General features: G+C 36.3%; 3 protein-coding genes and 2 long non-coding RNA genes across 21 annotated transcripts; 1 reads left to right on the top strand and 4 right to left on the bottom strand.

Moving 5' to 3' along the window:
• Positions 1-8,218: 8,218 nt before the first annotated feature.
• On the bottom strand, positions 8,219-11,262 carry LOC18421988 (cationic peroxidase 2). The gene is made up of 3 exons (XM_006826911.4): positions 10,845-11,262; positions 10,543-10,705; positions 8,219-8,946 (listed from the first exon to the last, which is right to left on the bottom strand). Exons 1-3 carry the CDS (start codon positions 11,247-11,249, stop codon positions 8,522-8,524), a joined length of 993 nt encoding a protein of 330 aa, XP_006826974.1. The 5' UTR covers positions 11,250-11,262; the 3' UTR covers positions 8,219-8,521.
• An 11,286-nt stretch (positions 11,263-22,548) lies between these two features.
• Positions 22,549-26,493, top strand: LOC18421987 (peroxidase N1). Its single transcript, XM_006826909.4, has 3 exons — positions 22,549-23,762; positions 23,896-24,058; positions 25,759-26,493. Exons 1-3 carry the CDS (start codon positions 23,358-23,360, stop codon positions 26,181-26,183), a joined length of 993 nt encoding a protein of 330 aa, XP_006826972.2. The 5' UTR covers positions 22,549-23,357; the 3' UTR covers positions 26,184-26,493.
• Positions 26,494-27,535: 1,042 nt separating this feature from the next.
• LOC18421986 (uncharacterized) lies at positions 27,536-46,294 on the bottom strand. Of its 12 annotated transcripts, none has more exons than XM_020664921.2 (7): positions 46,197-46,294; positions 45,888-46,088; positions 40,739-40,958; positions 40,138-40,314; positions 29,319-29,417; positions 28,941-29,183; positions 27,536-28,230 (listed from the first exon to the last, which is right to left on the bottom strand). In XM_020664921.2, exons 4-7 carry the CDS (start codon positions 40,192-40,194, stop codon positions 27,709-27,711), a joined length of 921 nt encoding a protein of 306 aa, XP_020520580.1. In that variant the 5' UTR covers positions 40,195-40,314; positions 40,739-40,958; positions 45,888-46,088; positions 46,197-46,294; the 3' UTR covers positions 27,536-27,708. The 12 variants fall into 12 exon arrangements, with proteins under 12 accessions (XP_020520580.1, XP_088721843.1, XP_006826971.1 ...); XM_088865717.1 differs by having other exon boundaries at positions 29,359-29,417; XM_006826908.4 differs by having other exon boundaries at positions 40,870-40,958.
• A 3,103-nt stretch (positions 46,295-49,397) lies between these two features.
• Positions 49,398-51,260, bottom strand: LOC148782594 (uncharacterized). The gene is made up of 2 exons (XR_016054858.1): positions 50,556-51,260; positions 49,398-49,876 (listed from the first exon to the last, which is right to left on the bottom strand). It is a non-coding gene; the product is annotated as an uncharacterized LOC148782594 (long non-coding RNA).
• A 3,377-nt stretch (positions 51,261-54,637) lies between these two features.
• Positions 54,638-68,388, bottom strand: LOC110006997 (uncharacterized). Of its 6 annotated transcripts, none has more exons than XR_016054856.1 (4): positions 66,936-68,388; positions 59,918-60,007; positions 57,207-57,262; positions 54,638-56,360 (listed from the first exon to the last, which is right to left on the bottom strand). It is a non-coding gene; the product is annotated as an uncharacterized LOC110006997 (long non-coding RNA). The 6 variants fall into 6 exon arrangements; XR_016054855.1 differs by having other exon boundaries at positions 54,638-56,357; XR_016054854.1 differs by lacking the exon at positions 59,918-60,007 and having other exon boundaries at positions 54,638-54,899; positions 54,998-56,357.
• Between the last annotated feature and the right edge of the window lie 3,701 nt (positions 68,389-72,089).

The raw sequence follows: 72,089 nt of genomic DNA, 5'->3' as shown, positions 1-72,089 counted from the left end.
TGCAACTCGGATTCAGTTGTGGATACAAGAGCATCAAAGTCGTTTGGTGGCGCATCATACTTCGTCACCTTCAATGGTGATGCTTCATGACAGGTATGGGTGAAATTGAAAAAATAAGTGTTTGAGATCTTTCAGGATTTCCACATAAGGTGAAAAGCGAGACACTCCAGCTGCTAAAGTGTCTCAGAGTTAAGAGCATGTTATCCACCACTAAGCCGTATTAGGGTGAAGTAGTCCTCATAACATGCTACTTAATATCGATCCCATTGTTTTCTTTGGATGGTCAGATCCTAGAGAGAAGTTGGACCGGAAACGATATCACTTATTCACACTTGATGGTGTTCGAGGCATTGATGCATGTGCCAAGAAACAAAGATCCAAGTTGAATGAGAAAGCACTCCTATACGTCTTCTAAGGGTACTCAAATGAAGAAGTTCAGATGTAGGATGTGGAGATGTGATGAAGTCAGCAAAGCGACGAATATTCAATGGTTCGGAACCGGTTATAGTTCTTCTACCGTAGTAAATGAAGACGGTAGAGAAGTGAAATAAGAGGATGTGTCCAAAGAGTTGACATGACACTTCAGGGTGATGAGGAATAGGGGGAGCGGCCTGTTCAATAAGTGTCACCTACAATTTAACTGATAAGGTACTCTAGGGGACAAAAACCCTATACTAGCTACCTTGCAAGGGCTGGACCAAAAATCTACCATGTAATTAGGTTGACAAATACAAAGAGGTGTGGGTTAAAGCTATGAAAGATGAGATGTATCCTTGCGTCAGAGTCACACTTATGACTTGGTAAAGTTGTCAAAAGGTAAGAAGGCACAGGAATTAAGTGCCAGAATATCCCTTCAACCAAGAGGAAGAATGAAGAAACACAGAAAGTTCCCTATGGGTCGGCAGTAGGAAGCACACACAATAGAAGCGTGGTGAGCTCAAGATTGTCGGTGAGTGCACACTGTGCAAAGAAAGTCTTGACCTACAAACAATTAGTCATCATCTTGATCAACAATGAATCGCCACTGTGCAAAGAAGGTATTGACCAATGGACCATTAGTCATCATCTTGACCAACAGTGAATCGCCATTATACAAAGAAGGTATTGATTAATTGATCGTTAGTCACTACTTTGACCAACAATGAATCACTTTAATCGTTGGTGACTCTATGGACTGACAATAATACCATGAGCAGATTCAGGTATCGCTAATCTTGACACGGACTACTAGACAACAATTAATTTGATATTTAAGTATCTCAGAGGATCATCCAAAATGTGTTTGTACTTTGGGGGAAGAAAACCTGTGTTACATTAATACACAGATGAAGACATCGCTGGACACCTAGACTAAAAGAAGTCAATCTCGTAATACTTGATTACTTTTGCAGAGAGAGTTGTTGTATGGCAATCCAAGTTGCAGAAGGGTGAAGAAACTGTTGCAACTAGGTCAAATCCATATCAACAGGAGTGTGTCAGATATGATGACGAATACCTTGGTCAAAGATAAAACAAGAGTCATGAAGAAGCATGGCTAGCACGAGTGTCATTTGAGCACCTGGTTGATCTGCGAAGGGAGACTCCCTCTTGGGATTAGAGCGAGAGATTATTGGGGTCCCATCCCATGAAGGAGGGACACCAATGGAATTTTTCTTTTGATAGAGGGTAGTTTGAGAAAGTGGAAGACGATGACTTGTTGACCAAGTCACCATCCCACACAAAAATAAGATCTCACGGTTTGATAAGGGGGAGATATTCCTCTTAACTCTTCTTAAAAATGGGAGATAGAGATGGACTTCCATTTTAGAAGGTTATGGGATACTTCTATATATAGTTGTTATTCCTTAGCCCATACATAAAAGGGAATACATGAGAGGTTTTTTTATGCTCTTGGTTGGTTAAACTAAAACCACATCATCGGGTCATTTTTGGGTGTGAACCTCTCCGCGCCAGTTTTGGGAGTGCATTTCTCTAGGTCATTTCTTTGGGTGGACTCTTCTTGATGTATTGAAAAATACAAGAAGCCTCATTCTGTAGAGATAAGAAGATAGAGATCCATCGTTCTCTGTGAGAGGAGAAAAAAGAGATAGATTAATCCTTCTTTGTGCGAGAAGAAGAGAGAAAGATACTTATCCTTCTCTGAGAGAGAAGAAAAGAAAGAGAGAGTTGTCTTTCTTCTTAGAGAGAAGTATCGTTAAGTTTTTTTTTTTTTTTGAGAGAGAGAAGAAGGAGAAGGGAAGAAAATGAGAGAAAGAGAGAACTTTTTCTTTTAAAAAGAAAAGAAGTCTCTGAGATCAAAGAAGGAAATCATAAAGAGAGAAATCTCTAGATGAAATCGGTGATCCTAAGAAAAGTTGTTTCTTATAAGAGTATTGTAACCTTTGTGTTAATAGTAGATTCGTTTATTTTCCTATTGGCGTAGCTTGAAAAGGTGAACCACGTAAATCCAGTGCCAGTAAGATTTATTTTTTATTTGTTTTATTGAATGGTTTCCCCATTCATACACATACACATCAACTTTGGCATATATTTGTATCCCATATTTCCTGGTTCCGCTACATGCATCCACATTCGTACAAAGGGCTCTAACTAGGTGAGCCCAACATGTTGCATACGTTGACCTAAATAGGTTACACCAATATTTTAAAACTCGGACAAGCGGGATGGATAGTTCATCCATAGATCTATGTCAGATCTAGATCAACAACCTAGATTGTCTGGATCATTCTGAATCGGTGATCCAAAAAATATTAAAAAAAAAGAATTAAAGTGGGTTTTATTGGGCGGAGATTTAGAGAGGACCTGAGAAAATATTACATAATCTTGAAAGAAATTGTTTAAAAAAAATATATAAATGGGGTATTTGGGGGAACCAGGCCAAGATCGTCCTATCCGAGAACTAACTCAGTTCCAACCAATTCCCATCCAAATCGGCCATCTAGATCCAAAAACGCTAGGTTTTAAAGCATTGGCTGCACAAAAGTTACATTCATAAAGACTGTATATTAACTCACCATTAAAAAGGGGTACACTAAAACCCAGAGTGTCTGAACTTTAGTGAGTTTGAATATAGGAAAATATTTGTTCCCCCAAATTAATGATACATAAATATTAATCATGATTTTCCGTGGGATTCAAGACATATTTAAGTTCGTTTTTTCGCATGCAGGGAAATCAAAACCAAATTGGATTTCACTCGCTTTTCTTTTGAGAAGTCAGGGATAGAGTCTAGTGTAATGTTACTTAAGACTTACTCGTCCCTTGGAAAATAAGGAAACAAAAACAGGCCTCGTCCATTGAGAACCAAGGAAAAAATAGGCTGTAAATTCGTCACAGTCAGGTACGTTTAGGGCAGTAAATGGGCCGGGATGGGCCCAAGTCGATCCGGATCCGTCTAGGTCTAAGTTAGACCCAGGCTTGAGCCAAACCTTGGTCAGATGCAAGTCAATTATACCCGGGCCCGTCTTACCAAGTCAGGTTGGGTGCAGGTTCAGAAAAAAAATATAAATAAGGATCCGGTTTCTATGCGGCCAAGCATATGTAGAAATGCGGGCCTCTTGATAAATCTATTTTTTAAATGAATTTTAAGACTTAATTTTTAAGAACATGTAATCTCTAACATGGAGATCATTAATATGAAAAAATAAATAAATTTGAAAATCTAAAAATAATAATTCTAACAAGAAAACATTTAGACTGTTAGTTTCCATTATTTTTAGATGGAACACCTACTTGCATCCATCATTAAGATGGATGCTTTATATTTTTTGATGCGGTCTAGCCCGTATGAAACAATTTTTTTATAAATAATATTTTTTACATTATAAAGGTAATATAGATGTACATGTGTCTTATATCTACCGGGTCAAGTTGGGTTGTCGTTGGACTAGACTTGACTGCACCTGACCTGACACGGTCCATCCTGAAGCCATCCCGGGTCAAGGTCAACAAAACCAGAAATTCTGTCTGGACTTTAGTGAAATAATAAATAGCGCATGAATATTTAGCATCATTGAAAATTTGCAACCATGCATTGCCAAGCCCTCGAGAAAGATGCTTCTCTTTTGATCTATAAAAAGGAAGAAAGAAAGAAGCGATTGTACTGCATATTGCTTTGCAAGAAGCAGCCATTATGTTGTTTACTGTACCCAGACTTGGCCGAGTTACTCGGACTCGCCCTGGGTAAGGCAAATTTCACCCGAGTGTATTGCATAAGCTATATATATATGAGTAATTATCCTATAAGACTCTCTCTCACTCATGTGTGTAGGACTTCAAAAGATCACCATTAAAGTTAGCACATGGATATCTAGAAATAATATATATATATATATATATATATATATATATATATATATATATATATATATATATATCATTTTTTTTTTTTTTTTCAAATTAAAAACATGGGAGACGTGACCAACATGCCGGGTGCAGTTTGTCTAAGGCTAAGGTTCTAAACAATCAAAGTAAAACGCACCTTCAAATAGGGTCGAAAAATGTGGTTTCAATACTGGAAATATTTGTGATAACCTTTAAATATATTTTCATATCTAATTATAAAATTTAAAGCTTAAAAAATAGTGTACATCGAGCATATCTATAAAAACTTAAAAATCTTGAAAATTGACGGTCTAAAAATGAATTACAAGATGCACTATTTCAAAAACTAGAAATCCAATTTTTGTCGTATCCATACATCTTGAGGTCAAGATGATCAATTTCAGGATTTTAAGGCATCAAAACAATCTCTTCTAGTGAAATTTTTGATGTACGCCCCTAATTTGATCGTTTAGTGCGTCACACTTATATAAATTTTTTCCTCTTATATAAGAAATGGGAACGTTATATAATACACATTACTCGTTTTTGTTTCCAATTTTATTTGATGTAAGAACATTTGTCTATCTTATTAGACGATCAGATTTCAGTGCTTAGAAACTCAAAAATTACACTGAATGGCTTAATCATATAGTGATATTATGATTATTTGAAGTTATTCATGTGGTAATTGTGATTTTAAGGTGCTCCGAAAATTTCTTACGAAATAATCCCCAAGGAGCAAGTATCCAACTTGTTCCCACTGGACTATACTACAAGCGATGGGGTTTAAACCTTGAACGAATTCACCAATGGTACCTTTGACCTTTCGTTTTACAACACTTGCAATAGAAAAATCAACATTTAACATAAAAAGAAATAGGAAAAAAGGAGCGTAGAAAAAATGTCGAAGTAAATTTTTTTTTTTTTTGGGTTCAATAATGTCAAACCTCACATTGATCACCTCCAAATATTTAAAGAGTTTTGCTAGGTTACTTGCTTAACATACTCATCATTCATTGGACACCCTCACCTTTACTTTATACTATAAAAACTTTTTGGAGCTGAGACATTTTTTTATCATTGTGATAAGAGCAGTATTTTATAGTTGTTACAAAACAATTAATTCTGTATATCTGATTTATCACACTTTATGGTGCTAATGTCATTCCCACTGTAGTTAATAAGTATTTTTTTTATGAAATTTTTTATTTTTATTTTAATTAATTACTTAAAATAGTATTAGGTAAAAAATTTATTATATTGTGGAATAATGGTATAAGCGTACAAACTTGAGTAGATTAAGGAAATATTCTATGAGAGAAAATAGCCTAACAAAAACCCTATGCAGCACCGTATTGTCACGTAGTCCTACCACTGGCAATTCACCGAGTGAAGGATTTGGTTTGACATCCCAACTTTCAAATCATGTTTATCTTTTTGATTTTTTCTTTTTTCTGATAATGAAACTCATAAAATAGAGTAAATAGTGATTGGGAGGAATCTCATGAAGTGCTTCAAATCAAACAGCAGACCTCTGTTTAAGGGTTTTAAGGCCTCAAATTTTTTTTCTTTTGAAATTTGACTACAATACGATTATAAGACGAGATGAAAGATATCGAGTCATAAAAACCCAAGGAGCTTCCCCTGCAGGCTAAGTTTACAACATGGCCCAGCTAAACCACCACAAACCACCAAGTTCAATTTCTATGTTTTTGAAGGAATTTTATCGCAACACTAGCTATTGTTTCTATTATTAGAAAATAGTGGCATTTAATTTACAATTTCTAACATTATTTAAAGGGTGAGGTTTGTATATGGTCCACTTGTTATACTATAGGGGCGTGTTTGATAACAGTAAGTGTCTTTTTGGAAGTTTAGAACGTCTTAATACTGTTCAAGTTTCTTGTTTGATAAAAAAATTGAACTTCAAATAAAACTTCAAGGAACTGTTCAAGTTCCAATCTTGCTTTAAAAAAAATGTTCCAAGGCAAAGGTTGGAACTTAAACTTGGAACCTTTTTTTTATGAAACCCCCCCTATATATAAAATTTATATATTTTATTGTAAAATATAATATACAATATAATTTATTGTATAATATATAATATAATTATATATATATATATATATATATATATAATTTTATGTATATTATATAATAAAAATAAAGATTAATAAAATAATTCACTATATAATATATCTTATATGATACAAATATAGATCAATAAAATAAATATAAAATACACTATATTATATTTTATATTACGTTATATATGATATCTGTATACATTTTATTGGGAACCTTAAGTTTGCTGAAAATCTATTTTCATCTCTATTTATGAAATTTAAAATTTCAAAAATAAGACATATGGAGTATATCATAAACACTTAATAATATTAGAAATAAACAGTTTGGATAACTTGGTATAAGATGCAACATTTTTAGGACTTAAAATTTTTTTTTCTTTCATATTCACGCATCTCTTAAGGTCGAGATGCTTCTTTGGAGGGTTTTCCAATGTTTGATCACTCTCTTCTAGAGAACTTTTTAAGTGCACCTTACTTCAATAGTTTAATGTTGCAACCTAATAAAAACGTTGTCCTTATTTAAATCGAAAATCATATGACGCCCCTACCACAACCGCCAAAAAACTTGGGGGGCCGCCATTACAGACATATTTGCCATACTTTTCCCATATTGGCAAGGGCATAGCAAAAAGGGCGAAGTTAGGGTGCACAGATGGACTAAGGCCACATGTAACAACCAAAAATAATTTTATTTTTGTGTAATTTTTATCTTAATTTTGGGACATAGATTCATTTTTATGAAGTGCACCAAATAAAGATAATAAAATTATTTATATAATAATAATTATTGAATGTGTTTAGGGTATTTTGTTTAATTTTTTTGTTCAAAATATTATTTTATCATTGCCCTATAAAAATGAATACTTGTCCCAAATTTTAGGTAAAGAAAAATAAAATTGTTTTTTGACGGTTAGATGCGGCTTGGATTAATCTGAGTTGTTAAAGGGTGAATCTATACCATCCTTTTGAATTATTTATTTAATTTCAAATGGCCCAGAATTCTTCAGATGAAATTTCAAATAACCCATCAAATAACGCATCAAATGCACTTTGGAATATTTTTCACATTTTGGCCTATATTATGAACCTTGGTTGCTTCTTTATAGGCTAGCTCTGTGGAGGGCATAGAATACCGAGCTACATTCGGGTGCACAAATTGAATAAGGCTACATCTAACAGCCGAAAATAATTTTATTTTATTTTATTTTTTTATATTTTTGAGCATAGATTCATTTTTATGAAGTCCACCAAATAAAGATAATAAAAATTATTTTATATAAGAATAATTAACTATAATCGCCTTGAATGTGTCTAGGGTAATTTGTTTAATTTTTTATGTTCAAAATATTATTTTATCATTACCCTATAAAAATGAAAAACTGCCCCAAATTACCCACAGGTGAGGGTAATTTCAAATGTGAGGGAAGGTATCATAGGATCATTTCTCAATATTAAATACTGCAACTATTAGGTATAATTTTACAAACTTCCAATGATCGATTGTTTAAGGAAACTTTATCATGTTACCCATGAGAGATTAACTAACATTTATCCATATCTTTTGATTTAATTTCAAAATATCCATAAAATAAAGATGGGAAACAAGTTAAATTGATAAATAAAATAAAGATGGAAAACAAGTTAAATTGATTTAATTTCAAAATACCCATGAGTTGGAATAGTTCCAAATTGATAAATAGTTAAATAAGTAATCTCTAATGAGTATTTTGACAAATTTCCCTTGATCTTGTTGTATACATTTCATCATCAAGCAAATAAAGATGGGAAACAAGTTAGGGGACAACATCGAACTCGAAAGTTTGCATTTTACTAATTGAAGGCAATCAATTGTAGATTTACCATACAATCTTCTTAGCTAATAAGGACACAACATTATCTATTCATGGAAGAGACCACAAATCATACGACACCCTCTGGCTGGCCGCCCCCTTTTTGTTTGCAAGGGAAGTAGCAAAACCCGCCAATAATTCTTCACATAGGACACACCAACCTTATCCTATGATATTAAATAATACAATCTTACTAGCCACCACTCGAGGCATAATCGCCACCCTCCAAACCCTTATCCAACGGCCCTAATTCACCCCTCCCTAATTGAACGAAGAGCACACCTTGCGTATGTCCCCCTCTGTTCCAGTTAGGACACCAATGTTGCTCATCTTAACCATGGAGTGCCCAAACTCTACGCCAAACCGCAGTCCGAGCACTCCTCTCAGTATTCCGGCATAATTATTTACGAAAGTACGAGTGGAATCGTCTGTGAACAATCTTTGATCGGATTCCAATATTCCCCGACCGTTCCTTAGGTTAGTGAAGTACGACACATCGAATGTGTTTTGACTCCCAGTGTCTAGAGCCACTCTTCGGGTACCGTCTCCGTCGGATGGACACAGGGTTTGCAGTTGAGAGAGGAAGGAAGAGCTTATGGTTGGGTCGGCTCCATTGCCGGTGTTTGTGAAGTTGTAGAGGCGGTATCGGAAAAATTGACACTCTGCCGTGCCGATTGTGTGACCCCCTGAAACATCATAGATAAGGTTAGGTATGAATTTTGTGATTTATGATTTTAAAGGATTGAATGTAAAGAATTTCGAGGTCGAAAGCTCAAATTTCATCAAGGTCGTGGAATGGAAGTGTTTGAACTTTGAAGCATTTATAGTCACATGGCTCCCATTGGATTGGTAAGCATGATGATCTCCATCGTCCAATATGTTGAGCCTATGAATGGATCATCACATTGGACGGTGAAGATCACATATCTATTGATTGAAGGGTTTTACTCTACCTTAACGTGGTGGGATACCACTCTACCATACGATGCTTTTTATGAAGGCAAGATGTGTCCCTTCGAGATGACAAGTGAACATAGATTATCAACTTTACTATACGGCATCCTTTTCTTTATATCTCTATTATGAGTTAACGCGTTATAGATAGTGGGTACCAAATGAAGAAAAATAAATTTCCATTCACACCTCCCCCTACTCTCTCTCTCTCTCTCTCAATTGCACTGACACCTCTCTCTCTCTCTCTCTCAAAATTCCATTCACACCTCGTTATAACCTTTTAGAATTCCATTTCACTCTCTCTCTCTCTCAAAATTCCATTCACACCTCCTTATTACCTTTTAGAATTCCATTCCCACCTCCTTACCCCTACTCACTCTCTCTCTCTCTCATACACACATATGGTCCCTGTTTTTTGCTCCCTCAACCTTTCACCGCCCTCATTTCATAGTCCTATTATATATATTGAGCATCCTACGCACCTTTTACGTGGGCCTAACAACATGGCCCCAAATAAACACACACTAACGAAAGCATATACTCATTAGGAATGGGTTGAGGTCGTAGTGGTAGCACTACTTGAACTTCAAATATCGATCTAGATTTCCATTCCCACTTACATATTTAAAAACTATTGATTATTTCTAAGTTCAAAAGATATTAATGAAATTGTAAAATATGTCATAATATTTAAAAAGATCATTTTCTTTTCATATCTAAATTTGTAGAGTAGGGTCCATGGAAGTAATATTGGTTTTGGGTAACAGAAGAGAAAGGGAAAGGAGTTGTCTGCTGGATGGGTTTTATATTTTGTAAAACAAAAAAATCAAATTTATAAAAAACAAAAGAAAACATAATTGGGGGGCTAATAGTTTCAACGTTTTAAACTTGAGGGGCACAAAGATTTTGGTGAACCCAAAGAGTTAACGGGGATGAAAATTCATAGTGGGGGGTAGAGGTTATTTTTACTTATTAACAATATATTAAGGGCTTTAGAAAATCATTATCATCGTCATGGCTTTTTTTCAACTAATTAGAGTCGGCTACACGAATTCTAGTGTGTTATTGTCTATTAAAGACCATACTTTAGTATGGTCATAACTCCCTCTATCTTTTCTCACTACTTCCAACGATATCTTTTTGGGCCTATTCCTTGTTCTTCTTAAACTTTCACCGGAGCTAACTAACACTTTCCAATAGATACCATACTTCGGAGGTGTTATATTGGGTTCGCACCACACCCATATGGCTGGCTCTCTTTCATGGTTGCGAAAAAAGAATTTATATAAGCAAATAATTTGAGTGAAAATTTGAAAAGGGTCACTTACCAACGAGAGTGACTAAGTCTTGTGTGCTTAGGCCTTTTTCGGCGAATTTTTGTTTCTGCACATCCACTGAGTCTGTGAATCCTGGCAAATTTGATGCGTCGGAAGCCGCGGATACCAACCCATCTCTCCTTCCCAGGGGCACCGACCAGCTCAAACCCTTCGTCTGCACACATCACGCAAACACAACATCATCAACTAGAGAGAGAGAGAGAGAGAGAGAGTGAGTTACATATGTAAAGAAAGATACATGAAAATGAGAGAGCGAGAATTTCGAAACATAACAAGTCTGGAAAACACAATACCAAAACAACGGAATCACGAGCGGCAAGAGCTAGAATGTCTGCGCAAGAAACAACACCAGGACATGCAGCCTCAAGCTGAGCCTTGGCGTCATCAATCACTTCGAATCCTCTTAGAGAGAGATTCGGCAGTGCGTTTCTCTCAGCTGAAGGACCATTGATGAGAACAGAGGCATCGCAGCCCTGAACAAAGCAGTCATGGAAGTGCATTCTCAGCAAAGCAGGAGCCACTGATGGGTCTGATTTGAAGTGAGACTCGACAGCGGATCGAACAATCGACTCGACACGAGAGCACGATGATGAGTAGAAATCCACTTTCGTGCCCTGGCCATGTGTTGGTCTGGCATAAGCAAATACCAGAAGTAACGCTAAGAGGAGCTTATAGGTTGAATCCCCATGATAGGCCATGATGAGAGGGAGAGAGTAATGGGATGATTGTTTGTGTAAGAGATCCAGGGGGTATTTGTAATGGTAAGAGAGATGGAAATGGGATGATTGTTTGTGTAAGAGATCCAGGGGGTATTTATAGTGAAAATAAATGTGGAGAGAGAGAGAGAGAGGGTGATTGTTAGTGAGAGAAACGTGGTGTCCTTTGGAGCGATATGAAAGAGCCGCCCCCGCCCTATAACAAGTGGGGTATGGGAGAAAAGTCATTGGAGATAGGAAGGGTGGTGTACAAGAGAAAAATCATGACAGAGAGAGAGAGAGAGAGAGATAAGGAGGGGTGTGTAGCGGTAAGTAAGATTTGTGTAGTTTTCGAGTTTCTCTCTCTAGGCCCAGCTGACGCTTAGATCAACTCTGAATACAGAGAGAGAGAGATGCTGGTTTGGAGTAAGGAGGGTTGTCATTATTTCAAGGGTGCCGTTTGTAACGGGCTTAGGCTTCAAACGATCAAATTATAACCTACATTCAAATAGTATCGAGAAATGTCTTTTCAATATTGAAAGTTTTTGGGATAGCTTTAAAATATATTTTTATTTTTATTTATAAACTTTAAAGTTTTATAAATATCGTAGATCGATAAATCTATAAAAACTTAAAAATCTTGAAAATTGATGGTCCAAAAATGCGTTACAAAATATACAACCTTTAGACTTGAAATCCATGTTTTTTCTCGTGTCTATACATCTTGATGTCGAAATGATCAATTTGAGGATATTTGAATATCAAAACAACCTCTTCTCGTAAAATTTTTGAGATAGGCTCTAATTTGATTGTTTAAAGCCGCAGCTCTATATTAACTTTTGCCTTAGTTTAAGTCAAAGATGTACAACTGTGGGTACAATCGCGTGCGGGATTGGTGGGCTCTGAGTATAATCCCACTCTCGTATTTGCTTGCTCGCCTCCTCTGAGTCAAAATGTAAAATGCAAAGTCAATAAATCTCGGTCTTATATTGTATCGTCATTTCATTTGTGGGTTTGGGCCACTATATCGCCTCTTTGAGTGATTTTTTTAATCGAGGAGTACAATTCTTTGAGTGAAGTTGGTCTACTCGAATTTGTGCAATTTTTGTATGATAGCCCGTGATTCCCATTTTTGGCTCTACAAATCCAAAACCAAGTCAACTTTTGAACCCACTTCTGGCTTTTTGTGGCAACTTTTGATACTAGACCATGCATATTGCGGAAAAAGTTTACATATGGTTGCAAATCTAGAATTAAAGATGCACCTAAAAAATCTATCATAAAATGTTGTTTGGATGGTATGAATATGAAAAGAAAAAAAGATTTCAAGTCTACGAAATAGTGTATCTTGCACCACATTATTTGGACCGTTTATTTTCAAGATTTTTTCATGTTTATTGATCTACTTAATTTGAATCATTTTAGAGTTTAAAATTTTATAATTAGAGATGAAAATAGATTCTCAAGCCATCCTAAGAATATTTTATATGAAAATTATATTTATGAAAAAATTTAGAGGTACACATTAATTGGATTGTTTAAGGTTGCAACCTTACGCAAACCGCACCCTTTGATACTAAGCTATGCTTTTTCGATTATTTTTCATTACTAAAAGAACCACGTGTTTGTTTGTCCCAAGCTATACTAAGTTTGTTTGTCCCAAGAACCACGTGTTTCTTTTATTACTAAAAGAAAAATAATATATATATATATATATATAATGATCCTACAAGATTCTCTCCCACTCATGTGTGTAGGACCCCAAAGGATGTGATTATCATTAAAGTAGACACAAATATCTAGAAAAGTTATCATATGGGTGTAGAAATCCGTATCAACTTTAATGATGATTCTTTGAGGGTCCTATACACATGGGTGAGAGAGGGTCCTATAGGATCATTTCTTATATATATATATATATATATATATATGAAATATGCTATAAAACGTCTATAGGCGAAAAATGAATAATGATTTCGCCTACCCTCATCAGCATCCAAACTTTATCGCACCGTCACCGTTGTCCGGTAGTGTTTCATTTTTCATTTTTCATTTTTTTTTTTACTAATAAGAATGATCTGAAATTTGCAACTTGTGCACATCTTAGTAAGGCACACCTAATAAAAATATAGAAACAATAATTCGTAAAATATAAATTGATCAAAATACTCCTGTAAATTTTCGGAGGTATTTTTGTCAATTTTTTATTTTTCGAATTTTTTTTTTATATTTTTATTAGGTGTATCTCACAAATATGTACACACTCTAAATTTCAAGTAATTTGGATTTATAGAAAAAAAAAAAATTGAAAATCTACTGGACAGCTGTGACCGTGCGATGAAGTATGGATGGTGATGAGGGTAGGCGAATCACTGTTCATTTTCACCTATAGAAGTTTGGAAGAGTTTTCCTATAGGGTGCAGTTGGCATACGAAAGCATCTGTAGTAATAAATGTAAGGTGCACCTTCAAATTTTATCATGGTATATAATTTTGATATAAAATTTTCTTAGGATTATCTCAAATCTATTTTTATATCTAATTATAAAATTTAAAATTTAAAAAATAGTTAAAATCAAATAGATCTATAAACATGTGAAAATCTTGAAAATGGATGGTGTAGATAATGTGTTGTAAAATGTACTATTTCTGATACTTAAAATCTTTTTAATTTTCATGGTCATACATCTCGATGTCGAGATGATCAATCAAAGGGGTTTTTTAACATTAAAACTACCTTTTGTGATGGATTTTTGAGGTTCATATGTAGTTCTACAATATAAGGTTGCATCCTCATATAAACTTTTTCCTTTCATATATATATATATAAAAATAAGGAAACGATGGGATTAGCCCACTAGCTCATATGAACATATAAGCCCAACGGCTCAGATTGAATCTGGAACGATATAACGATCACGGATGTCCGGTAGTGTTTGAATTTTAGTTTTTTTTTTCTATAAATCTGAATCACTTGAAATTTTAGGTTTGTGTTCATAAAAAATAGGTAAATCTTCAAAAAATATCAAAAAAATATTTTACATGAAGTAAATTTACCAAAATACCCACAAAAAGATTAGGGGGGTATTTTGGTAGTTTTTGTAAATAACTTTTTTTATATTTTTATTAGGTGCGCCTTAATGAAAAGAATACACACTTAAAATTTCAGGTGATTTGGATCTGTAGAAAAAAAAAAAAAAATATTCAAACACTATTCGACATCCGTGATTGTCAAATCGGTTCACATTCAATATGGGCCGTTGGGCTCATATGTTCATATGAGCTAGTGGGCTAATCCCTTCTTTTTTATATATATATATATATATATATATATATATATATATATATATATATATATATATATATATATATATATATATATATATATATATAATATATATATATGGCAAACTCTTCCCAACGCCTATAGGTGAAAAATAAACAATGATTTCGCCTAACCTCATCACCGTTCAAAGATCATCGCACGGTCACGATTGTTAGATAGTATTTTATTTTTTATTTTTTTTCTTCTATAAATCAGAATGATATGAAATTTGGAGTGCATATACATCTTAGTGAGACACACTTAATAAAAATGTAAAACAAATAATTCGTGAAAATAAAATTGAGTAAAATACCCCTGAAATATTTTTGGCGTATTTTGGTCAATTTATTTCATGTAAAATATTTTTTTGATATTTTTTGTAGATTTTCCTATTTTTGATGTATACATGCTCCAAATTTTAGTTTATTTCGATTTGTAGAAAAATAATGAAAAATAAAATACTATCTGACAATCATGACCCTACGATGACATTTGGACGGTGATGAGAGTAGGCGGAATCACTGTTCATTTTCGCCTATAGGTGTTTTGTAATATCTTCCTCTCTCTCTCTCTCTCTCTATATATATATATATATATATATATATATATATATATATATATATATATATATATATATATATATATATATATATATATATATATATATATATATATATATATATATATATATATATATGGGTTATGTTTGGGTTAGGAACGGATTGGGTTAGGTACAAGGCGACCCCAATCAGGACTCAACCCTACTAAGTCATAATTTATACCGGGACCCAACCAAGGTCCTGACTGAGACCGTGATCCGGTCCAAGTCAATTGAACCTGAATCGATCTACACGCCGGGTCAATAAATAAACAAATCAAATTATATATATATATATATATATATAGTTAATATTATTTTATGCTAATACATACTAGGTTTGGATCTAAGATGGACCCAAACCCAACTTGGGCAGGATCAAGATGAAGTGGACGGAGACCGGACGTATCGAGTCCATTTTCTGCATCCAAACCCATCGACCAGAGCCATTTCACACCCCTAATTAACCTACACTCAACTTAGCCCCATAAGGTCAAGGATGAACCCAAACCTTTCTTCAGATCCAACCGAAGTTAGGTCCAATATTTAGGTCCGGAACCAACCCCGTGTTGTATCCTCTATATTTAGCGAAAGACATCCATTTAAAAGGAGTGTGATTTGTAAAGAGCCTAGACTCTAAACAATCAAATTAGAGCCTACCTTCAAATAGGGTCGAGAAATGTGGTTTCAATATTGGAAATCTTTGAGATAGCCTTAAAAGTATATTTTCATATTTATTTATAAAGTTTAAAGTTTCAAAAATAATGTAGATAGACATTTCTATAAAAGCTTGAAAATATTGAAAATTGACGATCCAAAAATGCATTACAAAATACACTGTTTCCAAAACTTGCAATCCATTTTTTTCTCATGTCCATGTATCCTGATGTCAAGATGATTAATTTGAAGATATTTGGGCATCCAAACAACATCTTTTAGAAAACATTTTGAAATAGGATCAAATTTGATTGTTTAGAGCCTCAGCTCTAGATAAACTTTTCCCATTTAAAAATGCTTATACTGTTTGAAAAGTTTATATAAAGCTGCAACCTTTTATTTATATATATATATATATATATATGCAGACGATCAAATGGTTTCTTTAGATAAAGGACCTCAACCTCAAAGCAGGTTATAGAGTCGGAGCTATTGCCATGTTCCAGTCTTGTCTCACATCAATCTGTAGCAGGTGCCTTCTGACGCACCTAGGTTCAGAAGGAACCCCTATAATAACCGCGTTTCATTCTCTTCTATTGAATTGTTCCATGCATCTCATTGGAAATGTTTGACGCTTCTTACGGCTTCTTTGGCGACCTTTCAGTGACCAGATGATTTGACAATTCCATAGAGGTTTTGGGAGCTATCTCCTTTTAGTGTGAGACTCTTGGTTGCTTGCTCTTCTGGAGTAGCTGTTTAACGTTGGGAAAGCCGGTGATATGATGCTTTTGTAAATCCAGGAGAGCTTGTTTAAAAAGAAGGGTCGATGGGATAGTATCAAAAGTTAAAGAAAGCTGTCCCACAATCTATTATGTAATTTTTATCAATATAATGGATTTCTATTTGTCATATTCCTTAAAAAAAAATAATCCATATACAAGTAGCATATATATTGTGTGCTTGTAATTTTAAACATTTTTCCATTATTTTCCCACACTCGTAATTTAATTATATTCATTCATTTTATTTATAGCTTGTTAAATACACAATCCTAGTATGACACCAAACTTTATAATCCCTAATCCCAACAAAAGGGTTCAATAAATTGCACTTACGCTTGAAACTCAGGAAGAACACAAAGAACACTTGTATTCTATTTTGAGGACAAGAGTTTTAGTGCTCAGTTCCCTTTGAAGATAAAAATTGCTCTTAGGCTTGAAACTTGGGAAGAACACAAAGAACCCTTGTATTCTATTTCTATTTGCAGGACAAGAGTTTTAGCGCTCAGTTCCCTTTGAAGATAAAAATTCATTAGATAAAGTTCTTTAAACTTGAACATAAGATGTTTTTTTATTTCAATTTTAAATTTCAAGGGCAGATTTGTACGAATGAAGTAAATGAAGATAAATCTCACAGACTCGTCAATAAAGACTAAACCGTAAAGGGACTTCCTAAACCACCAGTGAAAGTCACCAGCTTCCCATGAAATGGGAAACATTTACTTATGAGAGTAATTTATGTACGGACCCTAGTTTTTCAGTTTTTTCTTTAGTAGGGGAGTGTCCCAAGTTTTATGGTAATGGCCTACTAACGAAAAAATCAAAATAAAAAAATTAAAATTTGGTCTGAGGATGTCCTCAGACTGAAGGTTAATTTTGAAAAAAAAAATAAGAGTGATTTACATTCAGACACTAAAATTTTAGATAAAATACAAAATGTTCCACTTATATGTGAAAGTTACAAAGAAGGTAAGTCTATCCATTTTTTTTTTCAAAACTGGCCGTCGGTCAATTTTTTATTTATTTATAGTTTTTTCATTAGTAGGGCAATGTCTTAAAGCTTGGGGAAAAATAAAATAAAAATTCGGATTGATTGAGGGGCAATTTTAAAAAAAATAAAAAAAGATGGGTTGACCGACTTTCTTTGTATTTTTTACCTATAACAAAGCATTTTATATTCTAAGTAAAATATTAAGGTCTGCTAGTAGATCACTCAGAATAATAAAAAAAGCAAGTTGACCTATCTTCTTTGTAATTTTCACTATGCAGCAGTTCGTATTGCAGGAAAAATTTTAGGCTCCATATGTAGGTCGGCTAGAAAGCTCGAATTATCCCTAAAGAGGTTCAAACTCGGTCGCATTAACAAATCTTTCTTCCCAAACACTCAAATATCAGTTGAAATCTTTCTTCCCAATCACTCAAATATCAGTTGTGCAGGTTGCACAGGTTTCACTCACCATTCTTTTATTCTTCAATGTTCAGGAAGAGGCTGCCCATGAAGCTGAGACTGACAAAAATTTCAGAACTGACTATACGGACAAGTATGGGAGGAGTGTTCTATTCATGAGACCTGGTTGCCAGGTTTGAAATCTCAGTGCGTGTTTGTTTTTGAGAGAAAGAGACAGAGCGGGACCCAGCACTTTGGTAATGCTCTGCTTTGGTGAGTCCTGCTGTCTCAACCATCCCTTTGCTTTGTATCCAACAAATGGCACGTGGGGAAGCCATTTCTCGAGCCAAAAACTTGCAGGAAAATGAAGTTTGTCTATTCTAACAATCCAAACTCACAGAAGATTATGGAGGAAGTCTTTGACATGGACAAGCTTGAATGCCGTTGTGGTGGGCGTAACCCAACAACCTTCAACTTTAAGGAATATGGTGAAAGAATGAAAGAAGATGACTTTGTTTTGGAAACGTGAGCTTGGGCCTGGAACATCTGAACCTCTATCCATAGGCATGCCACCACCTTTGGAGTCAGGTAATTCAGAGTTGGAGTCCAATGGTTCGGTGAATATAGATTCAGATGAAGGATCTTCTCGCAACGGGATTTCTTTCAAATCTCACTTTGAGGAAGATGGGTCACAGGAAAATGACGAGAAGTTGCTGGAAAATGACATTGACTTGCCGGAAAATGGTGACAACTTGCCAGGAAACAACAGTCAAGAGAATGGTGTGGCTCATGTAGTAAATGTGAAGTCACATTTAACCATCGCCAGTAATGAACAGTTGCCTTGGTTCTATGCAGCAATTTCCCACTTGGGAGTCTAGGTAAATTCTACCTTAAGCTCATTTGATAGTGTTATACTAAACGTCCTGAAAATTGATAGAAAATAACTTGTTACAAGCTCCACTATTTTTAGGATTTGAAATTTTATTTATTTATTTATTTATATCTATAGGGAAGATACTACAAAATATTTATAGGAGAAAATGAATGGTGATTTCGCCTACTCTCATCACCATTCAAAGTTCATTACATGGTCACAATTGTCCAGTAGTATTTTATTTTTTACTTTTTATTATAAGTCAAAATGATATGAAATTTGGAGCGTGTGTTTATAAAAAATAGGCAAATCTACGAAAAATATCAAAACAATATTTTACATGAAATAAATTGACCAAAATACCCCCGAAATGTTTTAGGGGCATTTTGATCAATTTTTTTCTCGAATTATTTTTTTATATATTTTTATTAGGTGCGTCTCACTAAGATATACACATGATCCAAAATTTAGATCATTCTGATTTGTAGAAAAAAAGAAAAGAAAAATGAAATATTATCGGACAATTGTGACCGTGTGATGGACTTTGGACGGTGATGAGGATAGGCGAAATCACTGTTTATTTTTGCCTATAGGCATTGGGAAGACTTTTCCTATCCATAGAGGTCGAGATGATCAATTGAAAAGTTTTTTAGCTTCAAAAATACTATTTTCTACTTAATTTTTAAGGTGCACCTTATTGCTATACTATAAGGTTGTAACTTTGTATAAACTTTTTCAAATGAATGCACTTTTAAATGGATGCACTCTACTAAATAGAGAGAATGCACATTATTTAAGATCCCACTTTAATAAGGGGAAAGTAGTAAACAGCTCAAATATTCTATTTATTATTGCAGGGTATACTTTTAAGTTTTATTCACAAAGGTGTTGCATTAAAAATTTTGTCAAGAATTTCTCAAAATCACCTTGGAACTTTGAACAAGTAGATGTATTTTGATAATTTGGCCAATTACAGTAGCTTGAGTCTAATTATAAAAATACTGTTGGTTAAATTGGTTTGAGAAATGGAACTGCCAAATGACTAAAATAACCCTGGTTACTCAAGATTAGCGATAGAGAACTAGGGGTTTTCTCATCATTAAGTAAAGTTAAATTATTAAAATGCTTTTGATGGTTCAGGGTTCTAACCCCGAATGGGTGTAAGTTGGTAATTCTAAACAAATTTTCTAAAAAGGTATACACTACATTATTAAGCCAAAATTACGAGTTGACCCATGTCGGAAGAATAAAGGGGACCCTACGATGAGAGAGAAGATATGGTCAGGAGTCATAGGTTTAAGGTGTTACTTAGGGAATGGGTTTATAAAAAGCCAAGAGAAATTCCAAATTTTAAGAGATTTACATGAGATTTTTTTTAGGAACTTTCGATCTTAGGAGTGTTTCCTTTTTTCTTAAGGAACAAAAGATACACTAAATTTCTAAAAGTTTGTAAACTGATTCTTACATAAGGAGAAGTATCCTAACTATTCTCCCCTTGAAAATCACGAGCCTCTCTCTCTAGACTTCTTATTTAATTTGACCCAGAATTTATATTTTGTATATTTTTTTTTTGGAGGAAATCAATATGATAGTTATTAAATGGTGTGGGTTCGTGAGTAAGAGAGGTAGAGAGTGAGATGAGTTATCTTTTTATCAACAAAGTTTAGAAGGAATTACAAGGAATCCCTCTAAAATCCTATGATCACCTCCGAAAATTTAAGCAGGCTAATCTTAAGAGCTACAAAAGATTGGCACGCATGGATATGATTTAAAGTTAAAAGGTTAACTATCTTTATTAATTTTTTAAAAGAGTGAATGAGACGGATATTATTGGAGTTAAAAAAATATACAAATTTTAGAAGGCAAGGTTTGCATGCTAATAAGTACCTACAACGATTGGCACGCACAATTAAAAACCAAATTGATAGACATGATATCAAGAACACTACGGGTCTACAACTTCATGCCCAAAGAAGCAAATAATTATTGCTTTATCTATTGGTGATGCCAAACGTATGGTTGCACTGTTATATTATTTTGTCTGTCTGATTGATAATTATCTTGCCTTACCTTGTGAAGTTGGTTGCTTACATTTTTTTACCTTCGTTACATTTGAAGAAATTGCTTCTTTTTGTCTGTTCATTCATTGTTTATATTTTTATTTGAACAAATCTAATGCTTTAAAAACACACGTGCGAATTCAACTAGTCGAAACTTGAAAGTAATCCAGAATTGGTAAATGAGAAATATTATCCCTTCAATGATCTTATAAGATAATTTGAGCCTTTTAACAATATTTCTTATTTTAACCGGACCTGTTTACGAAACGTTATAAAACAAAATCACATTCAGCTTGAAATTTCTACGAGGTAGTGATTTTGAGGGGTGGCAATTGCGCCTGGGAAACCCACGGACTTGACATGTGTTTGGTTGTGGACTTAAATATTGGTCGCAGTGGTTTGGGTCTTGTTAGGACCTAACTTCTTGGTCCATCCTTGAATTTATGGTGTTAAGTCGAGTATGAATCAATTAAAGGTGGGAAATGGCTAAGGTCGACCCAATCGGGTCAGGGACTTGATGCAGACAATGGACTTGGCAAGTTTGGTCTCGATCCACTTGACCTTGACCCGACCTAGGTTGGGTCTGGGTCCATCTCTGATTCTATAGAGTTGAGTTCGGGTTAGGGTTGGGATCAACCTGAGCGGACCAGGCCCATGATGTATTAGTAAAAAATAAAGAAAAAATAATATTAACTATATAATATATATAAAATAAATTTTGATTTATTTATTTATTTATTGTGGTGGGTCGCTTCAAGTTCAATTGACTTGGACCCTGATCAAACTTCTCGGTCAAGACCTGATTGGGTCCCTATTCTAAATTATGACATAATCGCGTTGGGTTGGGGTCGATTTGTACCTGAGCTAATCCATTCCCGTCCCTTGGGTCAATGTCCAGCTAACACAGCTCAGCTCGAGAGTGAGTGTGTGTATATATATTCAACTTGAGAGTGTACAAATACAAACACAATATTATTTATATATTATAAAATATAATTTATTTTTCTTTTATCTTGACCCAGACCTTACCAGACGAGGTGTTTCAGCTCACCAAAGTCCCAATCAAATTTGGGTCCAGCTAGGACCTTGTTGGGTTCGACCCGCCAATCCATTGACATCCATCCCCCAATGATTTTGTGCAGAAACCGAGCGCATGGTATCCAATAAGCGGAAAAGCAATGTTCATCAATAAAAAAGCTTCGAGACGAACAAACTCGTGCTCCTCTTAAATTGTTTCGTATCAAAAGTTGGCCACAAAAAGCCCTAACAGGGTTCAAAGTTAAGTTGGGTTTGGATTAGTAGAATCAAAAATAGCAATCACGGGCTAACATACATAAATTCTACTCAGCCAACTTCACTCGAAGTCTTGTGCTTCTCAAAAAAAAAAAAAAGGTAAAAAATAAAAAATAAAAATCATTCAAAGAGGCGATATAGTGGCCCATACCCGCACCAATGAAATGACGGTGGAAATATAAGACCGAGATTTATTGACTTTGCATTTGAAATTTTGATTCAATGGAAACGAGCAAGCAATTGCGAGAGAGAGTGGGATTATACTCAGAGCCCACCAATCCAATACGCGCTTATATTCACAATCATACATCTTTGACTTAAGAATAATCTCAACCCTCCTTACTACAAACGAGCGTCGCTCCCGCTCTCTCTATTCATAGTTGTTCTAAGCGTCAGCTGGGCCCTGGAGAGAAAAACTTCAAAACTAGACAAACCTTACCACCGCTACTCTCCCCTCTTTATCTCTCGCTCTCATATTTTTCTCATGTATCCCACCCATCCTCTCTCCTATGACTTTTTCGAAAATAACAAAAATCTGTATGACCCCAAATAAACTTTTTGTCATAATTTTTACTTCAAAACAAACTTTTCTAACAAATACCCCTAATAAAAAAATTATGGTTTTGAGATCAAAATGCCTTCTCACTCTTCTAACACCGACTATTTAACTTTTCCATTGGCACTAAAAAAGACGGTCCAACAACAGGCCCATGCGCCCCGACAATAGGGCCAAAGTGCCGTTCGACAATGTATCCACTAAGTATGGCACTTTGTGGACTCGATCCGGCATTCTTTCGAGTCATTGAACATCTTACGGGATGTGATGTCAATGTGTATGGGCAAAGGCATTTTTGCCAAAAAAAAAAAAAAAAAAAACCAATCGCATTTTGATTTGGGGGTATTAGCAAGAAAACGTTTTTAGGGGGTAAAACTTGTGATAAACAAGGTTGCTTGAGGGACGGTGTCTATAAGTCTTACAGGGCGGCTCTTTCGTATCGCTCCAAAGGACAACACGTTTCTCTCGCTAACAATCACCCCCTCTCTCTCTCTCTCTCCAGTCTCCACTATAATAAGCACACCCTCCATCTTCTACTTACGTTCAAAAAACTACCTTCCCATCTCTCTCACTCTCTCTCGTCATGGCATATCATGGGGATTCAATCTATAAGCTCCTCTTACCCTTCCTTCTGGTATTTGCTTATGCCATACCAACTCAAGGCCAGGGCACTAAAGTGGGTTTCTACTCATCATCGTGCTCACGTGTCGAGTCGATTGTTCGATCCGCTGTTGAGTCTCACTTCAAATCAGACCCATCAGTGGCTCCTGCTTTGCTGAGAATGCACTTCCATGACTGCTTTGTTCAGGGCTGCGATGCCTCTGTTCTCATCAATGGTCCTTCAGCTGAGAGAAACGCACTGCCGAATCTCTCTCTAAGAGGATTCGAAGTGATTGACGATGCCAAGGCTCACCTTGAGGCTGCATGTCCTGGTGTTGTTTCTTGTGCAGACATTCTAGCTCTTGCCGCTCGTGATTCCGTTGATTTGGTATTGTGTTTTCCAGACTTGTTATGTTTCGAAATTCTCGCTCTCTCATTTTCATGTTTCTTTCTTTACATATGTAACTCACTTTCTCTCTCTCTCTCTAGTTGATGATGTTGTGTTTGCGTGATGTGTGCAGACGAAGGGTTTGAGCTGGTCGGTGCCCCTGGGAAGGAGAGATGGGTTGGTATCCGCGGCTTCCGACGCATCAAATTTGCCAGGATTCACAGACTCAGTGGATGTGCAGAAACAAAAATTCATCGAAAAAGGCCTCAACACGCATGACTTAGTCACTCTCGTTGGTAAGCGACCCTCATCAAATTTTCACTCAAATTAAATTTGCTCAAATAAATTTCTCTTTCACAACCATGAGAGAGAGTGGATTTAAGTAGACTAGCTATGTGCGGTACAAATCCAGATAGCACCTCTAAAATATAGTACATATTGGGATGTGCGAGTTAGTTCAAGTGGAAAGCTAAAAAAGAAAGAAGTAGTAGACCAAAAAATACTTGAATAGATGTAATGAGAAAAAAATATAGAGACTTATGGCCTCACTGAAGATATGATCCATAATAGAGGAGAATAAAGTATGGTCCTTAATAAAAGAGACTGGTATTCTATGATTCATGCAAACGATCTTAATTAGTTGAAAAAAAACTTTGACAATGTTGATCGATGATTTTCTAAGGCCCTTAATGTGAGAGTATTAATAAGTAAAAATAATGGGTGTGGTTTCCATAAGGTCACAACCTTAAACAATCCAATTAAGCCGCACCTCTAAATTTTATCATAAATGTAATTTTGATTAAAAAAAAAATTGTAGGATGACTTGAGAATCTATTTTCATCTCTAATTATAAAATTTTAAACTCTAAAAATGATTCAAATCAAATAGATCTAGAAACACATGAAAGTCTTGAAAGTAGACGGTCTAGATAATGTGTTGCAAGATGCACTATTTCGCAGATACATATCAATATCGAGATGATCAATTAGAGGGTATCTTTAATTCTACATTTTAAAGTTGCAACCTTATTTAAAATTTTTCCAAAAATAAATATGGTAGTTACAACTACAAGAAAGAGGTTTTGTGAGATTAAAACAAGCTTGAGGACTTATATTTGATGGTTGGTATTTAGGTCACTAGGGGCAAGTGCACATATAACTCAGTTTAGTTATTAAAGCACACGTATATAGTTTCTTATCCAGAAAAAGCTTAAGTGGGTGCATGCTTTTGTTAGTGTGTGTTTATTCGGAGGCATGTATTCAGGCCCACGTTAAAGGTAGTAAGGAGGTGTGAATGGAACTTAGAGAGAGAGAGATGGGGGAGGTGTGAACGGAATTGTATTTTTCGTTTGGTACCCACTATCTCTCACGCGTTAACTTATAGAGAGATATAAAGAGGAAATGAGATTGTAAAGTTGATGCTCTATGGTCACTTGTCACCTAAAAGGGCCCACATTTTACACTTTCTTGTCATCGAATTATTATTATTATTTTCATTTTATTTTTTTTTTTTTAAAATGTTGAATATTATTAAATCAAAGGAAGTACTTGATAGAGTTAAAGTAAATGAGAAGAAACAATCAACGAGTCTAAAGAAGCACCTCTGTTGGCCAAGTGATTTCGCTTCTCTACAAACCTTTATTGAAGCTAAAATTGTTAGCCGAAGAAAGAACAATTTTTTGTGTTCATAAAAAGTATCGTTATGGTATAGTGGCATCCCACCACGTTAGGCTAGAGTAAAACCCTTCCAACGGTTGCATCAATAGATATGTGATCTTCACCATCAATGTAATGATAGGCTCGACATATTGGACGATGGAGATCGTCATGCCTACCCATCCAATGGCAGCCATGCCACTATAAAAACATCAAAAGTTCAAAAACTTCAATGACAACTTGATGAAATTTCAGCTTTCAACCTCGAAATTCATTAAATTTCAAATGCCTTCTAATCATAAATTACACAATTATAACCGACCATATCTGTAATCTTTCAGGGGGTCACACAATCGGCACAACAGAGTGTCAGTTTTTTCGATACCGTCTCTACAACTTCACAACCGCCGGCAACGGAGCCGACCCAACGATAAGCTCATCATTCGTCTCTCAACTGCAAACCCTGTGTCCATCCGAAGGAGACGGTACCAGAAGAGTGGCTCTAGACACCGGGAGTCAAAACACATTCGATGTGTCGTACTTCACTAACCTAAGAAACGGTCAGGGAATACTGGAATCTGATCAAAGATTGTTCACAGATGATTCCACTCGTACTTATGTAAAGAATTATGCCGGAATACTGAGAGGAGTGCTTGGACTAAGGTTTGGTGTAGAGTTTGGGCGCTCCATGGTTAAGATGAGCAACATTGGTGTCAAAACTGGAACAGAGGGAGAGATACGAAAGGTCTGCTCTTCCTTCAATTAGGGTGAGTGGGTGAATCTGGGCCGTTAGATAAGGGTTTGGAGGGCGGCTAGGGGTGACCAGTAAGATGCATCATTTGATCGCATAGGATAAAGTCGGTGTACCATGTGGTGAATTATTAAGAATTATTGGTGGGTTTTGTTGCTTCCCTTGCCAACAAAAAGGGGGCGGCCAGAGGTTGTCGTAGATCTGAGGAATCTACCATTAATTGATAATGTTGAGAAGTAATGTCGTTATTAGCTGTGAAGATCGTATGGTAAATCGACAATTAATTGTCTTCAAATAATAAAATGCGCGGTTTGTACCAAAAAAAGTAAAGCGGTTTGTATCAAAAAAAGTAAAGCACACCTTCAAAAGGTGCTGAAAAATGTGGTTTCAATACTGAAAATCTTTGTTATAACCTTAAAATATATTTTTATCTTTAATTATAAAATTTAAAGCTCTAAAACTAATGTATTTCGAACAGATCAATAAAAACCTAATATCTTGAAAATTATTGTACACTAACTTGTTTCCCATCTTTTAAGTTTGATGTTGTACACTTAACTTGTTTCCCATCTTTGTTTGCTTGATGTTGAAATGTGTATACGAAAATGAAGGGAATCATCAGTTTGGTCGATATCTTGTTTCCCTTATTTGTTTACCATATTTTAAGTTTGGTGTACTAGTTGGCTTTAAATAATGAAAGTCATCAATTTGGTCGCTATCTTGGTCTTTATGGTCGGGTTCAAGATCCCTAATAGTTGTTTGAGATTGAGATCTTTGAATTTAAAAATCAAGACCCCTTGCGCTGATTCTTTTCGCAGGATTGAGATTCCAGCGTGGGATCACCACATTGTTTGGGAGATCCCAGCAGCTATGATCTAGAGAGAGAGGGTGTTTTTGATGGGCTTGTAGGTCTAGAGAGAGAGAGAGAGAGAGAGAGAGAGAGATGGGTCTTTGAGGGACCTCCTTTTACAAAAGGGTATTTGTAGGCAATCCCATTTGTTGTAAATGTGGGTGGCACAATACCAAAACGCTTCCCTTGCCTAACAGGAAATATAAATGTATAGCTCTGAATATTGAAATTGAAAATATTTCAGTTATGAGGAAGGACTAGCCAGACATCTTTCCACTTATGATCCATGCATATGCAGATAACATTATCAAATGAGTGTAAGGTCGAATATACCTGGACTGCCAAGTGGAAAACTACTGCATAGAGGCAACTGTTCATTATAGGCGGTGGAAGGAAGCCAGATATAGGATTAGCATTCCTTCATTTTCTCCAATTTTGCTGCTTTCTATATTCAAGAAATCACTCCCACATGCCAATCATACGGACTTGTAAACAGGAGAAAAAGGCCTTCTCATGATTTCTGGTCATGTAAATCATGTCATTCACCTTCACTATCAGCATAAATTAACCTCAATCTCTCCGATGGAGATAATATAGATAGCATGTGTGAAAAAAACAGAAAAATAAAGAAGGAAAAAACAAAACTGAAACTACTCAATTAAACTGTTAGAAAAGTCATTGCAGAGAAATTCATGCCGCATTTCTTGTGCTCGATCCCAGGCTTAAACCTGGGATATGTGACTGCAGATTTGCTACATCAGTCACGCCATTCTCTTGACTGTTACTTTCCGGCAAGTCAATGCCATTTTCCAGAAACTTCTCATCATTTTCCTGTGACCCATCTTCGTCAAAGTGAGGTTTGGAAGAAGACCCCTTGTGAGAACAGCCTTCCTCTGAACGCATATTCACCGAACCATCGGAATCCAACTCTGAATCACCTGACTCCAAAGGTGGTGGCATGCCTATGGATGGAGGTTGAGATGTTCCTGGCCCAAGCTCACCTTTCCAATACAAAGCCGTCTTCTTATCATCTTCTTTCATTCTTTCACCATTCTCCTTAAAGTTGAAGCTTGCTGGGTTGAACCCACCAAAAGCGCATTCAAGCTTGTCCATGTCAAAGACTTCCTCCATAATCTTATGTGAGTTTGGATCGTCAGAATAGACAAACTTCACTTTCCTGCAAGTTTTTGGCTCGAGAAATGGCTTCACCACCTGCCATTTGTTGGATACAAGCTCAAATGGGATAAATTATCAGAAAAGAAGCATAATATACTCAGATATACCATGCAAGACCATAGTCCATTGGGGCTGTCAAAATCCAATAATGGGGTGGTGGAGAGAGCAGGACCTACCAAAACAGAGCATTACCAAAGTGCTGGGTCCCGCTTTCTCCATTACTCTCTATCCTGTCATTACAATCTGATGAAAGGATGTAATGATTGAGTGGGGGAACCACCAGAACAGGAGATGACCCCAGTGGTGGGTCCCACTCTATTTCCATATTATTAACTGTCAATAGAAGGGATGACCGCAAGTGGTTGTTTATCCAATCAACAAATGGGATCACCCAAAGTGGACTGTGGCTTTGCGAAGTCCATTCCATCACAATATACTTCCTCAATTAAAAACTAGAGAACCAGATAACGTGAAATTCATGCAAAGTAAATGAATATTTGGTCATCAGCAAAAAAAGTTTCAGACTCCTTGTGACAAGACATGATTGGTTCTGTTGTAACACATACAAGCATACAAACCTTTCATATCCACAAAGTAGCTTACATAATCACTTTTACGTTGGTTAGTAGTTACACGTGGTTCATTTGGTATTTAGGCAGGTATCCATAACATTAATACAGTTCATTCTTGATACTTAATCTTTATTCAAAGTCTCAGTCCTGAATATCAATGAGCTCCAAACATACCGTCCAGAAAGGTTCAAAAAACTTTGGTGGGTCATACAGGATTGCTAGACCCAATCTCTCAGGGTATCGGTTTTGTAATACATGTGCTGTTTCTCGCGCGACCTTCACAGATATACTTGACATGTTGAAACCTTGATAATGAATAAGCCAGACTATCTGTTCTTGATCTGGAGGCAGGTTTAAAATTGCATTCTCCATACAGTAAACCAAAAATCTGATTTGTCCCTTTGTTGAAGTTGTATTCTACAGCAATAAACCAAATAAGAAAGCAAATAAACAACAATGTTCTGCTATATGATTCATTCCAAAAACCTTTAAATAACCCACCCACCCACCCAACCTCTCTCTCTCTCTAAACCACACACACAGATTTCAAACCTGGCAACCAGGTCTCATGACAAGAACACTCCTCCCATACTTGTCCGTATAGTCGGTTCTGTAAATTTTGCCAGTCTCAGCTTCATGGGCAACCTCTTCCTAAACAATAAAGGAGAAAAGAAAGGTGAGAGAAACCTGTGCAACCTGCACAACAGATATTTCTATTAACAGGACAAGCATTACAAATTCTAATGACAATTACGTGTCAAAGAGTAAATTTTATTTCCTTTTTCTTGGAATGATCTTCTGATACCCACAGGTAATGTAAGAATGTCTACTATTATGTTACAAGTTCTCTTTAATATGACGTAAAAGGTCATTTGTTCTTTCTTTGTAAGATGGGCCTAAAAGGAATAAGATGGACCATTTATGCATAGATAACTTCTAAGTTTGAACATGCATCCAAATAAAGAGCAAAGGGGGAACACATAAACCAATCCATGGGTCAATATTGATTAGATGTCTGGATAAGTAAGAATAAAAAACCTTCTTTCAGATTAAAAAAATTAATGGAGTTGAGAGTTACAACCAGAGAATGTACAAATAAAATATGTAAGATGCAGTTGAGGAAACAAAAGACAAAAGCCATCCCACTAAGAATTTCAAGTCCTAATTCCGACCAGGAAGTAATATCCATGGTATGTTATAAATATTTCATATCAAGCACCAAGGTGTGTTAAACAGCTTCATCTAAGGGTCAAGTATGTTAAATAAGATCCTTCAAAAAATTCTATTGAGTCATAATGGTACTAGGAGAAAATTAATATCCATGGTATGTTATAAATACTTCATATCAAGCACCAAGGTGTATTAAACAGCTTCATCTAAGGGTCAAGTACGTTAAATAAGATCCTTCAAAAAACTGTATTGAGTCATAATGGGACTAGTAGAAAACAAACATACACCCCAGAAATCACAGGTGCCTGATCCTTCATCTAAAACTAACGCGGTAAGATCTGCTGAAGATGAGATACAGTGATGACATCAATGCCGCCATTCAGATAGCATCAACATAGCCTAGTAGTAATTCAACTACCTAAATTCCTGAAGAAAAAATAAGGACTCCACAAATAGCACCTAAACACTTGTTATAAGGCAACAACCCAATCCCCAATTGCTCATGCAAGATTTACACCATCTCTAATATAATTCCCTTTCCTTTGGCATCTTCCCTTGGAGGTTCCCATTTTGAACTAAAAAACTCAGCTGTGCACTCAAAATCCCAATCCACCCAAAAAGCCACCTACCAAAGCTACTCCTGCTTCGTCCATAGCCAACAACCTCAATACTGCCCCATCTTCTTCTAAAGAAATTTCCACATGCACCCTTTGGCCCTTTGCCACCCTAATCTTCTGATTCCTCCATCTGTGCTTTATCCCTCTGCCCCTTCACTCATCACCCCTTCACTACTGTCACAACTCACTTCTTGTATTGTGAATATTTTCCATTGCATATTTGAGGCGCTTTTGAGATCACTGATGAAGTTTTACCAATTTCATAATCGTCTCATGATATGTTTGAAGCTTTCAAGGATAATTGTCCAGCAAGGAAATAGGTATAAATATTTCAAGGGAAACTACTTGTACGGATAGCAAAGAGTAGTAAAATGGATTGAAATAGATAAAAAACCAGTCTTTGAAAATGACCCCTAGTACATTGCAGTTCAAATTATACAATAGTTATAACTTGTGTCTAATATGCTTAACTTGTATTAAAAGAAGAGGACACACTGGTATTAGGCACCCATAAATCCGGGAGGGGGGGGGGGGCCGCTGTACAAAAACCCAAAGTGGCACAAAAATGGTGGCCCATTACGGCCCAAAAAATGCTATACAATTATACAATACTCATATTTTCTAAAAAAAATAGAATATGACCCCCTGATGGCCCTATTCTGCTTGACAGCAATGCTGATAACTGATTTCAGCAATAAAAGGAACTTTCCGCAATAGAGGTGGAAGACAGTGGCATCCAAGTAAGGCATCAATAGGGAGTAAAATGGGATATCGTGGGTCTCAGTTCGATTGTACCCGATCTAACTGAGTTCATATATATATATATATATATATATATATATATATATGGGGAAAACCTGAGGTGAGCCAACTAACTAACAACTATAGTGTTAGCCCAACGGCCCAGATTGAATCAAGGCTGATCAGACATACACAACCTCATTTCGCAATATAATTTTAATATTGTTTCTACAAATCCAAATCACATGAAATTTTAGACGCCCATTCTTCTCATCAAGGCACACCTAATAAAAATATTAGAAAAAAATCTCAAAAATTAAATTGACCAAAATACCCCTAAAAAATTTTGGGGGTATTCTGGTCAATTTATTTTATACAAATTATTTTTTCGATATTTTTATTAGATTCTCCTATTTTGAGAACTAAACGCTAAAAATTTCAAGTGATTGGGATTTGTAGAAAAAAATTAAAATTAAAATACGAAATGCAATTGTGATCATTAGATCGACTCAGATTCAATCTTGGCTGTTGGGGTAACACTGTAGGGTTAGCTAGTGGGGATTCTCCTATTTTGAGAACTAAACGCTAAAAATTTCAAGTGATTGGGATTTGTAGAAAAAAATTAAAATTAAAATACGAAACGCAATTGTGATCATTAGATCGGCTCAGATTCAATCTAGGCTGTTGGGGTAACACTGTAGGGTTAGCTAGTGGGCTAAACTCAGCATTTCCCACACACACACACACTGTACACACACACACACACACACACACACACACACACACATATATGGGTTTGTCTAGAGTTAACAACCCCTCAAAATACACATATATGGGTTTGTCTAGAGTTAACAACCCCTCAAAATACACAAAATACACATATATGGGTTTGTCTAGAGTTAACAACCCCTCAAAATACAAAGGTTCAAGTTAGAAGGGGTTGTGATGGGTGTATTTATCAAAACAATCATTATTTTTTTATTAAAAAATTATATAAATAGGTAACTTTACCATTAAACAAGGGAAAATTTGAAATTTTTACAAAAGTACAATGGCATTTTGGAAGTTAGTGTCTTGGAACTTTATTTGTAGAGTGCCCTTGTCCTTTAGTAAAAATTTCAATTTTACCCCTTATGGAGATGACCAAATTACCTTTTGTCTTGTAGTAATATTTACAAAATTGCCCAACAAAAATAACTTTTTTAAAAAAATAGACTACAAATTAATAAATCCACCCTTCACAACTCTCTCTATCTTGAACCTTTGTAATTTGAAGGGTTGTGAAGTTTAGAATATCCCTATATATATATATATATATATATATATATATATATATATATATATATATATATATATATATATATATATATCACGCTACACCACTTGGTGATGTATACCTTTAAAGTCCTCAACATTTTTGCACATGTAGACACCCTTGAATTGTAATAAAAAAATTTTCAAGTAGGGGCATTTTTTGTCATTTAGAAGGCTAGAATGGATATTTCTATAAAAAAATAGTGGCAGTCTAATAGTAGTTAAAAAACAATTAATGCATCATGTGGGTGATGTCACATATCATGTCAGTGATGTCATTATCCACTATTGTTAATAAATGCTTTTGTTTCTATTAAAAATTTCTAATTTACCCTTGACTAATTACTTAAAATACATCTAGACAAAAAATTACTACACTATAGCATAAGGGTATCTAAGTGTCCAAAAACATTGAGGACTTTAAGGTTATATACCACCAAGTGGTGTAGCCTAACAAAACCTACCCATATCTATATATATATATATATAGAAAGAATACTACAAAACACCTATAGGCAAAAATGAACAGTGATTTCGCCTACCTTCATTACCATCCAAACTTCATCGCATGGTCACAGTTATTTGGTAGTAATTTAATTTTTTTTTTTTTTACTGATCTGAATGAACTGAAATTTGGAGCGTGTGTACATCTTAGTAAAGCGCACTTAATAAAATATGAATAAAATAATTCGTAAAATATAAATTGACCAAAATACCCCCGAAAATTTACGCAGGTATTTTGATCAATTTATATTTTGTGAATTATTTTTTTCATATTTTTATTAGGTGCGCCTCACTAAGATGTAACCACCCTCCAAATTTCAAGTTATTTGGATTTGTAGAAATAAAAATGAAAATTGAAATACTATCGGACAAATGTGACCGTACGATGAAATTTGGATGGTGATGAGGGTATGCGAAATCACTGTTCATTTTCGCCTATGGGCGTTGGGAAGAGTTTTCCATATATATATATATCGACTGTACCAGACCTGCCTAGGTTCTATTTGGATCCGGACCCGGATCCGACCCCCTAGGTATATATGTGTGTCTGTGTGGGCGTGCATGCCTGTGTGTGCATGCATGTGTGTGTGTGTGTGTGTGTGCCTGCATGTGTGTGCACATGCGTGTGTGCATGTGTATGTGTGTGTGTGTCAAGTTGACCCCGACCCAGACCTAAACATGAACCCTAACCCGACCTGATAAGGTCCTAGATGTACCAGGACTTGACCCAAATCTAGTGTTTAGTCCAAAGCCAGACTTGTGTTGTGTTTACCTGTCGAGTCTGTGAATCGACTCGACTAGATTACCACCCTTAAGCATCATTTTATTTCTGATTCCATAATTCTCAAACATTTCGAGTCCATTAATAGCAAGAGTAATGGTCCTATGAACCCCTCACACACAGCTTTATAAATTTGTTACCTTGGATCCCCACCCACACCGCGAGAATAGATGGGGATACCAGGTTACCTGGTTGAATAGTAAAAAGTAATTTTTTCTCTCTATCTCTCTGTAGCAATTTGCTCTCTAAACCTCTCCTCTCATACCCGCCTACCAATGCCATGTCTAAAGCTCCCCTTGGTTGGTCCCTCAAAGGCCTCTCTCTAGACCAACAAGCCATCAATAACACCCTCCCTCTCTAGACCATAGCTGCTAGAATCTCGATCGTACGGTCCAAGAAAGGAATTATCGAGGGATCTTGATTTTTAAATTCTGGGATTTCGATCTCCACTATTAGGGATCTTGATCCCGACTATAAAGATCAAGATATCGACCAAACTGATGACTTTTTTTATTTAAAGCCAGATAGCAAAACAAAAATATCAGTGTTTTAAAAATCGCTGCCCCAATCTGGAATCAGGTAATCCAGATCCAGTATCGGTTAAGTTGTCTCAGATCTGCTTAAAAATCAGGATTCGGCCGTTTTGACACTGATAACCGTATGATGACATCACATATCGATGTCATGACATCACAAAATGGACACATCACTTATCCTAATGTCATCAAAAAGTTTGACTTTGACTTTTTGGAACTTATGAAATCTCTTAAAAGGGGCCCGCTGCATAGGTCAGCAAAGTACAATCACACTTTGACCTGTAATAGCTTCCATTGGACTCTACCATCCCCATCACATGCTCATTAATAGCATGAAGTCACCTCCTTTTATTTACCCATTTTCTCCCACATCACTTTGATGTCGGATGTTTCTCTGACTAGTTCATTTCATTTCGTCCCATTAACCTTAGGTCCATTAACTCTCTCTCTCTTGCTCTTACATCTCTATTAAAATCTCTCTCTCCTACTTTTACATCCCCATTAAAATCTCTCTTTCTTACTTTAACGTCTCCATCAATATCTCTATCTCTCTCATGTTTATACAAGTTATAAGGTCTACAAAATGAAATAGTTTATAAAATAAAAGTTACTTTTCTTTTTAAAATAACAATATTATTTATTTATAATTCACAATAAAATAAAAGTACATATAGGTAATTTTTAATTACATGTAATTACAAAATGAAATTCCATAAAATTAATCTCATAGTTGGCTCTCTACTATGAAGTTTTAATTATGTGAATATGATCATATTTAAATTACATTAATATTATTATGTTGAATGAATATAATTATGCTAAATTTTTATTGCTATATTGAAAATTTTATTGTTATAAATACATTAAAAAATCACATAATTCAATATATTAAATTGCTATGTTATTTAATAAATTATTATTGCTATATAGATTATGCTATTTTCATATTTAATCTAGATTGTAATTTAAAATTAATATATTTACAAATTTTACAAATATTAACAAATACTTATTGCTAATTTGTTATTATTACAATAACTTATTTTATATAGCAATAAAATTTTAATATAATTTTGAGTATTAAGTGGTATATAGAAATTCTTGAATCATGTTTATTATAATATTATAGTTAACAATTATACATTGATAACCAAATCTTGTATGTTGTTTATTAATTTATTTACATTGTAAATTATGTAATATATTATTTTTTCTTATAGTTGTAAATAATATTTTTGAAGGTAGATGATATTATAAGACATTTTAGATTTGTTCTTATTTGTGTAACAAAATAGTTATAAAATATAAATCAACAATTTCAATTTCAGTATATAATATTATAGTTAGTTAGGTTGTGATAATTTTGGATGAGTAAAGCGAATTAATAAATGTTTGATATTGAAACTAATTTTACTTTATATGGGAAATTATTATTTTTATCTTATAATATGGAAATGTTTTCCAATATATTTAAATTACTTTGATGTAATATTATAATACTATGTTCTAGATAATAGTTATGCATATCTAGACAGAAAAACGTTTCACTATTCACCTATAAAAACAAAGTAATAAACGTACATAATGCACCACTCCTAATTTCTTTTAGAAACTAAAAGAACACTATTTTTAGAGATTTATAGTGATTTTTTGCAAAAAAATTGGGATAAAAATTGCCGACTCGGCTGATTCTCTGATCCGATCCACCGATCCGACACGGGTATGGGTGTGCCCGATTCGTGTCACTAGTCCGTTTTTTTAAACAATGCATTAAAGTAAGAAATATAAAGATTTTAATGGGGGCGTAAAAGTAAGAGGGAGAGAGAAATTTTAATAGAGATGTAAGAGCAAGAAAGAGAGTTAATGGACCTAAGGTTAATGGGATAAAATGAAATGAACTACTCAACAAAACATCCCATATTGAAGAGATTTGGGAGCAAATGGGTAAATAAAAGCCGGTGACTTCATGCTATTAATGAGCACGTGTTCGGGATGGTAGAGTACACATGGAAGCTATGACAAGTCAAAGTGTGACTGTACTTTGTTGACCTATGCAGTGGGCTCTTTTTTAAACGATTTCAAAATTTCCAAAAAGTCTAAAGTCAAATGGTTTGATGACGTCAGGATCGGTGATGTTGTCCGTTTTGTGATGTCATGACACCGATCTATGATGTCATCACACCGGTTCTCTATGTCAAAACGGTTAAATCCCAATTTTTAAGCAGATTCGAGATGAATTAACTGATACCCAATCCGTATCGCCCTATTCTGGATCGGGGCAGCGATTTTTAAAACAATGAAAAATATCTTTCCATATTGGGAGCAAGATCCTTAAATGGTTGGGATTGAGACCCATAACATTTGGGGATCTCAGTCTCTAATATATGCATTGTATAGATAGCAATCTCATGTATCAAAGAACAAAGGTGAGAGTCTGAGTGCTAGTGCATCACATGCTCGTGCGACGCGAGTGCAAGTTTCGAAGAAGGAACGTCCATAAGAGTAAATAACCCACCCTTCTGTATAACAACCTATTCACATAAGTTCAACGGGTGGATGCATAAAGGAAATGCACAAGGAGGCTGGATACATAAGGGAGTCCTTAGTTTGAGTTTTGATAGTTTATCAAGTCATATATCACAGATGAGAAATGCAGTGTTGGAACTGGGTTGGAGAGCCAAGCGGCTTTAGATTCGGGGTGTTCAGCTATAGCCCAACACGAGGGAAATGTCATTTATACCGATACTGAAAAGATCGTTTTATCATGGAATGGACACACCATAAGCATTCCATTGCTTATGTATCAACGTTCCAACAAAAGGACTTATATGCATCAAAAACCTCAAGTTCATTGGGATAAATATGTTAAAAAGAGACAAGTCTTGGTGATGGTGAGGCTACAGTTGGTGGGGAGCTGCCTTTGGGAAAAAAACGTATTAATAGCTCATATATGTTAATTTTATCTCAAAAAAAAAAAAACGTATTAGTAGCTCATATGCCATGGGAAGGCCACAATTTTGAAGATGCAGTACTAATTAGCGAACATCTGGTATATGGAGATATTTAGACTTAGTTTCACATCCGGAAATATGGGATTCAGACTCATGACAAGCCACGGCCCTGAAATTAACGAAATACCTCATTTAGAAGCTCATTTGCTCCGTAATTTAGACAGAAATATAATTGTGATGCTTGGATCTTGGGTGGAAACGAGTGATGTTTTAATAGGTAAATTGACGCCTCAGACAGTGAAAGAATCATCGTATGCTCTGAAAGATAGATTATTACAAGTCATATTTGGAATTCAAGTATCCGCTGCAAGTTCAACGCTTGATGGCGCACCTTGCACTTCACATAGACACCCTTAGCCCATTGCACGAGTGCAAGTACGCTCGAGGCTCGCCCCACTTTTACAAGACACGACTACAAAAACCTCTAAAATGAGCTCGTTTGTGTGGGTGAAGTGGGGATGTGCATCTGGAGTTTTATGCGAATGCTGCATACCAATGACACTAAGAGGAAGTTTTATAGGATGATTGTAAGACCAGCCATACTTTGTGGGACATAATGTTGGGCGGTCAATAAACAACATATTCATAGGATGAGGATATCTGAGATGAGGATGTTGAGATGGATGAGTGACAAGACAAGAAAGATTTGAATTCAAAATGAATACATATGAGGGAACTTAGAGGTGGCTCCAATGTGTGATAAGCTGAGGGAACGAAGACTTAGGTGGCCTGGCCATGTGCATTGTAGACATAGTACAACACCTAGAAGGGACGATTTGGTACAAGTGGAAAGCTGTAAAAGGGCAAAAAGAAGGTCCAAAAGGACATGAATGAAAGTAGTGAGAAAAGATATAGTGAATTATAGTCTGACTAAAGGTATGGGCCTTGATAGAACAAAATGGCAGAACAAGATTGTGTGGCCAACTCCAAATAGTTAAGATAAAGCTCGGATAATTATGATTGTGATGATGGATAGAACTCCCACCTATAGGGATCTCTAATCTTTCATGACCCCTGCTCCCAATCCCACAACTACACCCTAGACCAACAAGCCCAATTGGGTTATCAAGGGATCTTCTAAAAAAATGAAGCACAAGTATGAGGCCATTAAATAACACCAAACTCCATTAGACAGCAGAAGAGGAAGCTCACCAAAAAGCTCATGGAAACTTGTAGGGATACAGAATCTAAAAAAAGAACAAGGGCCTAACATCAGCTCTGTAGGACATAACCGAATTAGATTCAATCAAAATAAAGGCACTAAAAGAGCAATGGATGCAAAAGATTGTTGAAAATCTACTTATAATCACTAAGGCACCGACCATATGCTGAAAAGCTAGATATGAAACAAAGCACCAAAGATCCACCAAATCTATGGCCAGTGAACTAGGATGACCCGCAAAATCTTGCATCGCTTTAACTTCCTAAATTTTGTTTTGAAGAGATAAAATGTAGGAAAATAATCATGAGAACAATCTAAATTCTAAAGCATATCAGTTTTCTCAGAGAGAAGATGGGATAGAGCATCGGAGGATGGGAAAGAGAAATTGTTTTTTTGTTTTGTTGCGGGGGGGGGGGGGGGGGGGGGGGGAAGAGAAGGAGAGAGGACATTGATGAGTGGGAATGTGAGTTGTTTTTGGGTAAGGTTGAGAATGGGTCGGATCCGGTACAGATCCGAAAAGTATACATGGGATCCAGATCCGGATACAGACCCAATCGGATCCAAAAAAAATATTTCATACATTATTTTATATTTATAAAATAATATATAACAAAAAATACTATATAAAAATATAAAATAATATATATATATATATCTAAAATACTGTATAATATTTTAATAACTAGGTCGGATCCGGATCGGATCCACCTGTACTTGGATCCGATGATTATTATTCAAATCCAAATTTTGGATTGGATCCATAGCCGGATCCGGATAGGGTCTGAATTTCGGGTTTCGGATCCAAACCGAGTAATTCTCAGCCCTATTTGTGGGGGTTGGGGGATAGAGAGGGAGAGAGGACAACGATGAGTAGGAACGTGAGTAGCTTTTTTTTTTGGGGGGGGAGAGGGGGTGTGGAGCAAAGGGAGAGAGAGGGAGGTGTATCGGTGGGTGTGAATGAGAGAATAGAAGTCTAGAGAGAGAATGGACGGCAGGAAGGCCCCTTTTACCATTTAACCAGGTAACCTAGGATCCTAAACTATTTTCAAGATACAGATGGGGATCCTATGGGTACTGATTGTGGTCCTATAAAGCCTGTAAGTGGGGGGGCTCAAAGGATCATTACCTATCACAAAATTTGTAATCTTATTTTGTAACGTGTTGAGATTCTCTCTGTTTTTTTTTCTTAATTCTTATTTCAAAAGAGAGAATATTTGATGGTCCTGATTTTGACTTGTGAATCTGGCAAACAATATTACAGATTTGTAACAAACTACAAATCTGGAGAATAAAATGAAGGAATAACATATCATTAAAAAGGAAGTCATAAAAATAGTCATAGAATAAATTAACGAAGGTTCTAAAACTGTATGTTCACACCTTCTTTTGATCGGCAAGGAACCAGGACAGGTCTGACTGCTTACCATATAGAAAATGATAGATCTATGTATTTATTAGCAGGATAAACCATTTTAATCACCATATAAACCGAATCATTTGAACAATCAAAGGTATCACTTGTCATGGTAACATACCCAGCGGATATCTTCAGGCTTGTATTCCATTCTCCATTTTATTGTCTCCCTTAACATTTTAATTGCCTTTTTGACATTCCAATTCCTTGATATAAGGTGCCTTGATATTGAAGCGTCAGAACAGTAAATCAACAATTTACTGGGTAAGACTCCCAATGACCTTCTTACCTCAGCAATCTGAAAAGAAACCACTGCGATCATAAGCTCCAAAACTGATTCCAGAAACAGAAACCGTGACCTATACCTCAATACACATGCACAGATGAAAAATAGCCTTCAATTCAAACTTCAAGATCAATTACAAAATGACCTTACAGGTCAATGACAAAAATGTCTGCAGTATGTGCACGACATCCTAAATATTTGAAGAAGAAATAAGTCAATAACCAATGACTGAGCTTACAACTCGGAATCATGAGAAATATGATCAAAGGCCAGGGCCTGCAAATGAGACTTCAGATTTCAGACCAAATTTAGGGCCATATTTATTTAAATAATTACTTTAGAAAAGTGAAAATTTCCAAGACACGAACTTTCGATAAACTTCACATCAAATTTTCCGAAAACAAATCATAAAAAATAAATTTAGAAGTCTTTATACCTATGAGACATGGGATAGAGCATGCTAGCGATGAATGCTAAAGGGATCGATATTTCAATAATTCATTTCTAGTCAGAGGCCAAAACCCAATTTCAGCTGAAATTCCTCCATTTCTAAATTGCATTTTCTACCTTTTGTTGTTGCTCTTCAAATGATGAAGGATTTTCAAGACCATTTGCCTTGGGCTTCCTGAAGCTCATCCTTAAATAAGGAAGTCAATCTGGAAGATAAAAACTACTAAAGTCAGTGAACTTATGAGCATGTATCCAAAGCCATTACCCCAAATGCAATGATAATCATTACACCAGCAGAATTTACAGAACAAAGCCACAAATTCCAAATCAAAACTTATCAGAGAAATAAAATTGACAAAAATTTTCCCAGAGTCACTCATATTCCCTTTCAAATTGGATATTTAACAAATATGTGGAATGAAAGTATATCATAATTTAACACTCAAAAATGATAAAGTATTGAACTTCTCAAAGAGCGGTTGCAATTCACCTATCAATAATATGGCATCTGGCATTCATATTTCTCGACCTTTAGACTGATCATGCTGGATTGGTGGTCCACAACCAAATTTTATAAATCGTAGTGTCTCAAAAAAAATTAACAAAACTATAAAAGAAAATGCCATCCCAGTAAAAAAAAATAGCCTTCTAAAATTTTTCATCGCATGCCTTTGTGGCGAGTGAAAGTTCCCTAATAAGCTGATCGGAAACTAATGCCATAAACAAGATGTGAACAAAAGATTCCCACGAGTGAAATTTAAGCCTATGTTTCACGCCGAAACATGGGAATGCGGATTTCCACGCCCCTCTTAAAACTGACCCCCTTTTGGAAGCCACAAGCATGGAAGCCGTGGCTTCCACTTTTTGTAGAAAAGGGGCCTTTCGCAGGCCCTTCTTCCACAAGGAAGAAAAAGGAAAGCCACTCATGTGGAAGCCACAACATCCACTCATGTGGAAGCCACAACATCCACTCATGTGGAAGCCACAACATCCACTGCCCACACGCGTTGTAGCTGGAATTTTATAATCAAAGCAACTGCCAATACTAGATTCAACTTAATGTTCATCACCTCTTGGTCGTTTAGCAGCCAAAATTGTTTGCAACAGACAATTTTATGGTAAGGCCATCCAAAACAGCATTTACTTAAATCAATTGCAGACTGAAAACATTGACATCCACAATATCTTTTTTCTAAGTAACATAGCATTGAGAGAAAGTTGTACATCAAGATGTACTTGAAGCTACACGCATACTGAAGAGGTACAACCTGGATTAACCCCCCACAGTGGGGGGAGGGGAGATGGAGACAGGGGTTTGAAGAGAGCAATGGAGTTACAGAATCAAGATGAGATGTGTACAGGGGGATAAAGCAATGGAGTTACAGAATAAAGACATGCAGAATTAAAAGCCTGATATCTATACAAACGTATGTTGTATTCCTTCCTTTGCTAGTTTATCTGCTGCATCCTACCCTCTTTATAGGGCATGGTAAGAGGAACAACAGCTGGAGACACCCAAAGATAATAGTGCAAAACTTTTTCAATTATATCTGCCATTTGCCAATGGATGCGGGACACTCATGAAGCCCATGAAATGAAATAAAGTGTAAGTGGTGCAAAGAAGGAAGCCCTATATATAACTTTAGACCAGTTACCGAGGCCCTAGCCTCAACCATCGTGAAGTCTTTTATCCAATGGGACCTAAGAAGGGTAACAAAACCCTGCAAACACAAATCAGTGTCTCCGAAAATGCCCCTACCGCCCAACACAAGTCAGCTCATGACGAGCTTCCATCAAACTTATGCTCATTGTTTTAAAAAACAGACCGCCCAGCACCCAGCCTTGGGCTCGCGCCCAGCCCAGGGTGGAAATGCCCCTCGTTGACGGCATTTTTTGGTCTTTTTTAATATAAAAAGGGAAAAATCGTGGGTTTTAGATTCATTTGAAATCTAAACCCCATTAGAACCTATTTTAGAGAGAGAAAAAACCAAAAAACTAGTTTTAGGTGTTTTCCATATGATCGAGAAATTGATCTAAGTATCACTCATTGATATTAGATTTAGCTTTGGATGTTTAATAAATATTAGAGGGTTTTTTAGAAGATTTTGAGTCTTTAGAAACATTTTGGAGATCGAGCAATCAAAGTTAGTAAAAAAAATTTCTGATTGCTTGTATTATTTTGAGATGTCTTCATCGGAATCTAATCGAAGTGGTGATCCGAGTCGGAAATATGGCTACAACTCGAATCCTTTGGATAAAAATTATATAAGACGCAAGTTTTGTGAAAAAGATACAAAAGGATAAATAAACCGGTTCAAAAAATATCTTGCCGGTATCAGTAAGGATGTTGCCCTCCAAATATGGTGGATTGATATCCACAGTAATTTGAATCCAAAATATTCACTAATTTGATCAATAATGATCGTCTTATACAATAGTTTTCAATCCATCTTTAGCAAATTTCCATGAAAAAGCAAGGAACCTGAGAAAAAGTTTATGGATTATCAACATGTCTCTCACCTTAGCATATGTAGAATCACAAGTATTACTAGAGATCGTCTCTAACAAAGTTAGCAAACTCGATTGAGTCCACTCAGAATCAGGCCAAGCAACCCCTCCAAACCCGCAACACCCCCGCCCCTCTCAACTCAGGGGGCAAGTAACTATGCCAGCCCAACCGTCTCTAACAAAGTTAGAAAACTTGACTAAGTCTACTCAGAATCGTCTCTAACAAAGTTAGAAAACTCGACTGAGTCCACTCAGAATCGGGCCAAGCAACCCCTCCAAACCCACAATACCCAACCGACCCCCCCCTTCCCCCCTTCTCAACTCAGGAGGCAAGTAACTATGTCAGCCAAACCGAGTACTATAAAAACTACATAACTTCTTGACGGATATGGAAAGTTTATGAGAACTTGCAAAGTTCGACGAATTCCAAAAAAAAAAAATTCTTTTGGGTCGTTTTTCCTCTTTGTTTTTTTTGGGGGGGGGGGGGGGGGGCTTGAATCTAACCTCCCTTCCTCATTCCTTCTTCTCATCCAAGCATCTGATCAAGCCCAAATTTTGGGGGTATGCTTGTTTTACATTACGAAATAGATCAAATTTAAGAAAAAAAGAAAATTAATTTTATGGATTTGAGAGATGAAAACTTTAACCCAGGATTTGGGCCCATTCGAAAAATTGTGAAAAAACCACAACTGTAGGTCAGTTTCCTATGAAAACTACTTCCTAGGCCTATTGTTGAGTTATTCATCAAATCATAGGCTTATTTCTTACAATTCATCAAATCATAGGCTTTTTTCTTACAAAAAAACACTAAAAATATCTGATTTTTGAGATTTATATTTCGATTGACTAGTCACCCAAATTTTCAATAGCTCGGACCAACTAGATCCGAACTTGAATCTCAGATCTTGTATGGGGTTTCAATTTGGAGTATTTGTCTGAGGACACTTTGACCAAGACTACATGCATCTATTTCACACAGAGCAAAGATTGGAGGATCAGCCCTGAAATTTTGGGTAACTTTCATTTTTTTCAATTTAAAAAAATCTATAATTGATTTTATAAGTCTACATTTTTTATATTCATAAATGCTATTTTCAATATTGTATATACTTTTTTATATTTTATATTTTTTTCTATTTTTTCTATTTTCTACAAATTTTCCCCAAATTTTCTGGTTTTTCTCCTGCCTTTCCTGCAAACTGAAGACAAACTTAGCAAGTCAATCTGGGACTCTCCGAGCTGACTCACTCAGGCCACACCCTGAGTTCCATCCAGGATTCCGAGTTTGCTAGCCTAGGTCTCCAATTAAGCCACCCACCAAGACAAACTTTTTTTCCCCTAGGAGGTATGTCAAAACTAAGCTTGCAGCAGCAACTGACAGCTTGGCTCATAGAATACTAGCATACTCTTTAAGTTTTCATAGACTGAAGGCATAAGGGTACCACACAGATATCCTCATTAATTTGGATTCTATATTCTCCTAGCCATTAAAATGAGTAAACTTTCCTCTGTAATGTAGTCATCCAAAAATGAATTTGAGAAAGTTACGCTTGCCAAGAATCCCATTTCAAATCTACAGTACAGGCATTGGCAAGCAATAACATAGTTAATAAAAATTAGGAAAACACCTCAACAATTTGTATGCAATCCATATAACAAAGCAATGGGATTGTTTATCCTGACTTGGGAACCTCCCAAGGACTCAATAGTTCTTCATTCGCTACAGTATGTGAGTTCCAGATGGGTTCAGTTTGATTTCCCGAGACGATTAATAATTCAATTAATAACCTTTAAATCCAACCAATCGTGGAATTTAAAATGGACAGTAATTCTTAAGATGGGAAGACCAAGGGGAACTTCTGCAACTGAAAAGAAGACATGGAGATATTTTTTGTCACACCCCACTATGAAACGGAGACCCAAGCGATTTACCCTGAAGTTTTCCTTTGGCTTCCTTATATTAAAGAAAGATGATCGGCATTGGTACACTAGGAACTCATGAATCAGCTCAGAACTAATACATAACTAATCAGCAGAACCTTTCATGTTCCCATCTTTACAACGTTCATGAACCAGTGAATAAAGAAAGTTAGTCCTCCACGTTTATTCCAAAACACGCGGGCTATAATATGGCCTCAACTCTCAACTAGTAGTAGAGCAACTCAGTCCATGTCTAAATTGGGTATACTTTAGAGAATCCGATAATCCAAATATAATCGATTCCATATTGCATCTATTCCCACAATTTACTGAAATGATGGCATTTTTCAAGCAAAAAAGATCAAACACACAAAACTCTCTAGTCAAAATACACAAAAAAACCAATAAACAGCGAGTCATCCCAACGATCTCATGAAATACAACAAATAAAAAAAATTTGTTCTAGTCAGAATCAAACCATATACTATATATAGTTAAGCTCCAAAGTCCGTGTTTCTTCCGATTAAAGGTGTCGGGTTTTGAGCACAGAACTTAGGTTATCGAGCAAAAATCTCCACAAAACTGATATATTTTACATTTATAGTCCTATAACTATGGGGGAAGAAACCAATCAACAAATGCTCAAAACTATAAGAGAAAAAAAAAAAGGAAAAAAAGACTCAAAATACCGGAAATAATCGCCATACCAAGAAAAATATCTCAGACAAATTAGCTCTCCAACCTTTCCGATCGAACCGCTGTCCGTCCTGCTCAGTCTTCAGCCACCAAAGCATAAAAGTTTGCTAAAGGTGGGTGCCCCAAACTTCGACGGTCCAGTAGCCCGATCCACAAAAACCATGTGAGAGAAACGCAGATGGGTCTTACTCGGGCCCTTGATCTGCGAATACCTGAACAAAAGAAATGGGTCACTCCCAAACCTGCATATATTACACAATTGACAGAGAGAGGAGCTACAGAGACATTAGACAATAACGAAATAGAGAGAGAATCCATACCGAGGAGCCGAAGCGTATCTCTCACCCAAGAGTCGGGAACCAGTCATGGCTTTTCCCCCACATGGTCTAAACAGCAAGTAGCTGGCGTTGCAGGAAGGATCTTTACTTTCTCGCCATTAAACCGAGAGGAGGAGAGAAGAGAGAGAGAAGGGGAAAAAGGAAACGTCCTTCGGGACCAGTTTTGCAACCCCTTCCTGCGCTGGTGGGACACATGCCTTGACATTGACCTTCGCTTATTTAAGTCCCACTGCTACAGGTGACGGCAAGAATGGCAAGTTTCCCTTTGGAAAAGTTTTTTCTTTTATTATTTTATTGTGTTAGCGCCATTAATGGGCGGGCGGACGAAGAGTTGTAGGAGACTCACGTTTTCGTCCACGATTCGAAAGCCGCGATGATTTAAGCGTAAAGAAAGATGCGAGAGGGGAAGCGGAAAAAAAGTTGCCAAGCAAAAAGATGGTTCGCGTTTCAAATTTACGGATGAACTGAACTGAACGGAACGGAGGGTGTTACGGCATCACATCTGGAGATTTATTTCTATCACGGATGGGGATCCCAGTTTTCGCCCAGGGTAAGATTGATTCCTTTGTCACGGATTGGGATTCCTTTTTCGCTTGCGGTGGAACTGGTCGCGCGGCCCGGTGTAGTCCCCTGGCTCTAAAACATTGGGCCAGCATCGCAAAATTTGGGCAAGCGCCATACTGGGCCAGCTCGGGCCGTAGCCCCGCTCTTTTCTTTAAGGGGCCAGCATGGCCTGGACCAGACCGCGCCAAAGAGGCCCTAGCCCAAGCCTAAGCCTGGCCTTTGCCCTGTTGGGGTCGGGCCAAGCCCTACGTATCTTAGGGTCAGACCTCCCAGCCCATTGCCACCACTATACGAAATGTCATGCAAGGTTAGCCCAAGGTTCAGCCAACGTAGCCCAAGGGTAGAGCCCTAGAAGGCCACCTAACCCTTTTTTTCTTATATTTTCTTTTTTGTGTTTTTATTTTTTTCTTTTTTTCATTTGATCTATTTGGCTTAGCCTTGCCTGCAAAGTTATAGGGTTGGGCTTGGGTCATGGCCTCCTCAACCAAGGCGAAGCCGGATTGGGTTTGAGTCCCCATGGTCGAGGGTGAACCAAGTGTGTGCCAAAGCCACAACAGGGCCCAGGACGCGTAGCCCCTCCAGGCCTAAGACCATGACCTCCTCAGCTCAAGCCAGGCCACGGACAAGATCTATAGGGACTAGGGCCGGGACATAGCATTTAAGCTAAGGCGAACAACAACAGGGCCCACCAAGTGTGGCCCCTCCAGGCCTAGACCGTGACCTCCTAGGCTCAAGCCAGGCCACGCTAGGTTCGGACTAGATGACATAACATTTAAGATAAAGATTAAGGAAGATACCAACGGCCAAGATTTAGGAGATAGTAATAGGCAACGAGAGAGAGACCAGAAAGATTTCCACGCGATAAAGAGTCTTTTGCAAAAATCATTAACACTAGAAAAAGAGTGGAAGTCAAAAAGATTTAGTAAGGCTACAACGTCCGGGGCTCGACCAGGGAAGTCAAAAAGATACGAGTAAGGCTGCAACAGCCGGGCGTCAGCCACACCAGGCCAGCTTCCTAAGACTGGGCAAAAGGGGCCCTAGCCCAGGCCCCGCCCTGACAAAACAAAACAAAAAATAAAGAAACGAGGGCTGGGCCGAGCTGAACTGGGTCCACCTTGGCCCAAGCCCATCCCTCGAGGCACTTTTTGCGGCCCAGGTCCTAGGTTTTTAAGACCGGGCTGATTGGGCGTGGCCAAGCTACCAGCTCATTGCCACTCTTAGATATGAGTGCATGGTAGTCATACACGACTATTAATATGTTGTGGACCATGATACACCAAATTTGTGAAAGATGCAAGGTAGATGAACCCGATGACTTACGCTCTAATCTCCACCGTCCATCATCAAATAGGTGCTCTATGTACAATTTTACTTTCTATTTATTTAAATGGTATTTTTACTAGCATGGATCTTTTGTTTTCTAAAAATCATCATCATCATAGCATTTTCTTTATTAATTGGAGCAGCTACACGAATCTAGTATGCCATTTCGCTCTACTAAAAGTCATATCCTCTGAGACTATAAGTCTCCACATCTTTCCAAACCACTTTCAACCAAGTCTTTCCATCGAACTAACTCGCACCTTCTTATAGGTGCTATACTTGGTCGATGCCACACATGGCCAGCCCAATTAAGTCTATTCTCTCTCATCTTATAACCTATTGATGCCACATCTAAATTCTCCTGAATGAATTATTTTTCTAAAAATGATACTTCTATACAAATGTAATTGAGAACTTCAAAACAAAGAACTTTTTTTAAAAAAATTTAAACTTCAAAACAAAGACCTCGTGCGGTCTACCACAAAGCCATCCCCGTTTTTAAGTATCAAAACCATTAATAAGGTAAGAGAAAAAAACTACATAGAAGCTCTTGAGTTTTCTTCCTTCAAAAATAAGGAATACATCTCTCTCTCTAGGATATGCAGCAAACACGTCCCATTACATTTAAAATTGTGGCCAAATACATTCTCCTAAGATCTAAAGGCCCTCAAGTCAAAAATTTCCATCTGCCTGACTCATATATAATATAGATAGGGAGTTTAAAGAATATGACATCCCTTACTTGGTTGTGGTACTTTAATGAATCTATTGGAATCAATTTAGAGTTTTGACAAATTAGGAGTTTTTTTAATTAGGTGTTGAAATTAATAAATGGGTAGGATAGTTTTCTTGACCAGGGGTTACGATTCAATAAATGGGTAGGCGAGTTTCATTTGAATATTGAGCGGGTGTTGATTTCAATAAATTGGTTGGAGACTTAAGAGTTAGTGATGATGAATTTGGAGTTCTGTTGACTAGAATTAAATGTAGGAGTTCTTGAGTTAGTGGTTATTAATTTGGGAGTTTTCTTGACTTTGGAGGTTCTATATAAGTGTGTATCATGTATGGAAGGGACAATCTTGAACTTGTGACTGTTATCTAGGAGGATTGCCCCCCTCAAAGTGGCATTACCCTTTCCCTTACTGTCTTAATAAAATATTTTTCTTACCGTTGTTTTTAGTCTTCTTATTCGTGGGACTTCTTACCTCTGGTATCAGAGCTGATCCTTGGCCCTTTGCTTAATTATGGCTGACGGAACTTGATTACAAGAAGTACAAAAGTTAGAACAAGCGATGAAACAAATTAAAGAAAGTTCTATTGAGCAATCACGTGCATTGGGAGAGATCTGGGCTCTCAAAGCAACCATGGATAAAAAATATGACCAGATGGAAACTTCCTTTTCAAAGTTTCAATAAGAGGTCTCGGCCTTCAAGTCACCTAATGAACAATCTAGACATTGGGAAGCCCACGTCACATTTTTCATGAACAACAATACAATATTCCCAATGCATTCCCCATGATCGGCTGTCCACGATTTGACGGCGAGAATCCAACAAGTTGGGTGTATTACGCAGAGCAATTCTTCACCTTAACCAAATTCCAGACGAACAAAAAGTCAATTTGGCCTCTTTTCATTTAAAGCATAAAGCAATACAATGGCACAAATGGTACGAAGTGACCAATGGCCCATACAACATGGCGAGACTTTGTCACTGCTCTTTGCATCAGGCTTGGCCCTAGCCAATTCGAGGACTTCGCATGAGCCCCTTACTAAGCTACATCAAACTTCCACTGTTAGTGAGTATCAACTCAGTTTGAGACGTTAGCAAATTGTATCCCTGGTTTTAATGATGCATTTTTTACAAGTTGCTTTGTTAGTGGACTCGAGGAAGAAATTAGAAATGATGTATGTATGCTTAAGCCTAAAATAATGTTGGAGGCCAATGGCTTAGCCTGACTTCAGGAAGATAAAATAATGGCTCAATCGTCAAAAATAAGGGAAATCCACTAAAATAAGTGAAGTCCTTGCAGTCGGCACTCCTACATAGTATACTACTCCACCAATCAAATGGCTAACACAGGTTGAGATGCAAGAACAGCGAGAAAAAGGGCTACGTTACAATTGTTATGAAAAACACAGTCCCTCAACATAGATGCAAAAATCAAACACCATATTTGTTGGATGGTGACACCGTTGATGAAAACAAGGCAAAATAAGGAGGAGGTGATCCACTATACAAGAGGAAGAGAGCCTTGAAATTTTGAAGCATGCTCTAGCTAGGATTAATTCAGCCCAAACCATGTGAGTTCAGGGGTGTGTAAGAAAACAATTGTGCACCAAACTCAATGATTCAGTAAAGCAAGTTGAACTATGCACTTATCCATATGAAAATTTTCAGAACATGAGAGCTAATTGTGGGAAGTTGGCCTGTAAGGGTAAGACCAGGAATGTACCTTTAACTATGGCAGATTGCCATTGTAAGCTTGATATCACTCTCTACCCTTAGGGGCCTGTGACATTGTTTTAGGGGCTCAATGGCTACGGACACTGGGACCCATTTTATGGGATTTTTCTGAGTTGTGGATGTAGTTTACCATTGAGAGCAACAATACACACTGCAAGGGGTACAAGCCATTGAAATGAAGATGATCATTTCTCATTGCATGGAGAGACTAGTTCGCAAGGGTTCTTCGAAAATGGTTGCCCGGCTCTTCTCCTTGTCTATGGGGAGGAAAAGGTGGAGGACCCTAGGTTGCTTCATTGGTTGAGCAGTATTCGGACCTATTTGAGGAACCAAAGGAATTACCTCCCCATCGCTCCAATAACTATTCAATTCCCTTGATTTTAGGAACTCAACCACCTAATATTCAGCCATATCGATATCCATTCATGCAAAAGGCTAAGATGGAAAAGCTTGTCCAAGAAGTGAAGGAGCCTGGCAACATCCACTCGAGTATTAGCCCATACTCCTCACCACTGCTCTTAGTAAGAAAAAAGGATGGCTCGTGGACCACGTGTGTGGATTATAAAGCATTGAATTCAGTCACAATCAAGGATAAATTTATCATATCAGTGATTGATGAATTACTTGATAGGCTCCAAGGTGCCCGATACTTCTCCAAACTTGACCTACGATTTGGATACCATCAAATTCATCTGGGGGATGATATTCCCAAAACTGCATTTTGAACTCATGAGGACCACTATGAGTTCCTAGTTTTTCCTTTTGGGTTGACTTATGCTCTATCAATAATTAAGGTATTCAGACCATACATATGGAAATTTATTTTGGTATTTTTTGATGATATTGTCATCTACAGTACCACTTGGACCACTTAGCATGCACAGATATAAACTCCACCTCAAGCGCTCTTAAGTGCTTATTTGAGCAACAAGAGTTCAAGTTCTTAGGCCACATCATAAGCAACGGAGGAGTCAAAAGAGACTCCAAAATTGAGGGCATGGTAAGCTGCCCTATCCCTAAAACCATCAAGTTTTTACGTAGTTTCTCGGGACTCACTGAATATTATAGAAAGTATATCAAAGGCTGTAGCAAAAGTAGTGCCCCCTTACTAGTTCTATGGGACTCTAAATCCCAAGTTGGCATTTTGATGCTTTGAAGAGGTTGATGAGCACAACACCTATATTAGCCTTGCCCAACTTTTCAAAACGGTTCATCATAGAAACAAATGCCTTGGGGATAGAAATAGGTGCCATACTCGTGCAAGAGAGATGGCCATGGGGTTTCATTAGAAAGGCTCTTTTCTGATAAGAATTTGGCACTTTCAACATATGAACAGGAGATGCTAGCTATTATTCATGCAGCTACCAAATGGCCACCTTACTTGATTGGGCAACGATTCACCATCTATGCAGATAATCAAATCCTAAAATATTTCTTGAAACAGAGAAGCTCTACTCTGGAGCAACAATAGCGGTTTACTAAATTTATGGGCTATGACTTATGAGAAAGTATATCGAAAAGAGAAAGAAAATGTGGGGTGGTCGATGCACTCTCACAACAGCATAAAGAGGCAGCAACTCTCTGTACCATATCGGTGCCTTGAACTCAATGGATGGACCTCATACAAATGGTCCCATGGCAAGGCTCAATTATAGTTGGAGGGAAGGGTTGTTGCACAGTTAGGGCAGGATAGTGTTGGCACCTACTTCGGCCTATAAAAAAAACATATTGTTGATGGAGTTAATATGAGTCCCCAACCGCTCGCAAAACTTACGAGAAAATCCTAAGGTCCTTTTATTGGAAAGGGATTAAAGAGATACAAAGAAGTAAGAGGTTAAATGTGATGCATGTCAGAGGCAAAAGGGGGAGACCGCAGAGTTGCAAGGATTATTGCAATCCCTATGCAAAACGCACCCATATTCCAAAACTTGCCGAAATTCCCTATGATTTTTTCCATGATTTCTGCCATAATTCACAGTGATTTCCACCTTACTTTCATTGCACTTTACCTACCATTTTTGGGTTATATTGTACACCCTAAGTTATAAAGTCTAGAATTCAGCATCTTATTCCGTTTTGTACCACCAAATTTTCTATAACCAAAAATAATCTTCAGCCCCAAATTATGTTTGATGCCGATTTTTTTTTTTCTCTAAAGCTAAAAATGAACCTTAAGTATGGTACTTTAAATGTATCACTTGATTTCCTAATTTGGAAATTTCTCACCAACCATTTGACCTCTTCATTTTTCAAATATGAATTGATTCTTGGTTCCAATTGAGCCTCAAGAATGATTTTTTCGCAAAAACAATGCAAAGTAGTCAACAGAAAAATAATAATAATCAAACTCTCTCTTTCCCCCCACCACAACCACCACCACCACCAATGTTGTTGTCTATCCACCCCTACTCCACCAGTGACGGCAGACTACCTAGCTGCCGTCACCACCACTACTGCCACACCAACTCCACCACCAGCACTACACACCCACATCACACAGCTACCACCACCACCACCACTGCACAACCATCACTATTACCACTCGACCTGCTCACCACCGTCATTTTCACCACCATTTCACTCCACAACACGACAAATTGCATTTCAAATGAACCAATCAAACACCCACAAGCAACAAATGGCAATTGACTAAATTGTCACTTGGTCGATTACAATTTGACAAAAAAATATCACAAAGAAATTTGAAATTTGAAATCATATGGTATCGAAACTTTTTTGCAGTCACTAATGCTACCTTGTAATCAGTAATGGTAGCAAATTTCAAATCACCCATCAGCCCACCATACATCGAAGTCAAACTTTGTTCTGTTTAAAATGCTCAAATTAAGAAAACAAAATATTGGAAATTACAACTATAAAACATGAGAGAGAGATCTATAATAAGTAAGTATTTATAAAAATGGAAAAAACTAATGATATATTATTCAATGTGATCTTCTTTAAAAAAATCGATCCTAAAGCGCAATATTTAGGATGAGAAAGCGGCTCCACCCAATTTTTAAGGAATGAGCCATCGTCATAGAAATAAGCTACGTTTTGTACAAAATCTATTTCATACGGACGGGTAGGGATATGTAATATATTTCCAATTCGCTAAAAATATCTGTGAAATTTGTTTTTAGAAGTAGATTTTAAAAATGATAAACATGCCCTCAAATATCCATTTCGGATCTAAACACATCTTAAGCCAGTCTAGATATATTTCTGCTCTAGTCCCATGATTTTTGCAGCTCAAAAATTAGTGTAGGTGTGATTGTCGACTAAGAATTAAAATAAAAAGTCCAAAAGTAAAATTTAAATTAGTCTTTTATTAATATTGATTTTCTTTTCTCTTTTTGTTTTTAGATTGATTGTCATGGTGTTGGTTAACATTAACCAAAGTTTTTAAGTCCAAAATTCATGATACTTTATTGAAAGCTGATGCATTTGAATAAGTGCGTCTGGAATAAAACCCCGTTCTTAGAAAAAATGAAGGGGAGATATATTTGGCTTATGAAGGGTATTTATTATCCATAGCCTATGAATGATATGTGACACGACAGGTCACACCGTCAATGTTTGTCGGCAACAGAAAGTGAAGAGATCAAGCGTAACTGCCCAGTCATATTACTTTCCTTCCACCTGTTGGGGACCAGCAGAAAACCCAGCTGTGTATCACATATTCACATACCATAAATGTTTGGAATGCACTAATGTACACAAGCATATTATACACCATTGTTATAGGGGTCTAAGGTACGCCACAGAGGCATGCTCCGTCCATTCTCGTGGTGGATGTCTTCACGATTAAGCATGTTTCCCGCTGATGAATATTCACCAGAGCATGCTTAACCGTGGCCAGTTATTACCGGAAATGGACGTAGAAACCCCTGCAGCATACCATATGTAACGCACCAAAAATGTGTATGGTTCTTTTTCTTGTCATAGTCATTCCAAAATTTTTGTTAATCAGTAAACATAATTATAACAACATAACTACAACGAACTCGCAAAACAAATACAAAGAAATCAAGAAATATGCACAAGCACCTCCACCTTTCCGACTCCTTGTTTGGCTAAATCATCAACCTCCATATTTAATTCCCAATAAACATATGAAAAAGAAGTGTTAATCCTCTCACAGTAGTAAAAAAAAATAGATCTCAGAGTCTAAGGAACATTCCATTCAGCTCAACACCAGCTGACAAAATTCATAGCCACCCTTGATCTCCACAATATTCCCCAGGCCATTATCGATGAGAGCATGAAGGCTTGTTAAAGAGATCTCAATTCCACCTCATTCGCCGAAACCTCCCCAAACGGTCCTGAATAACTGGCAAGATCAAAACCATGTGATCACTTATCAATCCACCAACACCCGGAGGTCCAGGATTGCAAACCGAGCTACCATCAAAATTCAGTTTCACTAACCTGTGAATTGGAGCTTTCCACCCCCCACAATCTTTCTTTTTGGTTTACCCATATTAACAATATCTCTAAGATTATACAACACCATTAAGGAGATGCGATTTGATTCAAGTGAAAGTCTCCAAAAGAGCAAGAGAAAGGCCCAAAAGGACATGAATAAAGTAGTGAGAAAAGATATGGTTATTTTTGCTTTTACTTAGAGTATGGCCCATTATAGAGAAGAATGAAGAAACATGATTCATGTAGCTGAACCCAAATAATTGGGATAAGGCTTAGATGATGATGAGCTTGAAAAATATCTTAAAGATTGAACCGTAAATCATATAGAGATGCACTCAAGGGAACAATCAATTGTGAAAGCAAGTTTTGCAAGCGAAATTTGGCGTTGATAGATCTTCATCTCTTATTGGGGATGGGAGATGTATAAATAAGAGTTCCTTTATTTGGAAAGGGATCTTCATTGTGGTTGCTGTTCTTGAGGAATGTTAGGTACATTCTTGGGTGTGGTGAGAGTATTCTTTTTTTATACCATGAATGGTTAGGAGATCAGGCCTTGAGATTCAGATTCCCATATCTGTTCAGATTCATGGAGAATCAAGTTTTGTGGTTAGAGATGTTTAGGGTGGGGACTTTCAGACTTCATGGAATCTTAGAGGTCGATATAACAGAGTGTCATACCTTGTTATTGATTAGATCTCTTCACAATGAAATCATTGTATCATTAGTTGTCAGTTGATAGGTACAGGGGGTTAAGACCAGAATTGGCAGAGATTTGGAAATGGGCGATATTAGATAAGGTGCAGGATTTCCTTTGGAGATTATCGATGGATAGATGGTGGATAAGTTGAGGAAGAGAGGGAAGATTTTAGTTAATATGTGTTTTGTTTGCAAAAATGATCAAGAGGATAGCAATCATCTTCAGATAAGATGTCTTTAAAATCCTGTTCAAAATTAAAAAATAAGATTTTCATCATATACCTCTTTGATCACATGTTATTCATCTGAATACTTATCATACAAAGGCTCACCAATTATCTCAACAAGTAGTGATCATGTTCTTCACTTGGATCCTTGTCATACATAGGATTACCAATTATGTCAACAAGTAGTCATTCAGTCTTGCAACCCAAAAAGACACCTACAAACGGATTGTCTTATGAAGTCTCTAGAAAATATCCATGAATTGTGGGGCAGTTGGTGCAAATCTCATGCAACTCATACTCACCAAAGATGCCTTCAAGGTTTGCAACTCGATGGATCCATCAGTCAATCCAACCTTTGAGTCAAACCTGCTGTCCACTGTGCAACTAAGGACTCGAGGAACTTGTGCAGCTATCAAATCTCTAATCCAGCATGATCAAGCCTGCTTTGATACCACATGACGCAGCGAACATAAAGACTTTGTGAAGGAATTTATTCAACCTTATAGGCAATATAATAAGATCCAATGAAAGAGTGCCAAAGCAAATGGTAGGACTAACCACCAACTACCAAAAGTGAGGTACTGAGGTCAAAAGTACAAAGGGTTTGCAAAGCATGTAGAACATCAATCTTAAATAGAAGGGATCTCATAAAGAACTCGAGGACAAGTTCTTCTTCTAACCAGGGGTGATTGATGGACTCCTGTTGATGATGTCTCCAGCACATGATTTTTATTTTTTTTATTTATTTACTATTCTCTTGTTACTATTCATAAATACTGTTCACAGGCACTCTTCACGGATTACTATTTACATGGCTATTGTTGAAAATTTTAATATTTTTTAAGAGTATTGTAGACTTAAATTGTTTACTTGGATCTCAAGTTAATTTTAGTGTTTCATGTACTTATTAAGAGACTATTATGTGTCTATTGTAAAAGGTGGTGTGAAATTTTATTGATATTCTAATCGACTTTTTGAGTTTTCGAGCTGTGATGCTCAATTAATGGCTGTGAGAGAGAAGGGGGGGGGGGGGGAGGGGCAGAGAGAGGATGGACAGAGACAGGGACACACACACACACACACACATATATATATATATATATATATATATATATATATATATATATATAGAGAGAGAGAGAGAGAGAGAGAGAGAGAGAGAAAGAGAGAGAGAGAGAGAGAGAGAGGTACACCTTACATTTTTGGAAAAGTCAGTAAGGTCTGGCACCAACTTACGGAAAATCATGATCTACATAAACTATGAGATGCGGAAGAGAGAGTCAATTTACCATGTACAACTGAAACAAATGTCATGAATCGCATCTTCATATCCTTGAAAGTTTCCCTGGGAAGGGGTGATAAAGTCAAGAAATGAAATAACCGTTTATGGTTAGAAATAAAATGACAACCTTGAAGCTCAACCAATATCCCAACCAAATATTTCCACAGTAAGAGGAACTCATCAAATGAAATAAAAAGGATTAAATCTCTAAACTGAGGGAATCAAAATGATAACTAGGAGTCCTAGGATTTGCTACATACATTATCACAATTCCACAATAATGGGAAAAATCGCACATGCCTTTAGAAGAATGACAGAAACCAGATTACAATTTTGCCTGACATTCAATACATATGCATATATGCCATACAATATACTTTATAACCTACTTTAAATGTGTGGACACTTGTGGTTATGGCCCCTCTCACACACTCTCCCTCCCTCTCTCCCTCTCTCCCAACACACAAACAAAAACTTCAACCAAAAGTGACTTTGAAATGCATGGGCTTTGGAAAACTCTGTAGATCTCTTTGTTCACCCACCAATTATTCACATCGCTAATTATTTGTTTATGAATAAACTATCATGTCAGCTTACAAAATAGATATATAACAAACTACCAAATGTTATTTTCTGATGCGAAAGGAGTACAGGAAATTAAATCCGGTCTTCTTTCAATCTTAGAACAAGCCAATGAATAGCAACAAAGGATAATAACAACTGGCTGTAAACCACTCCAAAGGAAAGAAGAACATTCATAAAAAAATACTCTTCACAAAAATAATCAAGTCCAAATCTCTCAGGGGAACGTCCCTCCTAAATATCATCATTATCTGAGCCTTTTCCTAACCATTTGGGATCAGCTACATGAATTTTGTTCCACCATTCCGCTCTATCAAGGGCCATACTCTCAGTCAGACCATCATCATATCTCTTCTCACTACTTCCATCCATATTCCATTGGGCCTTCCCTTAACCCTTTTAGAGCCTTCCACTTGAACCAAATCGCCCATCCTAACCGGTTCTATTCTAGGTCAACGCTGCACATGGCCAGACCACTTAGTATTTTAAAATGCGGGATGCGGCCCTGATGCGGTGGGGGGATGATGTGGCGATGCGGCCCGGATGCGGGTGCATCGCAATGATGCGGTCAATAAATGTAAAAAAATTCTAAAAAATCTAAAAAAATAAGTGATTACATAGAAAAAAATATAAAGGTAATTTATGTGATAGTAGATATTTTAGTTTAATGATTGACTTCAAAACTATCAGCTGTCGGAGATTCTGTATCCAGTTATCCACCCATATAAGTATTTCCACAGAGCAAACATATCACACAATGTCTATCTTTGGGATTTTTTAGTTTAGCATATTTCCAAGCCGGATCCTTATTACTAGAAGATTGGGAAGAAGATATTGCCCCAAAAATATGTATAATAGTAATATTGTACAAGAAAGAAAAAAAATTTACCGACTCTGCGAAGCACTGCTCGATTTCTTCACGACCTCTGAAACCCCTGATTTCTTATCACAAATTCATCCTAACATCTCCAAATCAATTATCAAAGGCATCCACTAAACATCCAAGTACCAAACAACTGCCAAATCGAAGATTTCAATGAAAAGCATATTTCCACCTAAATTTTTTTTTACCTCGATTTAATGCAAAAAAAGCCACAAAGTGGCTAAAAATCTTCATTTAGGGCCCCTAATACCCCCCCCCAAACAGTTTTCCCAACATTTGGATCGTCAAAAAGACCATTTTACCCCTCCCCGAGGGGCAAAACAGAAAAAAATTTTGGTGGACACTGTAGCAGTAGGATGCAGTGCAATGCGGCCTATGTGGGATGCGGCTACGATGCGGCCTGATGTGGCGCATATGCGGCCGCATTTGTCAAAAGCGCAAATGCGCCTATTTTTTATGCGGATGCGAGCACATCCCGCATGATGCGGCCGCATTTTAAAACACTGAGACCACCTAAGTCTAGTTTTCCTTATCTTATTGCTTATTGGAGCCAATGTTTTCTTGTCTTGCCAGTAATCCATCTAAACATCCTCATTTCAGCTACACTCATTCTATGAATATGTTGTTTCTTGACTGCTCAACATTCCATCCCATAAAGCATGACTAGTCTTATAGTCGTCCTATAAAACTTCCCTCTGATGTATTCATTCCGAAATGTCCTTCCTAAATGTACAAACTAAAAAAAATTAACTTCCAAATCTCTCTCTCTCTCTCCCGCCCACCCGACATCTTGCATACCTCTCTCTTTTCCCACGTAACAAGGACTCAAATTATCCCTTCTGCACTTCTCCCTAATTCCTTTCTTCTTTCTTTCCTATAATCTTGCACCCTCACGTGAGCCTTAAACTCAACTTGACCTACATAGTTATCCCACCAAATTGAAGGAACCTAACTAACGAGATCTTAAAAAAAGACCCATGTTAAACCTAAACAAAAAAAAATTTGAACACCCTGCCCGTAACAACTAAGAAACACAATTCCGTGCTTTAAATTTAAAATAAAAATAAAAACCTTAAATTCAGCTTTCCTCTTGAAATTTACTTGCATCATTTTCAAACCTCTCTATATCTATGAGAAAACTGAAGACTTTAGTGTAAAGCATCACAATGAATAACTATGAATGCTGAAAGAAATTAACATTAAACTTGATTCATCTATGGGATGTAAAAAAAGGCAATCCAAAATCACGTTACCTGTTCACCTTTTCTCGATAAAAGGTTCAATTTATCACCCACCACTACCATCTTCTGAGAAAGTGTTTTCGGCAGTAGACATCTTTTATGCTTCAAATTCAAATGTATGACACAGCATTGAATTAGATGTTAATGGATAAAGAAAAATAAACAGCTCAATTAAATAGTGCTAATTTGAGCCAGATGATAAATTTTGGCATCTTCATCACATTAACCCATTCTTGAATGGCAAAGGCTCTATCAAATCTAAGACCAGAACCTCTTACCCAAGATTCCCCTTTTTTTAACCAAGTAAACTTTCAAGAACAAAATTGCAAGATGCCTACTATCTGATACCATTTCATTGAATGATCCATTGACATGGATACTGCTTTTTCCTTTTCATTGGATTTCTAACGGCATGAAAATTGCCAACAGCTAGAATTGATTTGTAGTACCAAAATACAATTGCTTGATATCTTCTCATGAACGTATGACACTCTTAGCTCATGATAGAAATTGTTGTTGGAATGGCATAAAATCTAGTAAGGGATCATGCAGCATTCACATCTTGTGGACGGTTGAAGGGTGCTCAAGCACCCTTCAAAAGTTCAGATTGAATCTGGGCCTAACAAGAGGCAAAATCGTTTTTTTTTATACAAAATTTTATCCACATGAAAATTGGGACGTCCATGCATCAAACAAAGGCGTACCAAATAAAAACACAAAAAAAAAAAAAGTAAAAAATTGACACAAAATAACTATGAATGTTTCAAGGTATTTTGGTCAATTATGTTGAATTATTTCTTTCACTTTTATTGAGTATGGTCTCGTGAAGATGCATGTACATCCCAATTTCATGTGAATAAAGTCTAGAACAAAATAAAAAATAAAAGACAAAATCAATTTATGGCCCTTAGGTTAGCCCAGATTCAATCTAAACCATTGAAAGGGTGCTTGTGCACCATTCAAGTGTTTACATGATGTGGAGGCTATACTTTTCCATCTAATAAATGCCCATAACATAATTGTTAGGATCAGAACCAGGATTGGGGGATCGTGAAATACTACAAGATCTCTATGGTTAGGAGTGATGTTCGTATAATGCATATGTTAAGGATTGAGATCCCAACACTTTCGGGATCTTGATCCCGACCTTTTAGAATCATGATCCCAACCTTTTTGGGGAACTTGCTCCCAACCTTAAAGAGTATGTATATCCTAGGACTATATATATTATTTAAAGGTCTCTTTATTTATAATAAATAAGCAATGGAACTATATTAAAACTATAATTGTGTTGCTAGCTGGCTATAAATAAAGAAAATCATCAGTTTAATTGTTGTCTTGGTCTTTAAGGTTGAGATCGAGATCCCTACCAGTAGGAATCAGGATCCCTAATAGTGGGAATCAAAATCCCAAACTTTAAAAGTCGAGATCCCTTTCCTAGAGGGCCAGAGCGAAATTCCGAAGCAGGATCACCACCTATGTTGGGAGATCCCAGAATGTGACCCATAACATAAGCTCAACGAACTAGTTGGAACACTATAATGGTACTTATAGATCTGGGTACTACACACAACACCCAACATCAGCCAAACTTTTATTCATTTTTTTTTTAGAATGTTAACTTTTATAGAGAGTAAAGGGTCCCAACAAGATAAGATAGTAGCACCTAGTCACAGGAAGCTTGCAGAGGTATAGGGGGGAGAGAGAGAGAGAAGAGGGAGGAGAGGAGACAGAATTAAAAGGCCATCTTTTAAAGGGTTACATTGAGAACAAGGCAACCAACAAAACGAAACCCATCCGAAAATACTAGTCCTTCACGAAGAGAGCCATTCAAAATCAAAGAAGTCCTTCACCGGTAGCTGCTGCTTTGGCCAGGGTGTCTGCATCGTGGACTCCTATACATTTTTAATCTATGAAGCCATGCAAGTATTTGTCTTCAATCTCAAGCAACATCATATTTCTTGATCAACCAATAATAGGTGGGGAACTTCTTTTTGGTGTCTATCTAACCAAAAGTATTTGCTATGAAATTGTTGATACTTCTAAACCATATCTGAGCTAGAAAGACTTATGATTGTCCTGCATAAAGAAAATATCAGGAAACAGAGCAAAATTACTTGGATGCTAAGCAGAACCTTAACCTAGTTGGCCATGAAGGCTGGACAATGCAGGCTGTACATGGGATTTGATTTTTCCAAGATATGATCCTTGTGTGGATCAAGCTCAACTTTGTTGTTCTCTAGCGGACCAAACAGAGGTGGTTAAAGGAGCATATGGTAACTGGGAACAGGCACCTAATATCAGCAGAAGATCATGAGCAACAACACAGTAGATGTAGATGGACAGTCTATTTTTCAAAGTAATTGGGTGTAGGGACTGTTGGAAATATGACCTATCAAGGCCTAAATTCCAATAATCTCTCATTCAGTGGAAGCGATTGAGAGATTGAAATCTTGATGTCTTGCGAAATGGAGCCCAGATTCTTTTACCCCGAGTACGCATGAGGCATAGAGAGTTCATGTGTTGAGAAAGCAATTTCTCGAGGAGGTGTGAGGGTCACCTTCTAGTCAGGATTTTCTATGTTAACCTCATGTTCAGCTGCAATCGGCCAGGGCTTGAAGAATCCAAACGAAAAAAATAGAACACGAGTACTTATTGAGTATTCACCATGTATGGAATGGTCAAGACTTATGGGACATAAGTCCGTATCCTGACACGAGACCATTACATGGCATGTACATTTTCATTTCGTACGGGAAGCCACTCTTCCAAATGCATTATTCGAGTTTGGAAGAGTTAGTGCACATATGCTTTGAAAGGACCCCTATAATTGAGTTAGATCATGTCCCACAGGGGTACACCTATAATCCATTGAGAGCCGGACGATTAGAAGTTTTGGCTCAACGGCTTTGATATGGCCAATTATGTGTCCCTGCTTTAGACTGTGGAACATAGGTCTATTGGGTCGATCTGAGACTCGACGGAACATCATTCGGGACTAGCCCCATGGAGTACTCCAATAATTATAGTTATTAAGCTTGAGATCTCACTATACCTTTTGTCCGATTTTATAATGATGAGAAAAACCTAATAATTGCTCAAAAATACTTTAAATATTCATTGTGAATTTTAAAGAATTTTTGAAAATTTTATTTGCTAAAAAAATGAGGTTTTTCAAATTATTTGACTCAAATTCCACTTTAGTCCTGATCTGGTAGTGCCATGTGGCGTCCGAGTGGCCATAAGGCTGCCACGTGGCACCCCACGCCTCACTTTAGGATCACCGCCCAGCTGTGCGCTGATCCCTAAGCGAGGGACCAAATTGGCAATTGGTTGCTTGTTTTATAAGGGTTTGTGTTATGGTGTCTTGTTATATATTGTTATATTTTGTTATATAATGTTATAACTTAAGGCCCCATTTTTATCACATGTCTTAATTAACTCACACAATTGCATGTGTGAAGTTTAATTAATTAATTTATTTGATATTAAAGAGAAAATCATTTTCAAATTTGAGTTAAAAAATATCTTCACACAAATGTGTGAAGGAGACATTATCTTTAAATTGATTGGTTTGAAATTTTAGATCTACAAAGTGATTGGCTTTGATAAAGTAGAATATCTCCACATGTGTGAGCTTTGCCAATTACTTCTTTCCCCTTTAGCCTTTGTGGTTACCTACTCTAATACACTATTAAAAAAAAAACTAAAGGTATTTTTGTAAGGCCATATTGGATACAATTGAAACAAAAACATGGGCCAAGGACAAAATGATAAAAGTGGCATAATTTAGGGTTAGGGTGAGTGATAATAGTGTGAAATCCCATCCCTTCATCATAATGGTTGGATGGGGATGGGTGATTAGGTACATTAGCCTCTCATGTGCCTTTGGATAGCCTCTCAAGGGTGTTGATTGAGTCCAAAGTTACACCCATATTATAAAAGCACATCATGAAATCTCAAACCCTAACTATCTCAACTCTTGAACTATTTTAGAAAATTGTTGCCCCCCTCCCTTCTTCTAAGGTTTTGTGAGAGAAAATTGAAGAGAGAGAGCTTTTAGAGTTCCATTAATGGTGATTTTGATGGTGGTCCTCCTTTCTTATGCTTGCATAGTGTGCATTTATCAAGGTAAACTCCATTTAATTTTCTTTTCTCATAAGATCATATTCTTGGAATCTATAGTTGCTGGAGTTTTGAATTTACAAAAGTTTCATTAATCTTAGAATCCCTATTTGATCATCTTTTTCATCATGCTTTTTCATAGTGTGGTCCTTCATGAGTTATAGCCTATATGCATGAGAATCTATGATCACGCATAGCATCCATTGATTACTTTGCTTCAAATCCATCAAATAATTTAGTCTCAGAGTGTCACTCAATTTTTAGAACTTTTTCATCACGTTTTTACCTATAGGGGTTCATAATCTTTCCATACGAAACTGTTTTGGTGGTCTGAAAGACCACCATGTGTAGTATGGCCATAACTCTCTTGTTCTTTATCCAATTCGATTCAAACTTTTTGCATTCTGTTTTGGATGATAATGCTAATGTGTTGAGATATTAAGAAGTGATTTTAAGGTGTGTAATTGCTTCTCATTTGGATTAGACACTCTTGTGAGATTGAACCACTTTTGTACAATCCGAAGGGATAAAATTAAGTCTTTATAGGACCCGATTGTATGGCCCCAACACAGGGGGTTTGAAACATGGCTTCCCTATTTTAATTTGGCATTCTAATTCCCTGTTTAGTTGATTTTATTCCTTAAAATTTTGTTTAGATTCGTTGCATGTGGTATTTAAGTTTTGGGACATAGTTTATGTAATTTGTGCTATGAAAGTGTAATTCATAAGCTAGTCTTGCTTATATGTAATTGTCCCATAAAGGGTTGGTATTTGAGTTTATTTACAGTGGTTTTACAAGGCTAAAAATGGTCATAACTGTTATTTAAAGATTGTAACTTATTCACTTAGCTTGGTTTTTAGCAAGTGGCTTGTTGAAGGTATCCATTTTGCCTTGTTTTTCGATAGTCAGGGACCTGGTTTCAGAAAAAGGCTCTTCAATGGTAGCACTAAAATTGTCTATTGTCACCAATGGATGTGCATTGTTCTAAGTAAGTAGAAGACTAGAAGTACCTACAGTTAACATAACAGTCTATTCTAAGTAAGTAGAAGACTAGAAGTACCTACAGTTAACATAACAGTCTAGGTAACTTTAGAGATAACCAATGGATTAGTTAGTTCCCATCATTCAAAGACATGATTTCACTCAGCGAAATTGGAGCCCCTGCTGAAATGCATAACCATAAAAAAGTTAGAAAGATGATGCTCTCAGGCTTTTTATCTGAATTGAAGATGTGGTGCTTGTGTGTGCAGTTCATAAAGCCTAGCTGCAAGGATTAACCAAAGAGAATGGGTACCCATTATGATGGATTCAGTTCACGACAACACAGGTAGGCAAATGTGCAACAAGGTCAGACAGTTTTCAGTATTTTCTATACAACGCGCACAGTTGGAGGTACAGTAGCATCATTGAGTCGAGAATCTCAATGAGTTGCACCCACAATGAAAGATTATGCAGTCCCTCCAAGCAAAGTTCCTCACTATAACTTGGTGTCTAGAGCAAGAAAGGTGAGAAAAAGACAAGTACAGTAATATTTCTCCTCATAGCCTTCAAGTAACCCTGGATAATTTGGTAAGAGTACATAAGATATCAATAAGGGACTGGAGGGAAAAGCATTGAATGACTGACTTCGGCAAGGTCAATATGGAAAGGAGATATGCCATGGATGTTCCATAAACAGCAGCTTGAATAGGTTGAAATAGAGATAACAATGGCTCCTTAGGAAACATCAACTCTTTTGGAGGTCTTTGACATATTTCTTGAGTTGCGCAGTCTATATTTTGGGTAATTGCTGCTTCCAAAGGATATCTATGTACTTACTAAAAGTTTATAGCAGTCAAATTCCACATGATGCAGCGGAGTAAGAACAGGCTCACAACACTGATGCAGCGGATGAAGAGTAGGTTCACAAAGTGATTCGATTGACCGATGCAGACAAGTTGAAAAACAATCTCCACTCACCATTACAACACCACTTCGTACAACCGTTTCAAGGAATTTTAGATAGGTTTATTAAGATAAAAAAGGACAAATATGAATACGAACAGTGATTCTAGTAATCAAAACCTCTTCTTCAGAGATCTCTATGATATGTTTTTCCCTTTTCCTGGAAGCAGAGCATCAGAAAACTACTAAAATGAGTAATCTAAGAAAGCGTTAATGCCTTTCAGAGTGAACTACCACAAAAATGGTTTCTTTCACAATGACGATCAGTTCCTAGAAAGATAAGATCTTTCTAATTGCCTCAGTAAGGGGGCTTCTTCTAGGCTGGACCATCACAACCCTGCTCAGCTTTTGGCATCTTCTGCCTAAAAAAATCGCAATTCCTCCTATGTCAAGAATTCTAAACAGAAAAATCACAACAACTCAGTTAATTTCACATTTAAACACCCATGGCTGATGCTTCACAGCACCAATCACTCATACAACCAAAATACAGGTTCCTGCCCTTGCAGATCCACTAAACCTTTGAAAATTGGACCAATAGATATGGAGAAACTTCGAAAAACAAAACTGTTCTAGGAATGACAGAGAAACAACTTCTCTAGCGAATTTATACACAGGGATGAAGCCTTTACAGGCCAAATAATTCTCGCAACTAAACTCAATGAACACAATGAAGGAGAGAACAAACACATAAACAGAGACCACTAGGGTTTGCAGGCCATGCATCGAAAACACATATGAAGTTCCATTAACAAATAATATAATCCTCTCCATTAGATTCTAAAGAATTTAATCCTCTATAAAGGATTCCAGAGCCTAAAGAAAGGGTAGCGCAATTAGAAATAGAAGAACAATCAACTGGAACACCCCTCTGCAATTCGAGACCGAAATATCACAACATTTATTCATCTAAAGATCCAAAACACAAGAAGAAGCAAATCAAAAGAGGAAAAAGGGTACCTAAAGGAACAGAAAGAAAAATCCTAGTAGAAGGATAATCAGAAATCAAAGCATTGGCCTTTACGCTCTCATTGGCCCTCCAATTTCACCACTTTCTTTATTCACATACAAACCCTTTTTCCAATTTTTCTTCTTCTTATTCTTATAATTGTTGTGTTTGTTTTGGTTGGTGTTGCAGATGGTGGGTGGGGATGGATCTCGTCTTTGTCTTTGTAGGGTTGTTCGCCTTCTTGTTTTGTCGATCGCGTGGCGACGATGATGAAACGGAGGAGGAGAAGGAGGAGGAGGAGAGAAGAAGGGGTTTTAAGTTTTTTGTTTATTCATAAGCACAATACATCTATTTGTTTTCATATACCTCAAAACTTACCCAGAATTGTAGTTTTGGGCAATTCCTCCCTTCCCCTTATACAAATTTTTTTAAGGTAATTCAGAAAATGTAATAACTTGTCAACTGTGATGGTTTAATTCTTCTAGGGTGGACCATCAATAGCAAAATCGCTTGAGCTCCCATGTAATCGATCCACCCATCATTTTCGGATTTTGGCATTTCAAATTATTGCGTTTTCTACCTCCCTCCTTACATTATTCTACTTGATGAAATGTTAAAGCAATTCTTTCTATTAACGCTTTGCCTTTTAAATATTTACCTTAAATATTGCTACCCTCTTCTTTTTTTTTCTTTGAACTAAAGATTCTCCTATGCAAAGCACACCAGTGACATTTTATAATAATTAATTATTCTTTGAACTAAATATTCTCCACCGCAAACAACTGAATTTAACACGAACCTTAAATTAGGGTTTCTATCCGATTCTCATTAGTCCCAAAGATTCATGATATTACTTGTAGCATAAAAAAGATTCATGATATTACTTGTAACATAGGGTTTCTATTTTTTTTATCGTCCAACCTCCCGTATCTTTTTTACCATGTATTTTTTACTCAATAATAATAATAAAATGACACCCTCTTCATGTATTTTTAACTCAACAACAATAATAAAATAACACCCTCTCAACAATCGTTTTTTTTTTATCCGTTAACTTCTGTCTATCTCTCTCTCTCCCTCAAAACTCCGTGCAGATTTTTCTTTTTTTTTATTTTCTTCATCAAAGACTGGACGAAGCTTGCTTGTACCTCCATGTTTGTGAAAAGCTTCTCGAACTTGTCCATTGTGAGAGAAATTTTTTCCATGTTTCCCACTGACAAGGCCTCCTGAAGGGACTGAACAATGCTCGCCATTGGTTTTTGATAGCCTTTCTCTGGCTACAAAGATTAGACGCCACGGCATCGAGTCGAGAGGCAAAGTGAAGGAAGTTGAGTTGCTCTGTCATCTTTCTTATGGCGATATGGGCATGAATTCGAGCACCATTTGTATTGCCCTTTTCAATTGCCTTCTTTATCTTCGCTTTTTCTGCTTTCTTTATCTTTGCCTTTTCGTCTCTCATCACATATCGCCTGCTACTTAAACACTTCCCTAATTTAAATAGTACTTATGTGGCCTGCTATCCTAACCCTAATCTCTTCGACTCCCTATCTTAATGGGATTGCAACAGTTATCCTTATTACAATACACCTTAACTGAATAGTTATATTTAATTCAAAAAATTAGACCATCTAAACGGACTCCTAATTACAATAGAACTCTAACTAACTAGTACAATTCAATCCCGAAGCTTATTCCATATTAATTCTACACCCAATGGGACTCCTAACCATAATGGACTCTTTATCCTGATTGGACTATTGTATTTTTCAAAATTCAGATAGTGTAAATAATATATTGATAATAGGAGTTTGGTTGGCGTTCTAAATTTTTCATGCATATACAACAATGTTTTGAAAATCGGCTCAGGCCTTGGACTTGGCCGTGGCCCGAGCCAATAACATAGCTGAATCTGAGTCGACTCAGCAGAGTCTTGTACAGGGAAAAAATGCCCAAATCAAAAAATATGTATATATATATAAATACTATAAATAATTAAAAATAAAAAAAATACAATATGTAATATAAATTATTAAAAGTCTATAAAAGATGAAAAAATAATACAATATGGATTATTGAAATTTTTGATTCTTATGTCGAAATATTTCCTAATAAAAAACTGGGCATCTAATAAGTAAAATACCTATATCATCATAAAAACCTATTGACCATGTAACGAGGTATTTCTAGATCATACTATTGTGATCTGTAAACAATAATTGTTTGTTTTCTTGTTTAAGTTTCAACTAGGTCGAGTTGATCATTGGAACTCGCCTCAGCCATAGCCCGTGCCAAGTCGCTTGGAAGAGTCTGTGGACACTGAGATACAAGACTATGAAAAAGTTGTCTTTTATTTAAAAAAGTAAGACTGACCACTTTTTTTTATTTTTTGAATTTTTAATTCCTTGTTTCAAATTGAGTAATTTAAAAATATGGAATTAAATATAATTTCTCCTTATTAAAGCTTGTATGCATATACAAACTATTTGAAAATAGTTAATATTTATTATTCATTTTCCAATTACTATAAATTTGTAGATTTTATTTTATTTATTTTTTAAAAACTATTATATTTATGGGACTTAAAATAATTTACATCAAACTGCAGTTTCTACGGTTTCTTTGGATGTAAAGGATGAAAACAAATTCCCATAAGAAATCGTTTTTTCCTTTTTTTTTTGTTTCTTTCTTTTGAATTAACTCTTACTATTTAAAAATTAATTTATATATTTTACTAGTTCGTTGGAATTTCTTCGTATAGAGTCCTAACAATAATCTATATGAGGCTCAAAAAATCAGATATATTTAAAATATTAGAAATTTTAAAACTCTAAATATATATATCACTCAGTATCAAGGTTTGAAAACTCGTCGAGTGGAGCCGGACACGTCCGGTTCGACTCAGGAATCGTCTGCAACCGAGCCGGTTCCACGAAAAAATCGAGAATCGCTCGTGTCCAAAGAGAACCGGGCGATTCCCAACAGTGAATCGCGAGTCTTACACGTGAGAACCGGGTGATTCCCAACAGTGAATCGCGAGTCTTACACGTGAGAACCGGGCAATTCCTAACAGTGAATCATGAGTCTTACACGTGGCCGCGGGCGATTTACTGTTGGAATCGTGAGTCTTATACGTGGCCGCCTCACGGGAGCAACACGTGGCACCTAAAAAACTTCACACGTGGTAACTCACCTCACATGTCGGCCCCATCGCTTTCTACATGCGCAATGTAATATCTATTACACATGAATATGTAGATAACAAAACAACGCTCCTTCGATGTGGGATAATTCCAACAAAAATCATTAAAGCAAAACGATTGCATATATATTATTATAGAAGCTAATATATTCACATTAGGTGACGTGGCGGTGTTGATTGACATCTTCGATTTTAAGGGGGAGGTCTTGAGTTTGAACCCCATAGCGCGCGAGTCCTCGTTTTTTGTTGTCGAAAAAATAAACAAAGGCAGAAAATACAGTTATAAAAAAATAGACAAAATAAAAAATAAAAGGCTTTTCAAGATAAAGATAATAACACATTTTTTTATTTTTCTTGTAAAAAAAATACAAAGTAACATAACAAGTATTTCTTGCAAAAAAATAAAACAAAAAACATAAAAAAATAAAATGTACTTTGGCAGCATCATTTTTTTAATTTTTCTTGTAAAAAAAAAGAAGAAGTAATACAACAAGCAAAAAAAAATATAGTACAACATCTTTTTCTTTTGTCAAAAAAAAAAAAAAAAAGACAATCAACAAGTATCATATTTTTCTTTAAAAAATAAAATAAGAGATAACACAATAAGTATTTCTTGTCAAAAAAATAAAAGGTATTTCTTAATACAACCTAGGAATAAATTGTCTGATTATATTTTTTATTTTTATAACATGATGGTCTTTAACATAAATTTAGTAATATTAATTTCAAGATAGGATTCATATAATGAGACTATTTGAAATCTCTCTCTTTCTACTAAGTAGTACTAACAATCTCTTCCACTAATTTATTCTAGAAACCTAAAAAATTAAAGAAAATTGGTACGCATTCTAATAATTTCCACATTGATAACCAAATATTTTATTTTATTTATTAATTTTGTATTATAAATCATGTAGTGTACTATTTTTATTACAGTTGTAATTAATACATTTTAAATTAGATGATATTATAAAATATTTTGGATTTGTTATTATTTATATAATAAAATAATTATAAAAAATACTGTTGGTATATAATATTATAGTTAATTAGGTTGTAATAATTTGGGTTTTTTTAGCGGATTACGGTTTTCCGTCAATTCGAGATTTTAGTGGCCAAGTTTTCATCGATTTAATCAACTCTTTATTGTAGTCCATATATGATTATATACTTAATCCATGATAATTCTTTGATTTTTTTGGGTGACGTAAATTTAATGGTCAACATAAGTTCATACAGGGAAAGAACATCTCAATATTCATAAATTGATGAAAACAATGACAGTTAATAATGTAGTATCCTCTTTTCTTATTGGATTCCTAAAAACAACATTTATAATGAATTTTAATATTTTTTTTGAATTTTTTTAAGGCTTAATCCGAGCGATTCGGCCCGATTCTCGATTTGGATCGCCGATTCGCCGATTCGGATAGGTTTTTGGGATGTCCGATCTTGGTCACCGATCCGTTTTTTAAACTACTGCTTAGTACAAAAAAAATTAATAGTAGTGAGAAGTAATGCTTTCACTCTGTATATATCACTCGGTATAAAATGACCTCCTTATAAATATAAATTTCAAATATTCAATGTGATATATCTCTAAATCATAAGATGATTATCTATTCTATTCGTCAAGATAAGAATTGAGTAGCTGAATTCAATTTTCATCTTTCTAGAAAGAAATTTTCTACCCCATACATACTAACTCTGATCTACCCATAACAACTCTAAAAAATATGCACCATATCCATATCAGAGAAAGTTTTGGGTGAATAGAAATAGAAATTTCATAAAATAGGAAAAAGATATTGAACTTTTCAAAAAAAAAAAACAATCAGAGTATATTAATAGGAAAGATTTTTTGAAACGATTTTTTAAAATTTTGAAAAATCACATTTTAAATTTTTTCCAGAAAAGATAGCATATTTTTACCGATTTATTGAAAAAGTCTCAGTTTAAATCGTTT

The sequence above is a fragment of the Amborella trichopoda genome, chromosome 4, assembly GCF_054954075.1.
Source record: "Amborella trichopoda isolate Santa Cruz 75 chromosome 4, AtrichopodaSantaCruz75HAP2 v2.0, whole genome shotgun sequence".
In the NCBI taxonomy this organism is placed as follows: Eukaryota; Viridiplantae; Streptophyta; class Magnoliopsida; order Amborellales; family Amborellaceae; genus Amborella; species Amborella trichopoda.
The sequence above is the reverse complement of the archived record's forward strand: the minus strand, read 5'-3'. Positions and strand labels throughout refer to the sequence as shown.

Coding starts and splice junctions, on each gene's coding strand:
- LOC18421986 (XM_006826908.4), bottom strand. CDS start 40,938: ATGAGCTTCAGGAAGCCCAAGGCAAATGGTCTTGAAAATCCTTCATCA. Junction 40,315..40,869: donor TTGAAGAGCAACAACAAAAG/GTAGAAAATGCA, acceptor GTTTCTTTTCAG/ATTGCTGAGGTAAGAAGGTC. Junction 29,184..29,318: donor TCATGAGACCTGGTTGCCAG/GTTTGAAATCTG, acceptor TTATTGCTGTAG/AATACAACTTCAACAAAGGG.
- LOC18421988 (XM_006826911.4), bottom strand. CDS start 11,249: ATGGCCTATCATGGGGATTCAACCTATAAGCTCCTCTTAGCGTTACTT. Junction 10,706..10,844: donor CTCGTGATTCCGTTGTTTTG/GTATTGTGTTTT, acceptor TGATGTGTGCAG/ACGAAGGGTTTGAGCTGGTC. Junction 8,947..10,542: donor AGACTTAGTCACTCTCGTTG/GTAAGTGACCCT, acceptor ATGATGTTTCAG/GGGGTCACACAATCGGCACG.
- LOC18421987 (XM_006826909.4), top strand. CDS start 23,358: ATGGCATATCATGGGGATTCAATCTATAAGCTCCTCTTACCCTTCCTT. Junction 23,763..23,895: donor CTCGTGATTCCGTTGATTTG/GTATTGTGTTTT, acceptor TGATGTGTGCAG/ACGAAGGGTTTGAGCTGGTC. Junction 24,059..25,758: donor TGACTTAGTCACTCTCGTTG/GTAAGCGACCCT, acceptor GTAATCTTTCAG/GGGGTCACACAATCGGCACA.